Genomic DNA, 70,765 nt, shown 5'->3' with positions numbered 1-70,765 from the left:
CAATAAATAGTAGTCGGTTATAATCACAGTAATAGCGTATACCTTCTATTTGCTCGGCAGTGATTTCTAAACTCTAGGGGATGCAGAAGAGCTGTAGAAGACGTGATACCAGCTAGCTTCTGTGATGATTGTCAACAGCAGGCTGCCACACAGAAGCAAGAGCAGATCATTGGAGGCAGCATATAATTAAGTGTAAAATGGTGGGTCGTGGCCTGTGAGTGCTGCAGGATCACAGTGCCAGGAAAAATAATAACCATCCTCATGTCTACATAACATTTCAGTGTTTACACTGTCCTTTAACATCTATAATTTTACTTATAACAACCCAGAGGTGAATATTAATGTTATCATCTCCATTTTACAGAGGGAACAGAGGCTCTCAGAGGCAAAATAACATGCCCAAGGTTGCACTAGGCAGTGGAAAAGGTGGGACTTGAGCTAGAGGCATTCTGACTCAGAGGCGGCCTTTTTTTCACTCCCAAGGTTTTTGGATGAGTCTGGACTTGAGCTGGGTCTTGAAGGGTGAGAGGTATTGGAGAAGCAAGGGAGGCTCTTCAAGCAGTAATACCCGTCAGGGATGCAAAGGAAAAGGGTGGGAAATGAGACCAGATGACCACTGGGCTCCCTCTACTGGGAGACTGTCCTGATTCTATGCACTGGATTCCGAACCCAGCCTGGTGGAACAGATGAGGGTGGAGGGCTTCCCAAAGTCAAGTGGCATCTAGTCTAAGCCCAGAGTGATGAGCAGGAGTTGGCCAGAGCTCTCAGGCAAAAGAAATCTCACGAGCACATTTGAAGACATGAGAACTGTTCAACCAGGCAGGACCCTCTAGAGTGTGGTTCAAAGTGAGGCTGTGGCCAGGCGGGGAAGGGCCTTATAAGCCACATTAAGATCTTGGACTTTATATCAGGCCACTGAAAGCTCAATGGGGTGTTTACCCAGACAATTTGAGCTTTAGACCAATTGCTCTGATTGCAAGGTGGAGACTGAACGACAGGGGCCAGACTGGAGGCAGAGACTGGTGAGGAAGCTGATGCTGCAGCCCAAGCAAGAAAGGAGAGCTGCCTGGTGGAGGGGACAGAGCAGGGATTGGGAAACATGGCAGGTTTGGGAGACAATTTAAGAGGCAGAAATGGACTGGAGCTGATTAATTGGAAACGGGGGGTGGTGGGGCAGGCAGAAAGAAAGGAGTTGAGGATGATTTCGGATTTCTGGCTGGAGCAGCTGCTTAGGTAGCTGTGTCAATCCTGGGGCTGGGGAAGATGAAGGAGAAACAATCTCTGAAGGGGGAGTAAAGGAGTGAGGCTTCTAAGGGTGAGAGGAATTTAGCAGCTGATGGGGTTAGAGGTAAAGTACTCTCAGTGGAAGAAAGTAGAATTCCCCCTTTTTATTCTTTCAGCATGTTTGGGACCTACTATGTGTCAGACGCTAGGATTATAGCAGTGAACCAAATAGACCAGGTCCTTGTCCTCCTGGAGTTTAAGGTCTAGTAGGTGGAGACAAACAATATGCAGAAAAATCAATACAGTTTAAATCTGTGTACCAGTGGACCCACAGAGTTCAAACCCGTGTTGGTGAAGGGTCAACTGTATATAAATATATCAAGATGTAGGTGCTATGAAGACAAATGAGACAGAGTCAGGGGATGTGGGTGACAGAGGCTGCCGTTTGGATATGGGTGATCAGGGAAGGCTTCTCGGATTTTTAGGCAGAGGCCCAAATGAGGAGAGGGAGGAATATGGGGGGACACCCTCCTGGGCAAAACGAAGGGCAAGGATTGGAGGAGAGGGTCTCTGTAGGCTGTGGCCACTCTACTCATGGCAGAGGGTGAGGTCAGATATGGGAGCTGGATACCCAGTAAAAAAATTGAATTTTACCATAAAACCATTTCCTCTTCCCCTAAAAGGTAAAATTCCCTGAGATCCTCTTTTGAGCCCATGCTTCTAAAGACTTGAACAGGCTTTGCTCTCTTCCAGCCCTGCCACTTACCAGCTGCATAACCTTTGGCATGCCACTTATTTCTCTGAGCCTTAGTGTTCTCATCTATAAAATGGGTATACTAATACAGAGTTGCTGTTGAGGAGATTGCTCAATAGTGTTAATCTTTTCTTTTTCCCATGGGAAGATAAAAGATACAGAATGGAGGAAACTGGTTTAATTGAGGTGTGAGAATCTGATACATTCCAGCATTGAACTCTCATTGCCTCAACTGCTGGTAGGAAAATTGTACACCATACATTCCTTCACCTCCTTTTTCTCTCCACTCTATTCCTTCCCCCAGCTTCTCACCTGGACATATTTGTGTTTCAAGCAGGCCTGCTAAAGAGAGATCAATAATGGAGAATTTTCCTGGAGGCATATCCCAAGTTCAATCTTGAAGCCTCCTCTTGTTCTGCCTCCAAGTTCTCTTCCCCCACCAATGGACTGCTTTCATTCCATTATGGGAGGAAGGAATGAGTGGAAGAAATGACTCAACCTAGAAGAACATGTTGACTTTTACATAAGCTCCACCTTTAACTTCCTATCTCTGTCAGGTGAGTGGCTCCAGCCCTTACCAGGTGTGGCATGTTGAGATTCTAAATGTTGAGCCTCTGAAGACCACTGAACCAGGATGGGATGTGGGTGTCAGGGTGGGCAATAGAGGTGATCATCTCTGTGCTAGTGACTTAGATTCATGCCAGAGCTTGGCCTCTGCAGGCAAAGAAGGAAGGGGCTTTGGGGTAGAGAGCTTCTGGAAGCTGAACTATGTGACCTTGGCTGAATCACTGTGCAATCAGCCACACCCTTGCTCAATAGCCTTCAAAGGAAGGCTACTGCCACAGGATAAAGTCCCATAGGCTTAACCTGGACCCAACCTACAATTTCGGTTGGGCCTGCTACTCTACCCCATCCCTTGTCCAAGCTTCCTGCAACGCAGCCTCATCAGAGGCCTCGGCTTGGAATAGCAAGACTTCCTTTTCTTTTTTTGATACCTTTCTCCCCTAGGTTTCATATATGTTGTGGAAGAAAAAAGGGGTTCTATGGAAAGTAACCTCAGGGTGATCTGATCATAAGTTCCTAACTGGGCAGGTCATGGTGGCTAGTCATGCCTCAGGCATATAACTCCTTTAGTAGAAGATTTACCTTTGCCTTAAGTAAGCCTCTCCATCGGCCTTGTGCATCTAGGTTAACACACCTTTGAAATACCAGAAGTAATACCCCTAGAAAGAGGTATTAACCCTCAAGAGAGCACATGGTCTTGTTAATCCAATCCCCACCACTATTTCTCCAATCTTCCTTAATTTGAAATGCATAAAAGAAGCTGCACAACTGTGACTCTCTGGAGCATTTGAGATTCTGCTCCCTGGCATATGCTTCAGTACGGCTCAAATAAACTCCTATAAAAGTTCTCTACAAGTTTGGATGTTCTTACATTGACAATATACACATACGTATCACATATCATATATTATATGTGATAGATAAAAAAAAGCTTTTCCTTTGGAATTTTAGATTTATAGAAAAGTGGCAAAGGTAATCAAGAGAGTTCCTGTATACCTCTTACCCAGTTTCCTCCAGCATTACCCCAGAGACAGAAACCTCAGGGCATCAACCAAAGGTGAAGGACTCTAATAACTGGACAATAAAGCATTTTGCAAGTTAGCAGCTACTAGTACTTTGCTTTCAATAAAGTTGAAGAACATTCTAATTTTGTTGTCATTAAAAATAACTTTTAATAATAGGTTGCTATGTGATTTTATGGCTTGTAACGCAAAAGGAATTAAAATAATTTATATTATTGTAAAAAACTTCCTCCATTTTCATCTACTTATTTATGTGAACATGGTTTGTCAGTGATCCTATTTATAAAAATACAAAATGAACTTAAAATTGATGCTGAATCCAGCCTCATTCCAGCAATAAATAATATTTATCCATAAATATATAAACTAATTGCAAAATACCTATTTCAGTAAGGAATTTCCAATTATATTTTACTCTTTGTTTAATAATTATTTAACAAAAAATATATGTTATGTTGCTTTGGTCAATTGTATGCTAATATAAGAATAATACTGGTGATACTTTAATCCAGAAGAAAATTTAAAGACATCCAGCTTTAGAATCAATTGAAATCTAAAATTTTTTAAATTTCAAAACTTTAACATTTCAACTATATATAAAATTTTCTGTTGAAGTATGAATTAGCTAACCAATAACAGACTTTCAAGAATAAAATAGCCCTGGCCGGATAGCTCAGTTGGTTAGAGCATCATCCTGATTCACCAAGGTTTCGGGTTTGATCTCCTGTCAAGGTAAATACAAGAATCAACCCATGAATTGCCCGGCCGGGCGTGGCTCAGCAGTTGAGCATCGACCTAGGATCCAGGAGATCCCAATTCGATTCCCAGTCAGGGCACATGCCCGGGTTGTGGGCTTGATCCCCAGTTGGGGGAGTGCAGGAGGCAGCCAATCAATGACTCTCTCATCATTGATGTTTCTGTCTCTCTCTCTTTCCTCTTTCTGAAATCAATAAAGATGTATTAAAAAAAAAAAAACCAACCAATGAATGTACAACTAAGTGGAACAACACATAGATGTTTCTCTCACTCCCTTCTCCTCTGTAAAATCAATCAATGAAAAATTTTTTAAAAAGGAATAAAATATATCATCCTAGAATAACATTCTGTGAGAAGAAGCAAAATGTAACTCCACGTTTAGAAGAAAACAAATAACAACATAGCAAGTAGAGCTTGTCCCAGTATTTTCTTGAAATGAATGAGAGTATTGAATCACAATGATACTTACATTCAGTTGATGAAGGAACAGTTCTACTTAAAATATTAATATTTATAATATGCTAGGAAGCATATTCTTTGTAATGGTATACATTTTAGCTGCCAATTTAAAAATATGCCAAATACCCTGCATGTGAACATGCATATTCCGTCTCTGCCTTCCTTCATCCTGACTCTCCTCTGGTGGCTGACTTGGATGTGTTTTTTGGCCTTGGCGTGGGTTTGGCCAGTGGGGAGTCTTAGCAGGAGCTGGAGGGAGGGAAGAAAGTGAGGTCAGGGTCTTTATTTCCCTGGTTCCCAACTCTGGAGTTCTAGTCAGTCTGGCTCTGTCCCTGGACAGAAAGTTAATGCTCTTAAGGCAAAGGAATTGTGTGGTAACAGCCTGGCTGCTGCTTATCCCAGCTTCCTGCATAATCCCTTGTAATTTTCCTACACTTTGACCGCACCTTCTAAATTAGCTCCTTTGTATATATAACCTTGTTCAATTGTCTCGAGTGTGCCATTTGCCTCCTGCTGAAATCTTCACAATACAGAAAGGGTGCAGAGTTTTAAAAAAATCTTAAAGGGGGCACAAGAGTAAAAAACTTAAAGACTACTGATGCAGATTACAGCCTCAGTCGTTTATCCAGTCAACACTGACAGCATTACGCCCAGTGCTCGGTTACTGAGATGAATTGCATGGCGTTACTCTCCTCAAGCAATAACAATCTAGTGGGACAGAAGGCACACAAACAATTAAGCAAAGGAAAAAATAATAGCATATGATATGTGCTGTAATAAAGATAGGGCCAATAGGTGGGAGCACTGTGGAGAGAGCAACCACTTCATTCTACCCGGGGAACTGGGTGGGGGGGGGCTTTGCAGAGGAGGTTTCATTAGGTTTAGGGCATTAAAGATAAGTAGGAGCTTACCTGGAAGGGAAAGGAGGGAAGGCATTCAGGCAAAAGGGTAATGTGAATAGTCACTAGAACCAATAGTTATTAGGGTGATTGCTGAGTCACGGCTGGGTGCTACAAGGTGGTTCCAAAAGCACAAAGAATAAAGGAAATAATATGCAAGTATGATTAAATTAAAATAAAAAACTTCTACATGGCAAAAGGCATTATAAACAAAATTAAAATACTAAATGATTCCCTGGGAGAAGATAATTGTAATTTATATATAAATAACACCTAGATATCGGTAAGTACTAAAGACAAGCAAACAAGTTGAAACATAGGCAAGGATATGAACAGGCAATTCTCGTAAGAGGAATTCTCAACAGCAGGGAAATGCAAATTAAAATGATTAGATACCACCTCCAAAGAACAGAGTAGGGAAAAAGGAGAAATAGTAACTTTACAGTGGCGAAACCTGGAAACACCACATTAACTGAGTGTTTGAGGGTGATAATATCACCAATAATAAGTTCTGTGGGTAGCACGTGCCGCCTGATAAGATGTGATGGGAAGGGTGCTTCACCTCTGTGCTGTTCTTCCCCTAAGCCCATAGCTCCAGTCTAGTCGTGAGGAAAACATCAAATAAGTCCAAATTGAGGGTCATTCTGCACAAATCCTGACTAGTGCTCTTCAACACTATCAAGGTCATAGGACTAAGGAAAGCCTGAGGAGCTGTCCCAGACCAGAGGTGACTAAGGAGTCATGAGGACTAACTGCAATGTAGTATCCTGGATGGGATCCTGGAAAACTGAAATTAGTGAAATCTGAATAAAGGCTGAAGATTAATTAATAGTAATAAGCTAATATTGGCTTTTTCGTTTTGGCAAATCTATCATGGTAATATAAAATGTTAACATTGGGGGAAGTTGAGTGAGATATGGGAACTCTCTTAATTTCTGTAACTTTTCTGTAGATCCAAAGAGATTCCAAAAAACCAATGGGAAAAATATCCTCAGGTGAGGATTAACAAAAAACAACAACAACAAAAAGATGAGATACTATTTTCTACCCATCAAATTAACAAAGAATAAAAAGTCTGGCTCAAACAAGTATTAAGGGCGATAATGGAAAAATGGTTCTCTCATACCTGCAGGTAGGAGGGCAAAAGGTACTTTAGGGAAACAATTTAGTCTAGGAAAGTAGAAAATGTACAAACCCTACTTGAAATTCCATTTTCAAATATAGTGGGAGAAAAATTCTTACACACGTGCACTAAGAGATATGTATAAGGGCGTTTGATATAGTACTGTTTACAACAACATAAAATTGAAACAACTCAAATGTCTATCCATAGGGAAAGAGATTTTAAAATTGAGATATATTAATATGATGGAATATTTACTATAGAGCAGTTAGAAGGAAAAAATGAGATCTGTATATATCACCATGACTAGATGTAAAAATATAATATTTAGTGAAAAAGTAAATATGAAGGATGTATATGATATGGCATTAATATAAATTTAAACGACACTCAAAAATACTATATATTGTTTATGTATACCTGTATCCTAATTCGTTCATATAACAGGTCATTCTTGAATGACTTATTATGTGCCAAGCGCTATCTTCAGTTCTGAGGATACAGCAGATATACTTTCGGGATACAGAACAATAAAAACTAACAATTGTATAGGACTTACTATGAGTCAAGCATTCAGTAATAATAATAATAGCAAGCACATGTAGCATTTACTCTATAACAGGTATAATTCTAAGCACTTCACTACCTGCATTATCTTATTTAAGCCTCATAGTAATCTTGACATAGACTCTCTTATTACCCCCATCTTATAGATGAAGACACTGAGGTGCAGTGAAGTTAAGTACGTCGCCTAGGGTCACACGGCTAGGCAGTGGTAGACAGCATTCAAATCCAGGCAGCCTGCCTCTAAGTCTGTCCTGCCAACCATTGTGCTCTCTGCCTTGAATCCCTGCTGTTGTGGAGCTTACATTCGAGTGTGGGCAAGGCAGGTCAGAAAAATATGTAGTATGTCAGGCAGTGAGAGAGCTATGGAGAAAAATTAAGAAGGAAAAGAAAAGGAAGTGTGGGGTGGGGGTATTACATCTCGTAGAGGGGCTTGGGGGTCAGGGAAGGCCTCACTGAGAGATAACATCTGAACAAAATCCCTAAGGAAGTAAAGCAAGACACCATGCAGATATCTTAGGGGTAACCAGATATCTTAGGGGTAATCCTGTCAGAGGGAACAGCAAGGTCAAAGGCTCTGAGGAAACAGTAAACCCCGAGTGTCTGAAAAATCAATAGCAAGGGCCCCAGATGGAGAACCTAAGATGGGTGGAGGAAGAGACTTTTCCTCCCCTATGGAGGTTGTTAGTGACATTGACAAGAGCAAATTAGGTGCAGTATATGGGTATAAAAGCCTAATTGGACTGGATTAGAGAGACTGGGAGGAGAGAAATGATGCAGGCATTGAAGATAATTCTCTCACGTTTTTGGCAGCAACTGAAAGGGAGTGTGAGGTGAAGACATTGGTACTAAAGTGTCAAAATAATACATTACACACATGATAGAGGTTGCCTGACATTGATAGAAGTGACATACGTTACATTCATGATAGATAATCAGGTAAACATATGTGGTATTTGCTGGGTGCTGCTCTAAGTGCATTGGCTAATCCTCATAACAGCACCATGAGATTGGCATGCCCCCCACATTATGGAGGCAGAAACTGTGGAACAGGGGGGTAGACTGTTTTACCTAAGGTTTTGCAACTAGTAAGTGAGGGTGCTGGGATTTGAACCTAGATAATATGGCTATCTACATTAGGCCACGCCTGTACTTAACTCTTATGCTATACTGCCTGGTCTGGGCTGGACCTTGGCCATGGGCTGTCCCAGATAGTTTCTCCCAAGGGCTCTTTTCTGGTTCTGTCATGATGTTACAACCTTCTTCAGGCTATGGAGGATCTCAGGGCTGACCTTCATTGGATCTGCTACCTCCCAAGGAATCACTGAGAATGGAGTGAGGGAGAGTCAGGATGTAGGGAGGACAGGAGCACAACAGTGAACATTGCCCTCAAGACTGGAAAAGTCAAGACTGGAAAGGACTAGAGGTCTCAGGGTTCTGGCCCCATGTCATCTGTGGAAAGTTCCTCTCCTAGCCCCACCCTGTTCCTCTCTTCTTTTTCAACATTAAACCTGTGGTGTTTTGAAAGAGTTCTGGATTCAGACGTTAGAAAGCTGACTTGAGTTCTGGATCTGCTACCTAATAGTTGTGTGACCTTGGCCAGATGGCTACTATCTATTGAGCCCTCTCTATGCACCAGGACTTGGGTCATTGATAAACCTGGGGCATTTGGTTGTGAACTATAAACGACTGAACCATTGTGAGGAATTATCACCATTATTCTGATCCTTGCCCTAAGTGCTGTTCCTCTTTTTCGTTATTTCCAGTATAGCTGATGTTCTCCTTTCACCTGTTCCCAGGTGACACAAGGCCCTTGGCTTTCTCTGAAGGTTCCTCTAGACTCTTCTGTCATCTCTCAAGTGGCTGGGCCTGTGTCAGGAGAATATGAGGTACAGAGAATTCAGTTTAATGTTGGCACCTTCAGTCACTACCACATCACTCTATTAATTTAATATACCTTTTCGTGAAAGGATAGCATATCTTAAGAATACAAATCATATAGTGCATATAGTGTTCGATGAGTTATCATAAAACAACTACATCTGTATAACCTTTGTTACCACTGTCCAGTAAAGAAATAGTACAGCCCGGCCGGGCGTGGCTCAGCGGTTGAGCGTCGACCTAGGATCCGGGCGATCGGGTTTCGATTCCCGGTCAGGGCACATGCCTGGGTTGCGGGCTGCAGCAGATCAATGACTCTCTCATCATTGATGTTTCTATCTCTCCCTCTCTCCCTCCTTTCCTCTCTCTGAAATCAATAAAGATATATTAAAAAAAAGAAAAGAAAAAAAGAAATAGGACATTATCAGCATCCTAGAAGCCCTCATTGTGCCCACTTTGTGCCCCCTCCCAATCACTTCCACTTCCCTCCTCCCCATGTCTTATCTCTGTGTTGCCAGAGCCCAACACAAAGCTGTGTCAAGAAGCCCAGTAAATATTTGCTAAACTGGACTGAACCCCTTTGGAGCTAGTCACCTTGACTTTCTTGGCCTTGATTAACTCTTCTGTAAAATAGGGAAGGCAATTCAGTAATTTCAATAGTTCTCAACACTAATTGTACATTAGAATCACCTGGAGGAGCTTTTGAAAAAATACCCATCATATTTGGGCACGTCCCTGGAGCAACTGAGTTCAAATCTCTGCAGGTGGGTCCCAGGCAATGGCAGTTTTTGTTTTGTTTTGTTTTTAAGTATATCTTTATTGATTCAGAGAGAGGAAGGGAGACGGAGAGAGAGAGAGATAGAAACATCAATGATGAGAGAGTCATCATTGATAGGCTGCCTCCTGCAAGCGCCTGACTGGGGATGGAGGCCGCAACCTGGGCATATGCCCTGACCTGGAATCAAACCGTGATCTCCTGGATCCCACGTTGATGCTCATCTGCCGAGACACGCCTGGCAGGGTGGCAATGGTAGTTTTTAAAAACTTTCCAGTGATTCCAGTGTACAGCCATGAATCTTACCAATTCCAACCAACACTATACATTCAAATCTCAGTTCCACTACTGCTGTGGGTTGAATTGTGTCTTCCCAAAAGATGTTGAAGTTCAAACCCCCATTACCCATGAATGTGGCCTTATTTGGAAATATTGTTATTGCAGATGATCAAGTTAAAATGAGTTCATTAGGGTGGGCCCCTAATCCAGTCTGGCTGGTGAACTTATAAAAAGGGGAAATTTGGACTCAGAGACGGTGGCACAGGGAGGCTGCCATGTGAAGACAGGAGTTACGCTGCCACAGTCAAGGAACACCAAAGACTGTCAGCAAGCCACCAGAAGCTAGGAGAAAAGCATTCTCCCTCATAGCCAGGAACCAAATCTGCCAACACCTGGTTTCAGACCTCTAGACTCCAGAATATGAGACAATACATTTCTGGTTGTTATTTTTAAGACACCTAGTTGGTGGTACTTTGTTACAGCAGCCCTAGCAAACTAATATAACTATTTACGTACTAGTTAAGGAACTCTCTTCACCCATTTCCTCATGTGCAAAACTGAAACTATAATAATAGTTCTATGTGCCGGGCTCTATTCTAAACACTTTACACAGATTCTCTCATTTAATCATCCCACTATCCTTCTGATAGGTATTACTACCATTTCCACTTTGCAGGTGGAAAAGTGTGGAACTGGGAGGTTAAGTAACTTGCTCAAGGTCACATGGTAACTAAATATATAATAATATATCTTTCACAAGACTAATGGGAAGCCTTATGAGACTGCGGGTGGGGATGTGAAAGCGCTTTGTAAATAGTAAAGCATTTTACTCCTGTTAGATAGAATCTCTGCAGATTCGCGACTTTTTCGTGTGTGCCACCTCTGACTCTCTCTTCCTACGGAGTACTTCCTTCCGTCGGCGACAAGGGGTCGCTGCGCTGCGCCGACGCTGACAGGTCCCTCTAGCCCGCTTACGCCGGCTGCTCGTTGGTGCCTATAAATGGCAGCGACCGGCTCAGCCAGGCATCAGCCCATCGCCGCTCGGGCTGGACCCGGCGAGGGAGCTAGAGCTGGAGCTAGAGGCGGAGAAGCCGAAGCTGGGCCGGGGCGGAGCGCCGCGCAGCGCCGCGCCGGGGCCGCGAGGACGGGCGCGTTGCCGGTGGCCCACCGTGAGCCGCCCCCAGCCCGCGCCGACGCGCTCTCCCGCCAGGCCGCCTGCCTCCGCCTTCCTGCCCCCCCGCATTGCCCCGGAATCTCAGCCCGGCGCGCCTGCACCCCGGCGCTCCTCTGGGTGGGGAAGCTCCCGGCCGTTTTCTGGCTTCACTTCCTCGCAGCCTGGGCTCCCAGCCCTCTCGCTTCTTTTCCTGGACTGCGTCCCACCCGCTTCTGTCCCCTTCCTTTAGCTCAGGCTCCCTGCTCCTTCCCGTAACCGAGTCCCCGCTGCTCAGTCACTTTCCTCAGCCGAGGGTCCTAGCCTTTCCTCTTCCTTTTCCTTGCCTGGGGCGCAGCCTATCCTGTTCCTTCCTCTGTCCTAAGGTGCTGTCTGTCCCTCACTCTCCTTTTCCCTGGCCTGGAGTTCCAGACCTTTTGGTCTCCTCCTGTGGTCCTTCCTGGGTCGTTGTCCCCCTTCCCCAGTTTGGAGTTCTAGATCGAGAACCCAGCCTCCCTCCACCCCCAGAGGACTGCTTCCATGAAAAAGACCTCTCTAAAACATGAACTTTTCCTAGAGACTACCCCAGTCTCTCTTCTGACCCGCTGACCCCTTGCCACCTATGTCCCAGGTCTTACTCTCACTTTGCTAAGGGTCAAGGCCTACTGGGCCGAGGGGGCAGTAGGATGCTTCTGTGGTCTGGCACGTGCGGTCCCTCTCCTCCTCGAGTCTCCCCTTCGTTGCTCGTGGTAGTAGCCTTGGTGGGGCTACTGCCTGTTCTCAGGAGCCATGGCCTGCAGCTCAGCCCTACTGCCAGCACCATCAGAGGCTCAGAGCCGCCACGGGAACGCTCAATTGGGGATGTCACCACCGCCCCACCAGAGCTTGCCCCTGAGAGCCGCCCTGTTAACCATTCAGTCACTGAACATGGCACGAAGACTCGAAAGCCCTTTCCAGTCCTGGGCATCGACTACAAACACGTGCGCACACCCTTCGAGATCTCTCTCTGGATCCTGCTGGCCTGCCTCATGAAGATAGGTAAGTCTAGTTTGCTCTGATGTGTCCGCTGCCACCATACTGGTGAGCTTCTTGCCCCATCCTTACCCCTTGAGGCAGGAATAAAGGTCTGGACTTCTCCTGTAATGTAGGCAGCCTCCATCCTGACTTGCTTGAGCTTGAGCATGGTCCTCTTCAAGCTTGAGCTCTGTGGCCTCTGTGGGCTGAGGCGTCCCAAGATTAGAACCAGCATCGTGCATGGGAAAGGACAGAATTAGAGCATAGGATGCTTCTGATACTAGGTACTTTCAGCAAGGCTATCAGGCCTGGCAAGTCTCTGGCTGGGCCAGACCCTGAGGGGAGCCAGGCACCCAGCTGTAAGGCAGAGAGGTGTCCTCCGGGAAGTGGCAGTCTGCTCTGTCAACAGCAACCAGTGCAGTTACACACTTCATGGGAGGGTTTTCCAGGATGGAGTCTATTTCGACTTTGCTTGTCTAAGGAGTTTGATTATAGTAGGACAGGGGGTGGGGTCTGTGTGTTGGAGATCTAGAAGTGTGGTAGAACATGAGGGATCCCAATATTTTCACTTTCCTTTATCCCCGGAATATTATCGGTCAGCTTTGCCTGCCCTGGCTGGTCAGGAGCCCCTGAGTCAATTTCCGGCCCAGGAATGCTATTCGTTAAACAGTTTATGGGACAGGGGGCCCTGGAATTTCTGTAGTTTGTTTTGGTGGTGGAGGGGGAGTGGAAGCGGTTGAAGCTTGTTCTGGCCCCAGCTCACTTCCAGGTTGGCACCTGGCTGTGTCTCAAGGTGGTGTCTGCTGGCCAGTCACATTGGCCTACCGCTCAACCAAGTGGGAGAGGGACAGGTAGAGGGGCTCAGGATGTTTTGGTCTGAGGAGACTGAAATGTTTTCCGGAGAAGGAAATGGGAAAATTGTTCCCTTCCAGGGGTTGGTCTCCCTGCTAGGCCTGAGCACTTTGTTCTGCTGGGTGATGGATGGAGCTCACCGGAGCCTGCATAGCCCAGAAGTCCCGGCAGGGGGTGGGGGGAGGGTGTTGCTCTTTAAAAGCTGCCTTTGCCTTTTTAGCCCCAGCTAGCTGTAGAAGGCATGAGGGCCTGGTACTCTGATGGTTTGGGTTTGGGGAGTTTGTGACTCTTGGCAGGAAGGCTTGCAGCTTTCCCAAGGACATACAGGAGCTGAGTGGCAATGCCAGGCTGGTGAGAGGCAGGCTACGGGACATGCAGGAAGGCACTCTGTTTTGACACATCCAGGAGCTTGCTTCCTGGTACGGGGCTTGGGTGCTGTGACAGTAGCAGGGCCTGGCCTGTACATGGACCTGGGCCATTGGCACCTATACTCTGATGGCAGCCAGTTCCCTGGAAAAAATCAAGGACTGGACAAGGAGAGCCATGTGTACTGATTCTGACAAATAACATGACCTTGAACAAGCGGGGTCCTTTTTTTTGCACGTCTTGCCCCCCTGTGAAACTGGCAAGAATCTAAATTTGACCCTATCAATTGAGTCATTTGTTGTAAGAAACTGAAGTGACTATGATGTGTCATTTGCTTGTGTGAGACCAGGAAAAGACCTCACAAGCACTGTCTTTAAATTGCCCTCCTCTCTCCAACCCCCTCACCTCCCAACCACACCTGGCATTGTGTTAGGGCATTGCAGGCTGGTACACACATTGCAGGTCTCAGTGACTTCTGGTGGGATGACAGCATGACCACAAAGATCTTACACTGGCCTGCAGGAGATATCCCTGCAGACCTGATATCTCTAGTTCTAATGGGGTCAGATTTGGCCTGCTTTTTCCCCACCAGCACCTGTGCCAGGGACCCTGGGCAGCAGGAGAACAGAGATGGTGCCACAGCAAGGGTATTAGTCTAGAAGTTAGGAAACTTGGCTTCTCAGCCCACCTTTCTCTGTGACCTTGGGCCAGTCACACATCTCTTGTCAGTTGGTCTTTGTGGCCCCTTCTAGGTCTGCCATTTCAATGAGTGGCAAGTCACTCAGCCTTGGGGCCTCAGTTTTCCCAGTGTAAAATGAGGAGGTTGGATATGATCTTTGAAGGCCTTCGCTGTTCCAAAATTCTGTTTCTGGCTTAGTAGGACATTTTTCTGAAATGAAGACAGAGGAGTCCTAGCATCTGGCCTTCCTGGGGAAGAAAATAGAAAGGTGACAGAAAGATCTCAAGGGTCCCTGTTCAGTTGGCAAAAGTGAAAGCCCTTTTTTCCCTTTACTTTTGCAGTGTAGAATTGAGGTTAGATGAGGGCTCTACCACTTTTTCCCCCTTCTCCTTTCTGTGCCTCAGTTTCCTCAAAAATGGGGAAATAGTAGTATTAGCCATAGTGCTGCTGATGTGCTGATGACAAATTAATGCATAGAAAGTTGTCTTTGTACTCACAGGAAGCACTCAGTGAGGGGCAACTGCCCCTGTTGGTATTTTAACCACCTAAAGCAAATGCATCCCCACCTCAGACTCCGACAGTCTTCCTCTGAGGTGGGAGGATTACAAATCTCTCAACCATAAACTGCCACAGGGTGTCGTTCCTTAAGGTTTCAGGGTTTGGGGTATGTTCTACTGACTTTGTTTCCCTTTCACTTCAGTTGCCTAAGGAGCTGGTTTTGGTGGGAGGGGAGATGGCACTAACTGACTTAGGGGATAGGGTTGGGGGCTGAGGCCATGCTCTCTCTGCACTATCAGATACCCAAGAACCTAGGAGTTCATTCTGGGGTCTTGCCTGTTCTCTCAGTGCCCCAGTGTGAGTAGGAGCGATGTTGGAGCCCCCATTCTGTCGCCTATGTGGCAGCTGCTTCCCTTGCAAGGTTCCCCTCCTTTAAGCCTGGAAAGTGCTGTGTGCAGTTCTCATTCCTATCCTAATATCACTGAGCAGAGCTTCAGGTAGACAGTCAGAGCTGAAGTTTTAGAGTAGATGCTTTGGGTTTCTCCTCTAACTGATTCAGTGGGTGAGTAGCCAAGTCACTTCCTTTCTCTGGGACTTTCTTCTGTCTCTGACAGTTAGGCATTCTTGCCTTTTCCTTGGTGAGGAGGGGCTAGTGGCATGAGGGGGTTTAGAAAACTGGGAGAACTGGGAGAGTCACCCCAAGCCTTAGGTTAGGTCCATTCCCCACCCCCACCACACATTGTGATTTGGACCCTGCATGAATTCTGCTTTGTCCCCAGTTCACCTGGCTCCCAGTCCAGTACTTGTGCCAAGGGTGAGCCTCCCTGTAACCCAGCTCACTACTGGCATCCACTGCATTTGTTTGCCCATATCCCTGACCCGGAACTCCTGGCAGAGGCCTAGGAGCCCATAAAGCAGGTTTTCATCTTGTCTCCTGACCAGAGGCAAAAAGGCATTCCTTTGTCCCTTTACATTGTATAGCTTGTTTTGGTCTTTGCAAGGTATATCCTGACATTTGCTTCTAGGTCAAGTCTGTGAGTAGGGGCGAATGGGTATCATTATTGTCCACTGTACATGCCTGGATATCAGAGCCAGCAACTTGTTTCCTGTAAAAATAAGACTAGATTTCTACTCTCCCACTTGTCAAAAGAAGAGAGGAACAACTTAAAGGTCACCTTGAAACTGTCACAAGAAGCCCAGATGGGACCTTTAAAAAGAAGAAGTGACCTTTTGGGCTTTGGGAAAACAGCTGAGTGACTGCAGGACAGTAGGAGGGGAGGTCAGCTGAGGACTAGGAGGAAGCCTTTAGGTAGGACATGTGTCTCCAGAAGTGCCAGGGCACTTAGGGGGCCTGGGTTGGTCATATTGCTTGGACTTCATTTCGCTGAGCACCTGTGAGGCACGCCCTGCCCCACCCCTCCAGCTCTGGTGGAAAGGAAAGACATGCTTAGGAAGCCTGGGCCAGGCACCTTGTTCCTCTGAACCTGACTTGCCTCATCAGTAAGGTGACATGCCATCTCTGCTTTCTAGTAGTCATGTAGAGACTGAGTGTGGGAACGCCCAGCACAGTGGCCAGCTCGCTATGGCAGCTTTCAGGGCCTGTTCAGATCCCATCCCCTTTGGGCGGTCTTCCCAGCCTACTCTAGCCCACAGCAGTTGCTTTCACTTCTCCCCCAAACCCGTCTTCCATTATTGTTTATCCACAACTTTGGCATTAGGCCTAGCCTGCCCTGTGATATCTCTTCTGTTGTGTGTGTTTTTAGTAATAATTACCATTTATTGAGCATCTACAGAGTAGACTCCGGCACTTTATAAGAGTGATCTCATTTAATCCCTACTAAAATTATATGAGATGAAGGTTCTCTGTTTGACAGATGAGAGAACAGCTTAAAGAGGTTATCTGCTGTGGTGCTGAATTGCTGTTTATTTTGGCATAGCCTCTTCAAGGGGTGCAGCTACATCTCCTGCCCCTCATATTCCCCTTTGCAGATGCACACGGCCCTGCACTGAGTAGGTGCCCAGTTCAGTGCACCTGCACTGGGGAGTTACAGGACTCCCTCTAGGGACTGGGCAGATGTCAATGGTGGGAGCCTTCTCCCTGCCCTGGAAAACTGTAAGGGCTTTATGCTGGCTTTGGGCTCATTCTCTGTCCCCGTGAGTCTGCATGGGTGCACCTGAATCTCGCAGTCAAGCTGAGCCTATCCCTTGTCCTCTGGTAGTGACCCTGCCTGCCATCTCTTTGCTGGTGCCCCCTCGGTAGTCTGATCAGGCCTTGCTTCTTCCCTGCTTGGGCAGGAGGGGTGCCAGTTAAAGGGTGGTTTCCTTTAACCAGTAGGGGGTGGCTAACCATCTAACTGTGATCTCCTCCTCTGGGCAGAAAGGGTGCTGGGTTGCTTTTGGTTATCCTCAGAGCCCAGCAGGATCCCCTGGGAGAGAGCCTCTGTGTTGGGATCAGGTGACACAACTTTCTTTATCCCTAAAAGGCATGTGGATCCCTGGCCAGTTTGGCTCAGTGATTAGAGTGTTGGTCCTTGGACTGAAGGGTCTTCGGTTAGATTCTGACCAAGGGCAAGTTCCTCAGTTGCAGGCTCTGTCCCTGGCCCCAGTCAGGTCACGTGCAGGAGGCAACCAATTGTGTCTCTCTCACATCTATGTTTCTCCCTCTCCCCTCATCCCCTCTTTCCCTTTCCCCCTCCCCCCTTCTCTCCCCCTTCTACTCTCTCTGAAAAGCAATGGAAAAAAATATCCTTGGGTGAGGATCAATAAATAAATAAGTAAAGTTGGCTGCATCACTTAAAAAAATAAAAATAAATAAAAGGCAGGTGGAGTTTAGTAGTAATTCTCATGATAACTGTAATTTGCATATACAATATTTAATTCTGATGATCTCAGTGGTCCTGTGGGTTAGAGTAGCAGGTGATATTGATGTACCCATTATATGTCTAAGGAAACTGAGTCTCAGGTTGTGACCTGCCTGAGGTCACTTAGCAGCACATGGCAACGGACATCCGTGGACTTCTAACCCAAGGCCCCATCTTTCCTGCCTGCCTGACAGTCGGGTCATTGAGGTGATCAAGGGGAACCAGAGATCCAAAAGGGCTCTGAGAAGAGCGAGTGGACACATTCATATTGGTAACCTGAATGGCTGTCAGGAGGAACCTAGCCCTGCAGGAGGGAAGGGCTGAAGGAGCGGGGTGATCTAGGGTTCAGGTCAGCACAGGCCCAAGTTCTTATCAACCCCTTGAACAGACCTGTATTTTCCTGAAGGAGGAGCATGAGGACTGGACTCAGCCTTGGGACCTGTCATTCTCAGAGCTCACTCTGGAGCAGCAAACCTTTGAAATGGAGGGCTTTTCCTTTCCCTTCAAGTGTTGTAGGTCCTCTGGGAGGAGACAGGAGAGGCAGAGATGTGAATTAAAACAAAAAACATGCTGGATGGGAGGGAGAGGGGAGGTCAAGAGACCTGAGATCTGGCATTAGCTCTTTGCTCCCTAGCTCCGTGACCTTAGGGAAGGCACAACCTCTCTGAGCACCTGTTTCCTAATGTGTAATATTTGTGTTAAATATTTGTTCATTATATTAGCTGCCGCTTATTAAACTTCTGCTTCAGAGGCTGTATCTGGAACTTGCACAGCTAGAAAACATTGGGTTTAAGCTGAGATCTGTCTGACTTGGGAGCCCATGTTCTTTTTATCATAATGCCCTGACTCCCTTTCAGTTCAGAAGTTTTATTTTCCCCCAAATCATTTTGAACAGGAAAGGCTGAAAGGTTTTAGTATTTCAAGTCTTGGCTGCTCTGTGTGGATCATTTCTTGGGTTTGGGGGAAAACTGTGACCCTTTCCAAGTCCCACTGTGAAGCAAATAGCCCCTCTCAGAGGTGGCTGGCATTCAGAAACACAGGAGCGGCTGGGAATTGAAGCTGAAGGGCCCAGGCTCCCTTTGGGAATGCCAGCCTATACATAGCTGGCATGCCTTCCTCCTTCCCTCCCTCTTCCCATCACCCTCCCACCCCCACCTCCACCCCACCCCCTTCGTTCGGTGGTGGGGAGAAGGCTCACTCAGCAAACCCAGGACCTGGGTTATTCCTGAGTCATCCATCGCCTGTGTGGGCCTCATTTTGCAGCACTCACTCCCCCTGCAAACCTCTGAGTCAGACATGTCTCCCCAAGGTTGTCTGCACACACCGCACTGGGCCAAACCATCTCTTTAGATGCCGATAAACATCAACTGATCCTTTAAGGCAGCCCGTGATTATATGTGGGTATTTTTAATCTTATGGGCTAATCTAATTTTAACTGAACTAAGTTTTGGATTGGGCCCGTATCAGTGGGCTGCTTCCCTTCCCTAGGATCATGCTGACTTCATTTTCTTTCCCCTAAAGCTCATCTAACATGCAGGGCCAGTTTTGGGGGTCTGTTAGACCAGACCTGACCCCTGAATTCTGATACTGACTTGCTGGAAATCTGGAGTGCCCCAAATTACCCCAGCAAACTTTCCTAAAAGATGTGTCCTTAAGCCACTCTGAGTGAGGCTCAGGATGAGAAGTCCTGTTCCTTCCCAGGCCCCCTTCCTGGTGTCTTGGGGCACACTTACCCCAACCCCAGACTGGACCTTCCACAGTGCTCAGCCTGTTTGAGACCAGGCCACTGAAGGTGGAGAGGTGACATCACAGCTGTGTGTCTCAGAGCCCACAAACTCACCAAAATAATAAATAGCTAACACGCTTACAGAGCACTTGCCTTTTGCCAGGCAAAGTTCACAGTGGCTGTGTCTTTGTGTTTTCCAGCCAGCACTGAGAGCAGCTGATTAATTCATCTGTTCAAGCTGAGGTGGAAGAGGAAGGTCAGCTGAAGTTATCCATCAGGCATTTAACTTGTGGCCCATCTGGAAGCCAACAGTAGTGAAACCCTGGCCCTGCTCATTAAGAGCTTCCAGTCTGTTTAAGAGAAAGTGGTTGATCTGTGTGGAGGGCTGGGCGGATTCTTGGCTGAAGCAATATTCTGAGGAACAGTCAGTCCCTGAGGGCTGGGGTGGTTAGGGAAGGCTTCTCAGAGGAGGTGGAACTTGAGCCAGTCTTGAAGGGTGGAGAATTAGATAAGCAGAGGGGACCGAGAGAGCTATTCTTAGTACAGATTCCTACAAGAACGCAAGCCCCTTGAGGACAGGCCCTTTCTGGGTCTGGCACAGAAAAAGGGCACTGAAATGTTTGAGGAATGAATGAGTGCTTGCTTGACTTTCAGTGAGACCTAGGGTCCACGTGAAGCCTTTGGTCGTACAGAAACCAGTCTGACCGCTCGGAGAGGAGGGAGAACAAAGGTTGGAGAGGCTAGGTGCCAGACTGAATGCCAAGCCAGGGAGTTGAACTGAGCTCGGAAAGCGGCATCATGCTTGACTGTTGCTGTCGCTGCCTGTGTCCCTCCCTCCGAGCCTTCTGCAGCTGGCTCTAATGGAGGGTCTTGCAAGGGCATCCTTTCCCGGCTGGGTGGAGTCTCTCTGGGAAAGTCTGGGTTTGTTTGTTCTGCTCTTGATTTGTGTAAGTAAAAGCAAGATACCAGAGCTTCCTCAGGGAGCTGCCAAGAGCCGTAATTGAATTAAGCTTTTCCCGGGAAGATTCCTTAAACCGTCAACCACACTGTGACTGTGAATTAATGAGACCAGTGGCCATAAACCACACAAGAAAGCAATCTTGTTAATTTATAGTTGTACCTGGATAGATTGACTTATGGCTTCTCTTTGTTTTTATGTGTGTGTGGGGAGTGGGCTGGGGCCAAAATCTCCTTTCTGTGGCAGATTTATTTTTGTAATATGAATAAATAAAACAAGTTCATGGTAAAAAAACAACCCACCACCACCACATGCGTACACACACAAACACCAAAACCAAAAATCCAAACAAACAAAAATGAAACCCAGAAATACAGAAGGATATTAAGGTACAAAGTAAAAGTTCCCCTCCTCACTTCTCTGACCACCCCCAGTGTCATACTGCCCAGAGGTTAGCACTGTTAACTTTCTTGTGTATCTTTTCAGAAATTCTATATACATATATAAGTGTGGTAGTGTGAGGGCAAATTTAGTTTTCATAAAGCCATTTGTGTAAAGGAAAAGAGCTCTAGACTGGGAATCAGGGATCTTGGTCCTAGTCCTGACTCGGCCTCTTTCTTGCATATTGACCTATGGTAAGTCCTGTTGCCTCCGTGGGCCTTTTCCCTATCTGTCAATTTCCACTGTTGAAAGGCTCTCTGGGACTTTTCAACAGGAAAGGCAGTCATCCCAGGGGGGCCTCTGCTCTGGTGAAGCCTGGGCAGACTGTGAAGCCATTGGAGGGGCATCTCCACAACCCCATCCTTTGGGGGATGGGTCACTGCTGTGATGGTCCCTGACTTCAAAGCAGGGTCATTTCCAACTCCAGCCCTGGGTTATGGGATCAAATAAATGGGTCCTCAGAGAGCCCATTCTCTTGCAAAGGAAGTAAGACAACACATAAGGGAGAAAGAAAGCACAGATGGGAAATTGTGTGGCTCAGGCTGGGATGCTGAAGGTATCAGAGAGGAAGAGAGATGAGGGAAGGCTTCCTGAAGGAGGTGATCTTAAGCAGTGGGCCAGGTGGAGAAGAGGAACATTGTTCAGGAGGGCTTACTGTTAGAAAGGATTCTGGCTTAGGTGGGAGAATGGACTGGATGATCTGCTGTTCTTCTAGGATACAGGTTTCTACGATTCTTCCTGAGTGCGTGATGGAGTTGAGGAGATGCATGGACCCCCTAAAATAGTCTGCAGACATTTATATATGTGTGCTCTTATCAGAGGGAGAAGGCCCATAGTAGCCACAGATTTTCAGGCGGATCTGGGGTCCCCCGAAGGTTAAGAGCTTCTGCCCTTTATGCTGTGGAATGTGGAGAAGGGTAAAGGACTTTCGCTGGACGAAGTGGTACTAACCCTGGGATGAGTGGAGTTTGCCTGGGGAACTGCCAAATTCCTAGGCAAGGGAAACGAACCTAGTCAGAATGTGTAAGCTGTGTCCTGGGAGAAGAGGAGGGAAAGTGACTCTGTAAAGTAGAGAAACACTTTTCTGGATTGGGGATCAAAGCAGCTGCAGCAGGCTCCTCCCTCCCCTATTCAGGTAGAGAAGGTGCTGGGTTCTTTCTGCCCCCTGGTCTGCTGGGTTTCTCTGGTGAGTCCAGCAGTAACTCAGGCCCCTGCCCTTTTTTTCTAAAATGGTGAGGGCCAAACACACCTCCAAGGTTTTGTTAGGGGGAGCAGCTACCATTGAGGCAGCGGAAGCAAGGGATTGCCACTGAAGGGGACAGGCTTTGAGAGTGTAGTGTTAGGCAGCCCCAGTTGGCCTCTGCTCTTTCCTTAGAAAACAAAGGATCCCCATCCCCTGCTCTCATCCTGCTTTTGGAAGCGAAAGCAGAGAATATTATTCTACCTCTAGAATATTAGAGGTAGAAAGAGCCTTATCATAGCCTGTGGCCCCAGGGCCCAAAGGGGAAGTGGAGATGTTTTGATCCAGTCTTCTCATTTTCCAGTTGAGGCCCAGATAGGATATGTCCAGGACCACACATGAATCAGTGGCAGAGGGAGGGCTTTCTCTGTTCTGCTAACTGACCCAGGGGTCTCTGGGCAGTAAGAGCTGGACCAAGAGGAGAGACTATGGTGTTTGGCCTAGATGTTGGTATCTAAGTATTTGTTACACTCTAGTGGGCCCTTTAAGGCTAAGGAAAGGCAGCTTCCTGCTGGAATATCTTTCAGAGAACTGTTAGTGGCAGGAAAACCATTTGGCCATGGCCACAAAGGTCCTTGCAGGAGAACCAAGTGTAAAGCTTGGGACCTCTAAGCCAGCCTAGAGGCTTCTGCTCTCATCCATCAAATTCATCAGGCCTTTGTACTCCATCATGAAACAGTGTTGAGCCTGGGTGCTGTGCTTTTTATAGCATCTTTGCCATCAAACCAGGGAATGAGATCTCCTGGGTTCTGGGCCAGGGCCCACAGGAATCTGGATGCTGTACCAGGTAGGCAGGATGCCAGCGTGAGGCAGAGCCACTCACCTTGCTGAGCACAGCCCCAGCCTCAAGTTACAGCTCAGTGGGGGAGGGGAGCAAGCACCTTACCCCCACCCTTCCCGGCCTGCCTGGCTGGTGGAACTAGCAGAGATGCAGAACTGCTCTCTCTTAAGGAGCTCAGGGACTGATTTGAGAAATGCAATGTAGACACAGAGCAGTCAGGCAATAGAAAGTGGCTGCAATTTTAGGTGCAGGTGGGATTCTGTGGGGGTTTAGAGGAGGCAGAAAACCCTCATCTGGGAGGATGGGGTGGGGAGTGGCTTTTTGAGGTGATTGGTGAACTAGGACTTAGATGAGATGCTTGAGTGAAACAGGTCTCACTGGGCACAACCAGAAACTTCTACCTGGGGCAGCACCTTTGGATTGCATAGAAGTATCCCAGAGTAGTTCCCTTTGGAAACATGGAAGTTAGAAACATAGGCTTTGCAGCTCAACAGACTTCACTCCAAATCTCAGATCTGTTACTTTGTAGCACTATGACTTTGGGCAAGTCACTTCCCCTCTTTGAGTCTCAATTTGACCATCTGCAACATGGGGTAACAGCAGGGATATCAGAAGGATTCAGGGAGAGTGATCTTGTAAGATGGGTGGCACAGAATTTGGCACATTCTGAACACACAATAAATGGTGCCACTTAGGAGCCCCTCTCAGGTCCAGGAGGAAGAGAAGTATTGGTTTGTTTTCTCTGACTCCTGAATCTCCCAGCATCTGAATAATCACTCAACAAGACTTACCGATGCCCTGCTGTGTGTCCAGTGCTGTGCCATGTGCAAGGGTGAGGTGGCTATGGATAACTAATATTTCTCCTTTTATTGAGTACACCCCTAAGGTGGGCAGAGCAGTTCCCAGCATGCATCAGGAAACCTTTTGGGGAGCTGCCATTATTTTCTTTTTTATCAATGAAGAAACAGGCCCAGAGAGGTTAGGTGACTTGCCTAGGGTCATATGGCCTGATTGTGGCACAGCTACAGCCAGACCCAGGGCTTCCCATTCCAAGTCCTGTACTATTTCTCCCACTTAACAGTCATTTCACAACCTAGCTGGAGTAACAAGCCTTATCACTTGGAACATTTAATGAACAAAGCACAGTTTTGTATGACAACTTGACATGTAGCTATAAAAGCTACACTTTTGCAGAACAGATGATGGTTTTAAAAATAGAACCAGCTATGATGTTCCAGTGTTAAGGGCAGAAGATTCTGCCACTTTGTAACTGTATCACCCTGACTGAGTCTCAGTTTCCCCAATCAAATGGGGTAATGTCTTTAAAGCCTAAGTACATCATAAGCACTCAGAAATGTGAGGTGCCACTATCCTGTTAGCATTAAAGGCAGAGGAGATGAGAGTAGAGTCTAGCAGTGGAGGATGATTTTAGGTACGTGGGCCAGAGGGCACTGTGGTAGGGCTGAATGGTGAGACTGTGAGCTAAAGTGTCTGAGTTCGGTCATTAGTTGGGAGAGGGGGAGACCCACACTCAGCAAACAATGATTCATGTCTGATAAATGCTGTGCTAAAGGTGGAAAGATGAATAAATATAATTCCAGCCTCATGGTGCAGGGCGGGGGGAGGCCAACATATAAACAGGTACTTGTGATATGCTGTGAAGGGTAGGGGGTGGATCAGGGAAGACTTCCCAGAGCTTTAAGCTGAGGCTTGCAGGTTAAACAGAACTTGGCTTGGTTCACATGGAAGGAGAAGCTGGAGAAAGGCACAGAGAGGTGTGAATAATGCAGAGCCGCTGACCTTTGCTTTTGAAACCCCCTCTGCCTCATCCCCAAGCATATTTCACCCACCTGCCTGGCTGGGCTGAGTAGCTGAGCCTTTCTGCGGTGCTGTGAGCCCCAAGGGAAGGTGTTGCCATAGGTAGGCCATAAGGAGGGACCTACCGTTGATTGAAACCTAGTTGATTAAGACTTACTAAGCGCCTGGCCTTGTGCTGAGGGCTCCACATAGCACATCACTGTCTGAGTGTCACGACAACTCTGAGGGATATGAGTGTGGTATCTGCCTTTATCCAGCTTAGAGCTACCTCTGGAAGGTAAAATGGGATAATTAAGTGCATGATGATTGCTGTGCCATTGCCTCAAAGCCCAGGACTTCAGGGAGGGGAGAAATGTGGCTGGAATGAGCAGGGAGCTGAGGCCTTTGTGCAGGTGTGGTCACAAGACTCTCATAAGAGGGGAGGTGGCGGATCAAGTGAGGGTCACAATACTAGCTAAGGCTCTGAGCAGCGGGTGTGAGTGGCACCTGAGAGGAGGCCCAGCCAGCTGAGGCTTGGGTCTGAGTCTGGGGGCCAGTGAGAAATAAGATTGGGTAGGTGGGCTGGGTATATATACCTGAGCATCTGGAACTCCAGCCAGAGGGGCGTAGACTTGGCCAGGGCTTCTCAGGCTGGTGGAAAGCATGGATCCACAGGTTGAATGCTTACCCGTTCCTTTCATTTCCACTTCTGCTTTCCCTGTCCAAGCCATGAGCATCTCTAACCCAGGTGACTCCAGTGGCCTTCTGAATGGGCTTCTGGCTCCACTCTCCTCTGTCTGTTATCAGCTCTCCACAGAGCAGCCAGAGGGATCGTTTAGAAATGTAAACCAGAATGTGGTGCTCCCCTGCTAAAAACCTTTCCATTGCTTCTTGATGAACTTGGGGAGGTGTGGCCTACATCTCTCTCAACTTCACTCCCCTACTCCGCTCACACCAGCCTTCTTGGGTTCCTCAAACACACCGAGCCTTGCTAGACCTGTTCCTCCAGGAGGCTACCGCACTTGCTTCCCCAGCCTAGAAAACTGCCTGTGCGCCACCAGCTCTCATTCAGGTCCTGGATCAAATGTCATCTCTCCAGAGAGGCCTGGGCACCCAGTCTAATATGTAACATACCCTCCACCAACACCAACACCCATGTCAGACACTATTCTGGGTGCTAAGGACACAGCCAGGAGCAAGTCAGGAGACTCCTGATGTCAAGGCTCATTTGCCACTGTGGGGTGTTTAGAGAGTGGGAAGCGAGAGATGTCCTGAAAATAAACATGAGAGAGATGTGCTGCTTTGGTTGATCAGCAAAGGCCTCTCTAAGGAGATGACTTTTGAGCTGAGCAATGACAAGAAGGAGCTGCCTTCAAAGACCAGGGGACTTAAGGAGAGTATGTTTAAGAAACCTGCAGTAGAGTAGAGAGGGAGGTGTGTGAGATAGAGAGAAAGGCAAGGGCCAGATCATGTTGGGCCTGTGGGTCTTGGGTTAGGCATTGTATTGGATTCTAGGTGCTATGTGGTGCCATTGGAGGCTTTGAGCAGGATGACGTCTGACCTGGGAGGGATGTGCAGAGCAGCCTGGGAGTCAGAGATGGAGAGTTGGCTCTGGCTTTGGGCTGGCCACAGTGGGCCGAGCAAAGCAGGTCCCTGGCCCACAGATACTCACCCCGATCTGTGAAAGCATCAAGAGTGAAGCTTCCAGGCACCTCTTTTACCAGTCTAGGGTGGGACAGAAGCTCCTGCCTGGGAGTGCCATTCCCCAGGAGGGTTGAACAGGGAGCAGGAGCAGAGCAGGAAGGTGTGAGGGCACGTGAGGAAATGAAGGATTGAGTGGGTGCCAGGATCTGCTGGACTCCTGCCCCTTCCTTTAACCAGCCCCAGCGCCTGCAGGCAGGCGGTCACCAGACCTGTCATGTGGGAGGCGTGGCACAGGACACCAGGACCTGCTGAGCACCAGGACCCTGATTTGCCTGTTCCAGCTTAATTCTGTGGTCCCACGTGGCCTGGAGAGTGTTCAGCCCTGGAAAGGACAGGCCTGAATAGAATCAGAGTCAGATTTTATTACTGGGAGGGATCCGAGAGACAGTGAGGAGTCCAGGAGATGTAATGGAAAAGATAAGGGGGTTGAGGATCAGAAGGCCTGGACTTTAATCCTGGCTCTTGCTCTTGCAGCTGTGCATGCCTGATGTGAAGGTTTGTGGAAGTTTGCAGTGACAGAGCTGTGGAGTAAGGGCTCAGAAATGTTTGGTGAACAGTGACGGAGTCTGGCCCAACCCCTCATCTCACAGAGAAGGAAGCAGAAGGCCAGAGGGGAAATGACTTGCCCACAGGCCACACTGGGCGGTGGCAGAGCTGGGGTTAGTTCAGGTCTCCCAGTCCCTAGTCCAGAGCTCTTCTGTGATGGTGTAAATGGTCATTCTTTCATGCACATTTCCCTCTGGAACAGTCCCCTGTTCCTTCTGCAGAGGTGAGGTGGCTGCTCCTGGGTGTCCCACCTTTTCTTCAGCTGGCCTCTGAGCACCTACCATATGTCAGCACTGCTGTGTGGGAGGAGCTTCCTACCCTTGCAGGGCGGCCAGTTTTGTGTGGGAGATAAGATGTGTAAACAGCTAGAATACAAGGCAGGCTGAAGTGACACTGGGAGGCAGCACAGTGCAGCGTGGGCCCTGGTGGTAGACTGCTCTCGGCTCTGGCGCTGCCACTTAGATGTAGTAGCAAAGAGGCCCAAACCTACTTTGGGACAGACCAGGAAGGCCTCTGGTTCAATGCAGATGAGTGTGAACTGCAGAGGCTTTTTTGGGGTGGGGGAGGTGCGTAACCATGATTGGCCTGTGTTTAGGACAGAGCCTCTCCTGGCAGGTGGAGAATGGACTAGATGAAGTTTTTCGCGATGTTCTTGGCCCTGGGAATTTTCCGCCTCCTCTCTCTGTGGATAATTATCCTTCCTAAGAAACTGATCAGATGGGAAACTGCAGGAAATGGTTTAGGACAAGGATTGTGTAGGAGTTGGGGGGAGAGTGGAGAGGATGTAGCAGGAGAGGGGGGACACATGCCAAGCAGCAGGAGTGGCTCCCTTTGGAGGGGGAGGGAGGGGAGCCTGCGCAGACTGGGAATTTAAAGCAGAGTGTAGGTGGCTCTGGGGGAGCCAAGTTCCTCAAAGCTCCTCTACTCCTGGTTCCTGGTGGATAAGAGGGGTAAGGTTGGCTGGCAGGGGCTAGCTTTTCTGAATCAACAGGGGCTGGGGTCCTCATGGAAGAAGCGTGAAGCAGTGCGGCCCCGCAGCCAGAGCATGTTCCAGGTCTGCTGCTCAGCTGTCCTTCCACAGCTGAAATTCCATCATTGTGGGCTAGAGCCTATTATGACAAGTGGATGTGCACCGGGCACCCTCCCCTAGTGTAGAGAGCTCCTTCCAACCCAGTTCCCAGTGGGCCCAAACCTTTAGTTGTAGGCCTGGCCTTTGCTCTTGTTTGGCCTTGACAGTTAAACAGCAGTTGTCAGTGTGCTGAAGCTTATGGGGAGCCAGGCTCCACTTAGTGTGAGCAGGTGACTGAACCACAGCAACCACTGATTAGCAGTGAGGAGCAAGTGGGTCCTTACATTTGAACCCAGGGGCAAGGCTGTCTGTGCAGTGCCTGGATGGTGGAGATTCAGGCACAGTCAGGAGTCAGTATAGCCCAGTGGCTTAAGGTAATCAAAACTGTCTTTGAATCCCAGCCTTACTACCGGCCAACTGTATGACCTTAGGCCGACTACCTGACCTATGAGCATCATTTTTTCTGGATATAATTCTCCCCTGCACTTTGTATGCGTGTGTGTTTTAACCTTTCCCCCTCTCTGTTTAATTGAGAAATAACATGCATTTCAGTGGTGATCTTAAAGTGTGCAGCTCATTGATTATTTAGAAATGTTTGTGTCCATGTTAACAACCACCCAGGTCCAGATAAAGGACATTTGTGTACCCCCCTAAAGTCCCGTCCTTCCCTTCCTTATCTGTACCCTCACACTCCCCTGAGGTAACCACTATTCTCATTTCTGTCATCAATTGGTCGTACCTGTTCTTGAACTTCACATAACTGGAGTCAGACAACAGGTGCTCTTTTGTATCTGGCTTTTGATCAGCATCTCCATGAGGTTCCTCTGTTATCCCATGTACTAGAGGTGTGTTCTTTCTATTGCTGTGTGGCATTGCCTTGTGTAAATATGCCACAGTTGGGTCTTTCTCGTGTTGACAAGCATTTGCGTTGGTTCGCTTTTTTGACAGTTATTAACAAAACTGCTCTGAACATTCTTATACTTCACATGGTTTTTGTGAAAATTAAATGAGATAACCTATTATAGTAAAATGTTTAATGCTGAGTTTTGACTTAGAGTAGGTGCTCAAAAAATTTCCCCCCAGATTTTTTTTTGTTTGTAAAAAAGAAGGAAATTCAAACACTACGAAAGTATATAAGAAAAAAACACAGGTCATATCCCTTTCATCCCCCTGCTCCTCAGGCTGATCACTCTTCACAGTTCACTGTGTCTGCCTGGACTTTTCCCTGTAGTTGTGTGAAATTCTTTTTCATAAAAATTATTTTTAATAATAGTGCTGTTCATATTCTTTTACAACTGTTTTCATTAATCTGATCTTTTATTTTTATTTATTTATTGTTAATTCTCACCCAAGGATATTTTTTCCATTGATTTTTTAGAGAGAGTGGAAGGGAAGGAGGGAGAGATGGGGCAGGGGAGAAAAACATCGATGTGAAAGAGACACATCAGTTGGCTGCCTCCCATATACACCCTGACCTGGTCCAGGGATCGAACCTGCAGCCCAGGTTCCTTGACTGAAAATCGAACCCGAGACCCTTTGGTCTGCAGGCTGATGCTCTAACCACTGAGCCACATCGGTCAGGGCTAAATCTGATCTTTTAAAAGAGTTCCCTTATCTGCATCGAAGGAGCAGCTTCTAGAGGGACAGGCTGGAATGAGCTCCTGAACCAGTCGCTCAGGGCCTTTCACCCTGGCTTGGCAGGGCCAATCTCAGGCTTTCCTTTCTGTGGAGCCTGGAGCCCTGAATACAAGTTCTGGCTTCTGGAGCTCTGGGTGCAAGTCCTGGCTCTGTTGTGCCCTGTCTGGGTGTGTTCTTGGGCTTAAATGCCCTGAGCTTTGGTTTTCTCACCTTTAACAAAGGAGAACCCATACCCACCTCAGAGGGATGCCCATGAGATTTACCTGAGATGGAGTACCTCAAAGCAGAATAGAAAGTGATGCATGTATGCTGGTTATTACGTAGAATCATGGGCTGACAGAGCTGGAGGAGGCCTCTAACTCAGCTCATTGTCTTACACATCAGGAGGTGGTGGCCTAGGGAAGGCTGCAGGGCCAGCAAGCGATGGAGCTGGAACCAAACCAAAGGGAGCATAGGCACTGCAGCTTCCCAGTCTCCCTGGGCCAGAGCTCGGCTCTCACTGGCCCACTTCTTATCTGCAGGAACTCCCCACTAGAGCACCCTAGAAAATTTCCCAGCCCCAGTCTCCCCTCAGTCCCTGGTCAAGGCCACGGGAGTGACTAGAACTTCCAGGCAGTGATCTGTGCCCACCATCCTCTTGTCTAAGAGGATGGGGAAGCAGGAAGTGGGGCCGAGGAGTGGGGGCTTAGGTGGGGAGGAACATGTTGCCCCAGTCTAGGCCACAGCACCTTCCCTGTCCTAACTATACCTCCAGACCTGGGCCTCTGTCAATCTCCCAGCCCCACAGAGCTTATTCCCTCTCCCTAGGATGCCAGACTAGCACCCCTGCTCCCTGTCCTCTTGGGCAGCTGATGGCCCAGATGTGAATAGTCTCTTAGACCTCTTAGCTCAGTGTTCAGATCTCCTTAGCCTTTGTCCTCATAGCTTCTGTAAGAGGATAGAGAGGAGTCCCCCCAGCTCAGTGAGAGTATCGCCTACGCTGAGGTCAAGAATCCGGAAACCAAACCCTGATCGGCATGGGCCGAGGCCTGTGCCTCACTCACCCTGCTCCTCCCCAGGAAGAATGTGGCGTGATAAGGTTTGCACTGTACCAGCCCCGGTTGGCTCCACTCTCCTTTGTGTTTAGCTACCACACACAGTACCAGGCACATAGTGGCGGAAATGGCTCCCCTGTTCTGGCTCCCACCTGTCTTGGAATCGAAGCTCATTATGAAAACGCCTGTAGCAATGATATCAGGGAGCAGGGCAGGGCAGGGCCCGCCTGGGAGTGCCCTGTTGGTCCAGGGTAGGGTTTGGGGAACGGCTCCAAGCCCTGCTATCCGATTTCAGGGCGAGGTTGTGGAGTGACATGTGTTCTAGTGGCTGTGAATGGTGGTGTCACAGAATTTATCGTACAAGAAAGTGGTGGGACCTTGAATCATGAAACCAGAGTGAAAGAGCCATCGAGGTTACCTCTTTCCTCATATGGCTGAGCAAACCCAAGACTCAGAGTTAGGGCAGTGCGGGGACTGGCGGTCAGGGACAGTGTTCCTTTCATCCTGTTGATAACTACAGTAGCCTGCTCCTTTGAACATTCTGAAACAGTTCTAGGTAGGTCCCTCCTTTGGAGAATTGAGAAAATAGCTATCCAGAGCATTTGAGATCTTGCTCCCTGGCACAGGTCGTCAGTTTGGCTCAAATAAACTCATAAATATTCAGAAAAAGAGAGAAAATAGCTATCCAGCTCATTTGCTCTGTGGCTCAGATGGTTGAGAAATGCCCTGGAGGGTGAACACCTCTCAGCTTCAAGTCAGCTTTCTGGGCTTGAGTCCTGCTTGGCTTTGCCACTACCGGTTAGGTGTAAGTGACCTAGTCTTTCTGAGCCTCAGGTCCCTCATCTGTGATGTGGATATGGTAGTTAGTGCCTTTCACTGGGTAGTTGTGAGGACTAAGGAGCCCTCAATAAGTGCTATTGTCATCAACATCCCTGTCTCATGAGGAGGCTGAGTGACTGAGCTGATGAGAACCAGGGCTCCAGCCTGAGGTCCCTTCTTGTTCTGCCCTGCAGTGGCTCTTTTCCCAGTTTCTCCTGCTGCTTCAAGCTCCCCTGCCCAGGTGGAAGCAGGTACTGATGGAGGCTTTCTTTACTCCTTCCTGGGCACAGGTCAGGGACTTCTATAGGGTGGGCTGGTGGCCGGCAAGCTATACTCAGTTACTGACAGGTTCCCAGCCTCTGGCCAGGCTCTCACGCACAGCACATCTGAGCCAGACCCTGGAACCTGTGCCCTGAGGATGAGAACAGCACCAGGAAGCAGTTACAGGCCCTTTTCATCAAGCAGCCTGATGTGAGGGCAAGCTTGGCCTCTGGGATCAGGCAGTCCTGGGATCAAGTACCAGTTTTGTTGCTTACTGGTTGTGTGCCATTTGGAAAAATTCTTTAAGCTCTGAGCCTCAGTTTCTCCTCTGGAAAATGGAAATAGTGCCTATCTCATGGCATTGCTGAGGCTGAGAAAGCACAGGGCTTGGTGATAATTCTCTTTCCCATGCTAGTGTGTGTGGCTGGAGAGCTGTACTGTGTCCCACAAGACAATGCACACAGGAGGTAATCGGGAGCATTGCAGGTGTTTCTGAAAGAGTTTCATTCCTTCTTATTAGATTAGGGTACCAGATAGTTCCTGGTTCTCCTGCTGGCAGAGCACACACATTACTAGGGCATATTGGTTCTGCTAGGGGTCTTCAAGGGAACCCACAGGTATAGAGTGGGTAGCTGACCCCCAAGGTCACATAGCGAGTGAGTGACAGCCTTAAGTGAACTGGGCCTCCTGTTCCCAGCACAGCAGACAGAAAGCCAGGGCTCAAAGCTGGAGGAAGCATGGTTGGGCTGTGGCTCTGGAGTCACCTTGGTTAAGTCCCTTCACCTCTCTCTGCCTCAGTTTCCTCAGCTGCAGAATGAGGATAGTGATACCTACATCAGAGAACTTCTAGGAGAATCATGCAGTTAAAATGTGTGAAGCATCACAATGAAGTACTCAATAAAAGGCAGTTTAAACAAAGGTGGGAGTAGATGAGGGGTGGCACTGTGTTCCAGGTGAGGACCAGCTTTGGAATATGAGTCCTGGCTGTGAATCCCAGGTATTGCCTTGCTGTGTGACCTTGACCAAGTTCCTGCCCCTCTCTGGGCTTCATTCTTTGCCTCTGTGAAATGAAGGGATTGGAATGGAATGGCCTTTTTTTATTTTTTTGTAATTTCTATGAGAGTTTATTTGAGGCAAACTGATGACATATGCTAGGGAGCGAGATCTCAGATATTCCTCAGAATCGTCTTGGAAGGCCCTGCCTGCTTTAACCTCCAGTGGCTTCTTGGTATCCCTCTTCTGCTCCAGAAGAGGCCTGTCCACACCAGGACCAAGGCCTGCAGCTGACCATGTCCTCATCTCTTCTCTGCAGTGTCCTCTAAAGGGCAGCATTCTCTGAGCATGCTTAGCTCTCCCATCTACTCAGTACATCTTCTGGCTCCTAGAGGCCCGAGGTGACAAACTGTCCCCAGTGGGCAGGAAGAGGAGGCAGGGAGAGGCCCTTCGGTGTGCTCTGTGTTCCCCTCCTCCATGATGCTCAGCCAGCTGGGCTGTTTTTAGGAAACGTGTGGGGGAGACTTTCAGGGCATACCCTGGAGATGGATGCCTCGGGCACCTGCCTAGGGGGAAATTGGCCACCCCACCCTGCCTGCCTTCCTCGGGGACCTGCTGCTCAGGTTTCAGGGAAACTGTCTGCATGGCCCGGCTATTTCTACAGCTCTGTGACCTGTACTCAGGTACCCTGGAAGAAAGTTTTACAGATTTTATAGGGGATAAGAAGTCAGTTCAGTGGGGCTTCAGAGGGCTTCTGCCTCCTCTCAGCCTCCCCCGAGCCTACCCATAGCCTCCCTCGGCTCCTCTGGACACTCCTGCTGGCCAAGGCTGAGCCTAGAACCAATGATGATAGGGACAGAGCACCGAGCTCTGCTTCAGAGGAGTTGCCTCAGAGTATGGCCTCAGTCTCCTGACTCTGGCTGCTTCCCCGGCAACTTTGCAGGTTCTCTCTGGGCCTGGGGATCAGGGGTACAGAGATGGAACTGTGCCCTTTGCTGCACACTTTCTTTGGCAGCCCTTTGTTCCAAATACATAATCTCATCAAATCTTTATAACTTCTCTTTGAGATAGAGATGATTATGAGCTCACTTTTCAGATAAAGAAATGAGACTCACAGGGTGAGTACTTGCCAATGAGACATGGCTAGTAGATGGCAGAGCCAGGCTTTCTCTTAACTACAGGGATTCCAGCCTCCCCTGACTGGTGGCTGAATTTAAGTTGAAACTTTGTACAGATCCCTGAGCCAACATTCCTGCTTATTTTTCCAGATTTTTCCATCCCAGCCATCACGCTTAGGATCTCCCACTGTGCATCTGGGACCACCTCCCCTGGACCAGCCCTCATTGTGGCCTAGGCCCAGTCCCTCTGACTCAGCCCCCAGAGTGCTGGCTTCCCGCCCAGCCTCCAGGAGAAGTTACCTTTGGTACAGGATGCCTCCTGACTGGTGGGTCCTCTTCTCACTGGGGCCTGGCTGTAGGGCTGGGCTGAGGCTCCTGAGTGAGCCAGACAATGAGGGACTCCTGCTCCAGTGAAGGGCCCAGCCCCTCCAGTCATGATTTTCCTGCTGTGCCCTTGTGGAACCCAACTCAGCTTGTCTTCTTTCAAAGCAGAGCTGTCACAATGATTGCTGCAGCTCTCTGGGTGTTTGTTTTTGTTTTTTGGAGAGTTTTGTTTTTATTTTACCTCCATTCCCTTTTCTTTCTCACAGCTACCCTGGGCCATGAGCATTTCTTATCATGCTAGAGAGGAGAAGGAAGTGAGGCTCAGGACAGTATCGTGATTTGCCAGAGATCATGGAGAAGTTCAGGTGAAGAACTGGGATAGCAGCCAGCTCCCATTGTAGCAGACCAGGGTTCTCTACACTGTTCTGTGTTGCCTCGTGCGATCTTGCTCTCCACAAAGACTGTTCTGGCCTGGCCAGTGTGGCTCAGTGGTTGAGCATCCACCTATGATCCAGGAGATCACAGGTTCGATTCCCTGTCAGGACACATGCCTGGGTTGCGGGCTTGATCCCCAGCAGGAGGCATGCAGGAGGCATTCAATCAATGACTCTCATCATTGATGTTTCTCTCTCTCTCCCTCTCCTTTCCTCTCTCTGAAATAAATAAAAACATTTATAAAACAAACAAACAAACAACAACAAAAAAAGACTGTTCTGGGCCCAGACACTGCTTGTTGGCATGGACAGAGATGGTAAATGTTACAGAGCCTGGCTTTGTCCAATAGCAGAGGTCATCAGTCAGATTTCACAGCTGCAGAGGCTTTCAACATACCCCTAAGGATGGGGAAACCAAGGCCAGAGAAAGGCAAAGGCTTGTTCAAAGCACCTAGTGAGTTAGTGTCAGGGTCTAGACTGGAATTCAAGTCTCCTAATCCCCAGCCTGTGCTGGACTCACGTCCTTCCTCTGAATGTAGCTTTCTGGTCTCTTGAGGCATATTTGGAGGTGGGGTGGTAGAGGGCTCACCCATCCTGCTAGAATATTCAAGAGGCAGTGCCAGCAGCCCCTGGAGCTTAGACTTAATGACAGTGCTATGGACAGCTCTGCCCCACCCTAGGGTGCTGAGCCAGGATGGGGGTGGGGGCCTGCACCATCTCCTTTGACTTCCTCCCTGATGTGCTTGCAGGCCGGACTTTCAACATGATCCCCAGATCAGAGCCCTCTGGTGGTTCTGCCTGGCTTACTAGGTTGACTCAGAAAGTCCCTCTTAAGGATATTTAAGGCCTTTTACAATCTGGCCCTGGGTGAACACTGGGTTGGGAGTTAGTAGTCACAGATTTGAGACCTGATCTGGGCTACCAATGTGACCTTGAGTGAGTGTCTGGACCTCTCTGAATTTCTTTTTCCTCACCTGTTGCTTGCTACCCAGGCTTTAGTGAGAACCAGAGGAATGCCTACTTTATGACCACCTAAGTAATTATTTCCTCTCCAGCCTTCACTGTCATTTGCTCCCAATAGAAATCCTCTACTACACTGCCCTGGCCAGGCAGCCAGTTGGTTAGAGCATCATCCCAATATGCCAAGGTTGTGGGTTCGATCCTGGTCAGGGCACATACAAAAAACAGCCAGTGACTACATAAATAAGTGGAAAACAAATCAATGTTTCCTTTCCTCTCTCCCTTCCTCGCTCTCTCTCTAAAATCAATCAATAAAAATTTTTTAAAAAGAGTTCATAAGAAGAAATGATGAATTCATTGGAAGGGAGGGAGAGAGGGAGGGAGGGAAGGAAGGAAGGAAGGGAGGGAGGGAGGGAGGGAGGGAGGGAGGGAGGCCTCAACTTCACCACACTCATTCCCCCTGTCCTGCCTTTCCACATGCTTCTGCTTTGCCTGGAAGCCCTCCCAGTGCCACCCTAATCCCAACCCTTCCTTCGGGTTCAGGCCAGTTCAACTAGCATTTAGTGCATACGAGCTGAGTGCCAAACTCTGGAGATTAGGAAATCAGACAAGAATTCTGCCTTTGAGTCAAGCAGGCTCAAAGACCAAGTCTAGGTCCTTGCCACTTGCCAGAGAGTCAGAGATGAGTAAAACAGGGTCCCTGTCCTTGAGGAGTGGTGTGGCAGGGGAAATAACAAACCAGGCACACGGTGAGCAGACTCAGTGGAGGGCCATGTGTCCTAGGCTCTGCAGGACTGAGTGTGACTAGTTTCTGCCCCAGGAGGTGCTTAGGGGGGGTACTGCTGGAGGAGCTGGCATGGCTCTCCCGTGACCCACCCTGACGAGGTTGGAGTCTGCTCCATGCTCTCAGATCTGTGGTCTTGTGTGATCCTCGCAACAACCATGTGAGGTCACTGAGGAAGGATATGGCCATCCATTGAGCAGATGATTGTGAGCCTGCGGTGTGCCAGGCACAGCTCTCGGTGCTAGGGTCCACAGTGATCGTGACAGCAGCCCGCACGGAGCTTGTGTTCTGAGCGGGGAACCGTCAGGAAGCACATACTGGCCGCCAGGAAGTGGAAGTGCTGTAAGAGCGATAAAGCAGGGGGACCAGGAGAGAGGCTTGGAGACCTCCTTGAGGAGGTGGCATTTGAGCAGGGACCTGCCCGGGGTGGGGGGAGTCTGCCGCTCACCCTCATGCTGCAGTTTCAGGCAGAGGGAACAGCAAAGGTCTTAGGTAGAATTGCATTTGTGCTCCAGGAAAAGCAAGGTGGCCAGTAGAGGTAGAGGGGAGTGAGTGGAGCCAACAGCGTTTGCCACTGGATTGGATGTGGGGTGTGAGAGAAAGGAGTCAGGACGATTCCATGGCTTGGGGCCTGAGCAACTGAGTGACGCTGGGGAGGTAGAGACCATTGTAGGAGGAAAGGTTTGGAGGTGGGAAATCAGAGTTCTGCTCCTGTGCCCTTGCCACTCGGCAGGGCCACCCGTTGCCTCACCACACACACCAGCCTAAGGGTCACCCCACGCCCACCTCTCCAGGTAGCCTTTCCACCTTCCTAGGCCTGCTTCAAGGTCTGTTGTCTGAGAGTCATTTTCTCTTATCAATGAGGAGTGCCTGATACCCCTTCATCACTACCCTGGACTCTGTGAAGCACCTACCAGACTCTAGCTGACTGAGCAGTAGCAGGGCCCCAGCTCTCCCTGGGCAGCTGTTCTCTCTCCCCACCCAGCAGCACCGCCCGAGGTTTGCTCTCCATGCAGCTCCCCCTCCCTCCTCTGTAGCAGCTGAAAATGGGACATCTGACTCGCTTTCTGCAGGGCTGTTGTCCTGGAAATGGTAGAATTTCTCTTTGTGTTGCTTTCCTATTGCCACCTCTCTATATAATGGATTTAATTCATTGTTAGGCTTCTAAGCTAAGTGACTTTTACCTGGAAAGGGCACTAAAAACAACAGGTATTTGATATACTCAATTTTGCAAAATTTGCATTTTGCAAATTCTACCCTACCCCACCAAAAGGAAAGAAAAGAAAAATCCAGCTTTCCCATGGCTCTAAAGTTTCTTGAAATGGAACCTTTCTTATCGAACCTCTTATTTCTCCCCCTACCCCAGGTGTGTGGCAGACTGGTGCTTGGAGCTCCTGCTACTGTGTGCAGGGAGTCAGGACCAGGGTCAGGGAGGGGCTGGGCGGGGGGAGGGAGAGCCTGAGCTGGGGAGCCCCACAGCTGAGGCCCCAGAAAAGGAAGGGGATGGGGCTTGAAACCGGACCAATCCCAGGTTCTTTCCCAGCTCAGGCATTCTGTGCTTTCACCCTTTCCACACTGCACGGTGAAATTTGCAGAGCCAAGAAGGGCCTCCTTTGCAAGGGATATGACTTAGGTTTTTCTGGTACCACAGGGTCAGGTGAAGGTACAGAGAGAGTGAAAGCTGAGGCCCTCTGGTTTCATTGCCAGCCACAGAGGCAAGGCCTGCCTGGGGCTCTTAGTGGAAGATCTCAGTGTAAGAAACCTGTCTTCACCTGAAGGCCATTGGAGGGGCTGTTCAATAAGGCACAAGCAAGGCCTTAAAGACAGTGGGGTTGCTCCACGAGGGTTGGGGAAATGCGGGGTGGGTCATCCTGGGTCTGAAACACTGCTCGGTAGCCCTGGCTCCATGGAGCATGTAAGTGTTCATCCCTCTGACATTCTCTTTACTTATCATAAATTGGGGATAGTAGGGTTGGTGAGAAAATTATATGAGATGCTGCAGTAAAGTGCTTAGTGCAGTCTCTGCCTTATAGAAGCAGTTATAGCAAAGTATGTAGAATATACCATTTATAAGAAGTTTTAAACTGTAGAGCAGAAAAGTTGGAATTTTATATCCTAATCTATTAACAGTGTAGATTTGGGGGTTGAGGGGAGGTGCTTGTACAGTGGGTGTAGGGAAGGAGAATCACTGAGAGGTTTTCTCCTTCTGCTTACACACTGTTGGAAAAAAGTTTTAAGTGACCATCGGTTCAATTTAAAATCATCAAAGCAGCCCTGGCCAGGTAGCTCAGTTGGTTAGAGCATTGTCCCGATATGCCAAGGTTGTGGGTTCGATCCCCTGTCAGGGCACATACAAGAATCAAACAATGAATGCATAAATAAGTGGAACAAAAATTGATGTTTCTCTCTCCCCCCCTTCCTCTCTCTAAATAAAATAAATAAAATAAAATCACCAAAGCAATATATTTTCATTTTTTAAAAATCAAAAGAAACTATTGTGTATCCCTTGTTAACTGCCAGGGACCCAGACCAGACAAGAGAATCTTTGGAGCCTGAGGCCCTGCCCCACCCCTCTTAGCTGCCACTCCTACTGGCTGCCTGGATACCTCTCCCTCGCCAGACCTGTTGTTGCCTGCTGGGCTCTGTATCTTGTCAGCACATAGGGACTGTTTACTGTTCGTTCCTGTTCCCTGTCCCTGCCCCCCCTCTCCTGTGTGAGTCATTCTCCACCTCACTGCTTGGGGACTTTAAATCCGGGTGCCTTTCCTGTGGGGGGTGGGGAGAATCTGCTGGAGTGAAATTCATTCAACAAATGTTTATGGATAGCTTAGGTGATTGAGGAGGCCAAGGCTGGGTACCAAGAGGTGCTGTCCCAGCTCAGGGTGGGGTGGGGTGAAGCCGGGTGAGGTGGGGGTAGGGGCCACTGTAATGGGTATTTGAGGGGGAGGGGGAGCGGGGGAAGGCTAGTGGGGCTGAAAGGTAGGAGTAGAACCTGGCTCAACACTAGGTCATGGGCATTCGGAGCCAGGCCTGAAGGTCAGGGGACCCTCTGAGGCCTACAGCATCAGCTTGGGCCCCTTGACTCAGTTCCTCACATGGCTGACCTGCTCCAGCTGTGTGCCAGCGTCTCCCTCACTATACAGTCTCATCTCCAGACTGGCTGGAGGCTTTGGGACCCTTGGAAGACTTTGAGATTTCTTTTCATTTGTTCACACTGTTCCTTGAGACCCTACCCTCGAGACCCAACTTCAATCCCACGCCTTTAGGAAGCTTCAGTCATTCCCTGAGCCCTTTGTGGGGCCCAGGGCCAGGTGCTGGGATGCCAAGCTGACTAGAACACTAGCTACAGAGCTCCTGGCTCGTCATCTAGGAGGAGCACCTGACTCAGCCTGGGGTGTTCTGGGAAGGCTTCCCAGAGGAAGTGACAAGTGTTCAATGGGTAGACGTTCAAGATGAAGAAGAGTTTCCCTCTGTGTATGCACAGATGGGGTTTGGGGACTTCTGTCAACTGGAGGACAGAGTTAATGTGGATGGGACGTTAAGTGCCAAGGGTTAATCCTGAGCTTGACCAGCTCCCCGACTCTCGAATCCTGATCACAATGTACCTGCTCTGGAGCAGCCTCTCCTGCTAGGAATCCAAGAGGGTCCTGCCAGTCGCTGCATCATTGTGCTTATTGCTCTCAAGTCTTTTTGGCTGCTGGGCTATCTCCAGCCCATGTGGTTTTTCTCTCCTAACCTCTCATTCAGTCATCTCTGAAGTTTGTCTGCCACTTCACAGTGTACAAGGCGCTTCTGTGCCCAGTCCCTTGATTCTCACTTGCCTGCACATGAAGAAACTGAGGCCCATCCAGGGTGTAATGAATGTAGGGGATGGTAATTGTGACCTCCCAGAGCTGTGGTGAGGTAGAAATGAGTTTAAAAGTATAGAACACACTCCTGCAAACTGTAGAGTGCCAGGCTTTCGTTACTGTAGTTGAGACTGGTTGCTGGGGCAGTTGAAGAGGGATTTAAAGAAATGGAATTGTTGTGCAACCAGGATTCATTTGGGACCTGGCCGAGTTGCAGCCCCAGAGTCCTCAGGCCTGGAACTAGGGCGGCAGAGCCCCTCAAGCGCCCTTGGTCCCAGTTGACCCTGTACTGGCGTGTCACAGAGGCCCCTTCCCAGCACTGCCCCCTGACTGCCCAGGCTAGGGGAGAGATATAGGAAGGGGGATCAGGAGTGTCTGATCACTCAGGCAGCCAAGGGTGACATCGAGCAGCCTTGCCTGCCTGCTTCTGCGCCAGCCTCAGCAGATGGGGACAGTCTGGGGAGAAGTAAATAAAACGTTCTCATGGTGAAAAGCAGAGAAGCTGCAGAGGAGCCAGGACCCCCTCACCAGTTCCAAGTTTGGTCAAGTGTCTGTTCAGAGTGTGTGAGTGTGTGTGTGTGTGTGTGTGTGTGTGTGTAAGAAGGTGTGGGTGGGTGTGTAAAAGAGCTTGTGAGACTGTGTAAGAGAGGGAGAGCATGTGTAAGAGAGCAAGCATACGGGTGAGTGTGTGTCAGAGAGAGCAAGTGTGGTGTGTGTGAGAGTGAGCACGTGTGTGAGTGTGTGTCCCCCCAGTACCCTCAATTGCCCAACTGCCACCTGCACTGGACAAAATAAGAAACCTCTTCCTTCCCCCAGCCTCTTCACCTAAAAGGGGAGCCAGCACCAAACTGTATCAGGTTTGCCCTGTGGCTTGGAGATGCTGAATTCTGCACCTCCTATCCTTGCTCTGGGAGCGCTGGACACCCTCTGCAGAAAGCCTTGTGGTTTGAGAGATCACTGGACTTGGAGCTTCATGGGCTCTCATGGTAGAATCGGTCACGTGACCAATAACAGGTCACTGGTTCTCTTTGAGTCTCAGTTTTCCTAACCACGTAATGGAGGATTTGTATGTTTTTCACGGTCTGTTTCAGCTCTCACAGCTCCAGATCTGATTCTAACTGAAGCTCTCCCATCCCTGATTCCATGCTGGTGACATCACTACTGCTACAAGTTTGTACCTTGGAAGTTTTGCCTCATTTTTTGGCATCCTGGGATCTCGCCTCAATGCTGGGCCTTTGTCAGGGGACCAGGGGCCCAACCATGCCCCTTTCATCACACCTGGTGTCAGCACATTTCCTGTGCTTTGAGGAGACATTTCAGGGACACAGGATGTTTTGAAGTCAGGAGAATGTACATGATGGCTTTGGGGTCCTCTCCTGTCCTAGGATGAAGATGTGTTCTTTTTCCCCCAACATGTTTTGAGTGGTCCTTTGCACTGTGCCAAGGTTCTGGGCCTAGATAGTATTTTGAATTGTAGCTATTCTGACACTACCCAGATCAGTACCTGAGAGTAAGAGGGGCTTTGGACATGGTGAGGGATGTTTCTCCTCCTTCACAAGGATCTCAGGGGTAATGAGAGCAGAGACTTGGTTAGATAGGCAGTTGGGAATTACGTGGGTAATTGCCCAGCCGTGTGCATTTTCAAATCAGTAGATACTTCAGCACCTGCTATGTCCCCAGCCCTGGGAATATAATTATAAACAGATATGAAATCTGCCTGCTCAGAGCTTTTACCTTGAGCAAAGTGCCATACCCTCTTAACCAAGCTGACCCTGGGGTTGTGGTACCCAACATATCGCTAGATGCCCAGGCCTTCATCCACCCCCCCCCCATCCAAAAACAACCCAAAAACTCAGAGGGAACTTGGGGCCAAACCTGGCATTGAGAGAAGCTGTCTCTGAAGGAGATTTTTGCTACCTCCCAGCTCTGGGTTTAAAGCCCCAAGGTGCAGAGCGGCCTGCTGCTGCTGGCTGACCAGGACCCAGCTTGGGGAGATGGTTGGTGGGTCTCAGGCTGAGGGGCATGTCCAGGCCTTGGTAGGGAGAGAAAACTGGAGGGGTTGACTTACAGAATTGCAGAGTTTGATGGGAGCTGGGGGAGGGGGTCTGCCCCTGGAGTTTGTCCTGGTTCTGCTACTGATTTGCTCTTGTGACCATGGACAAGTCCTTTCACCTTTTTGAGCCTCAGTTGCCCCATCTTTAAAGTAGGTGGGGTTGGGCTAGAAACAGGGTGGCAAGTAGGTTTTGTCTCACATGCAAAACTGATTGATTGCTGTTGACTTCTTAAGCAGCTCTCTGGGCTCAGCAGGAAGCGCGCACGTCTGGGATTGGAGGTTGCTGCATGCATTCTGCAGGTTTCAGACCTCCGGTGGCATGGTCCTCGCACTGCATCCTGCACTGATACTCTTTAACTCTTCAGTGCTTCTATCTCCTGTGTCACTTCTCCACCAGCCTGTGGTCTGCCTTCTGCTTAAACACCTTCATGATGGGGAGCTCACTGTCTTCCCTCAGACAGAATTGTTAGATTGTTATGCCTGGTCTTGAGCTCACATCTGCCTCCTGAACTTGTGCCCAGAATGATGAAAACATTGTCACTTAGCTTATACTGCAACCCTGTGAACCCTGTGTTATCACCTCCATTTTTCAGTGAGAGAGCTGAGGTTAGAGAGTTAAGAGAGTGGCCCCCTGAGACCAAGTCCCCTGTCACCAGCTTTTCCCCATCCTCGACCCTGTCCCCAACCTTCTGTTCTGGCTCCCTACAAGCCCACAGCCTCCCGTTCTCTCGCCCTCCTCAGGTTTCCATGTGATTCCCACTATTTCAAGTATCGTCCCGGAGAGCTGCCTGCTGATCGTGGTGGGGCTGCTGGTAGGGGGCCTGATCAAGGGTGTGGGTGAGACACCCCCCTTCCTGCAGTCGGACGTCTTCTTCCTTTTTCTGCTGCCACCCATCATCCTGGACGCCGGCTACTTCCTGCCGCTGCGGCAGTTCACAGAGAACCTGGGCACCATCCTGATCTTCGCTGTGGTGGGCACGCTGTGGAACGCCTTCTTCCTGGGCGGCCTCATGTATGCCGTGTGCCTGGTGGGTGGCGAGCAGATCAACAACATCGGCCTCCTGGAAAACCTGCTCTTCGGCAGCATCATCTCGGCTGTGGACCCCGTGGCCGTGCTGGCTGTCTTTGAGGAAATTCACATCAACGAGCTGCTACATATCCTCGTCTTTGGAGAGTCCCTGCTCAATGACGCCGTCACTGTGGTGAGGGGGTGGGGACCACATCCATATGCACACAGGGCACAGACCCAAGTCCAAGTCCACTCTGGACCCAATCCAAGTCCTGAGTGACCCACATTCACCTGCTAGGAATAGTAATAAAACGGCAAATGTCCATTCGTGCTTACTGTGTGTCAGGCATCATGCTGAGCATGAGACATGGGTGATTTTATTTAATCCTCATGGCAGCCTTAGGAGGTGCTTAGTATTCTCATTTTACAGAAGAGGAATCAGGCCCAAAGTTGTTCAATAACTTGCTAGAATGTGACAGAACCAAGGTTAGAAGCCAGGTCTGTCTGACTCTAGGACCTGAGCTCTTGGCCTTACCAGGTCATATGCTTCATCCCTGACTTGGATTGTGATAAGATCTTGGTTAAATTACTTATCCTCTTTGTACCTCAGTTTACCCTTTATAGACCATTTAGTCTAGAAGGGGCATTTCAGCGTTTATGTTGGCTCTTAAGTTAGAGTTTCATTTGTGCAGAGTTCTAGGGCAGCAGTTGTAGGAAGGGACCTTCCCCCCAACCCCCCAGGAAGTGATTAAGTAAAATGGTTTGGCCCAGTTTGGCCACTTGCTTACTTTGTGACCTTAAGCAAGTGACTGTTCCTCTCTGGGCATCACCTTGACAGCTGCAAAGTGGCAGAGGATTTAGTGCTTTCCTCCCAGGGTCTAGTGAGAACAGACAGCCCCAGCGCAGGGTCGCACACAGCAGCTCCATATATGCTTGCACATGCCCTTCCTTCCAGCCAGTTTCCTCAGGAACGTGTATGTGCAACTCACATTGTGTTGTGGAAACATCCCCCTGCCCCTCCCAGCTGGACCCCTCAGCAGCTGCACACAAAGGAAAACACAAGGACCCGTGTGCACACCCAGTGCATGCTTGCACATGTACTCCCTCTTCTCCACTCTCAGCCCCTCAGGAAGCTGCACCTCAAAGAAGAAACAGGCAGTGGTATTCGGCTGCCAACAGCCACGGTTTCCTCTTCTTCCCCTGCCACCCTCCTCAGCTCCTCGTGAGGCTGGTAGAGCAGCAGCCTGCCTGGAGCAGGCAGGCCTTGGTCCTGGCCTCTTTTAGCACCCCCTCTTGCCTAGGGTCATGCACGAGCCTCAGTTTCTCCATATGTAACTGGGATTGCAGTACTTAGCCTGTCATCCTCCCAGGGTTCTTACAGGAGTCACACTCACTGTCTGAAACCACTGGGTGCCAAACATAAAGTCCTCCCACTGGATCTGGATCTTGGGCTCGAACTACCAGGGGGCAGTGGGGTGTGGTTGTGTTAAGTGGATACCTCAGTCCGGCCATCTTGAGGCCATGGCCACTCCTCACCAGAGTGGTGGCAGTAATCACTGGTGTTCATTGAGCACTTCCTGTCTGAATACTCTCCCAGGCTGGGGGCCCTCAGGCAAGTTGCTTCACCACTCTGAGCCTCAGCTAGTGAGGGAGCAGGCATCCTTGGCCCACCTACCTCATAGGGCTGTTGTGCGTCCAGCAGGATGACTATCATCAAAGGTCTGTACAGTGTCTGAAGGGACAGTTAAACATCTGATGATAGTGTTACAATGACTTTATTTCCCAGTACAACGATGTGGGGGAGAGCCTCTCGTTCCATAGCATCTGAAATTGGCTGTTCATCACAACTACTTAGGGAGCTTGTTGAATAGGGATTTCTGGGTCCTACCTCTAGACTAGAGTCCAAGCAGGATTCTCTTGCCATATGTATTTTCAGAAAGTGTTGGAGGTTAAGAAGTCCTGTTGTAGTTCATTGTCTGAATGTTCCCTGCTTTATGCTGAAGGAGGGACGTGATCTGCCCAAGATCAAACAGTGAGAGAGGCAAACTGAGCAGTGCCAGTCGCAGCTAACACTGTCATAGGCATTCTGCGTTTATGAACTAATTTAATCCTCACAGCAGCTCTGTAAGGTTAGTGCTGTTACCCCTATTTTGTGGATAGGAAAACCAGCACAGGGAGATTGAATAATTTGCCCCATGTGTATGGGAGGGAACAGCAGAGCCAGAGTCCAGCCTAGGCAGATTGGCTTCAGAGTCTATGCTCGTAGCCAGCATAGCACTGCAGGTCCTAAGCAAGATCCTCTGGCCCTTTGGACAATGGTTCTGAGCACTTGTTTGGGATTCGGGTTTCTCTGTTACCATGTGGCCTCTTGTTTTGGCCATGGTCATTAAAGGGAACAGGATCACCCTGGTCTGACCCCAGGAAGCCTTGGGGCAGGACCTCGCCCTCCTGCCGACCACCCTGTATACCTTTTCCAGGTCCTGTATCATCTCTTTGAGGAGTTTGCCAGCTATGACCGTGTGGGCATCGTGGACATTGTCCTCGGCTTCTTGAGTTTCTTCGTGGTGTCCCTGGGTGGGGTCTTTGTGGGCGTGGTCTACGGAGTCATCACAGCCTTCACCTCCAGATTCACTTCCCACATTCGTGTCATCGAGCCGCTCTTCGTCTTCCTCTACAGCTACATGGCCTACCTGTCAGCTGAACTCTTCCACCTGTCCGGCATCATGGCGTGAGTCTGGGCTTGGCGTGGGGAAGCCACCCACTTGGATTCCCTGGGATCGTAGGGTCACAAGGGAGCTCCCCAGAGCTCAGCCTCCAACTCCAGGGAGGAGACTCAAGCTCCATCCTCCAGGCCCTGGAACCACCCCTGGAAGCACTGAGTTTAAAGTTCTGGGAAGTCTAGCCTCACTACTTCTTTCCCTCATTTGTCTCAAAGGCAACCCCTTGGTTGTAGCTGGACGCAGGCACTCGGGTTCCGTTTCCCTCAGCAGCCCCAGCAAGGAGGCTCGAAGCTTCTATTGAAGTGAGGAGTCCTGGAGGTCCTGAGGCCTCAGCTGGGTCTTGAAGTCAGAGACAGTGAGGTGCAGAGTTATTCCCAGCAGGGGAGGACTTTGGAAGTGCAGAGGTAGGGCTGGATTGGAGGACTCAGGGTGAGAATGAGAAAGCTGGGCCAGTGGAGCCCAGATGTGGGAATAAACCCTGGGCCATGGCAGGTGTAATTGAGTCCTGTTAGCCAAAGAGGCAATATGGCATCAGGGACAAGGCACAGGCTTTGGAGTTGGCCAGGCCTTAGTTTGTGTCTTAGCTCTGTCACTAGCCCGCAGTGCAACAGTGCACAGGAGATTTTCTTTTCCCTCATCTGAAAGATACAAGAATATGCCTGTGCGGGGTTGAGAGGATTGAGTGAGAGCAGATGTAGAAAGCCCCTGAGAGAAGCTCAGTAAACAGGCAGCTGACAGCTTCCCTGGCAGCGGAGGTGCTCTGGGAAGGTGCAGCTCAGCTGTGAAGGCTAAACCCCATTCTTCCCCGACCCCAGACTCATTGCCTCAGGGGTGGTGATGCGCCCCTACGTGGAGGCCAATATCTCCCACAAGTCGCACACAACCATCAAGTATTTCCTGAAGATGTGGAGCAGTGTCAGTGAGACCCTCATCTTCATCTTCCTCGGCGTCTCCACCGTGGCCGGCTCCCACCACTGGAACTGGACCTTTGTCATCAGCACCCTGCTCTTCTGCCTCATCGCTCGAGTGCTGGGTGAGGTCCCCAGGCCAGAGCCAGGGGAGGGAGGGAGGGGGGTGTGTGTGTGTGTGTGTGTGTGTGTGTGTGTGTGTGTGTGTGTGTGTGTGTGTGTGTGTGTGTGTGTGTGTGTGTGTGTGAGAGACTTGGGGGGGGTGTGTGTGGTGCGTTGTGTGGCGGGGCCAGGGTTGGTGGCTGGCTGCTCCCAGCATAGCTGGGCAGCGCGGGCTCCCCTAGTCCTCCAGCTGAGGCTGTGCTGGGCACTTGGGGAACAAGTCTGATCTCTGGGGAGATAGTCACGGTGTGTCAGAGTGGAACCTGTTGGGATCTGGGGAAGGGACTGAGCCCACACAGCCAGGTCTGTGAATGTTCGCTGTGTTGTCCCATGGCACAGATGACTTTGGCACTTGCAGAGCTGCGTGCAGCTCCTCCAAACCTATGCTGCCACCTGGGGCTACACACGGGACGAGGCCTCGGGTCTTTGGGTTTTGCTTACATTTTCCAGACACACCTCACCTCAGTGACTATTGCTTCTCCACTCTGGACCTCACTGAGCTCCTCTCAGATTGGGCCTGTGGTCCTGAGCCTGACTGGGCATCCTTGGTGTACTGTTTTCAAACCCCTTTAATCTGGGGCCTCATCCTCTACAGATTCTGTTTTTGAGGGATGAGGTTGGACCAAGACCTCTGCATTTTGTAACTTTTTATTATGGAAAATCTCAAACCGGAGAAATGTAGACCTCATATACCCATCATATTTATCTAATAGGTATCACCCTGTTTCATCTCTTTTCCATCGTCCTCCCAACCTTTGGCCACTGGAAGCCTCTGTGATGTCTCTAAAGTACATCCAGGTTGGGGGCCTTAAGGATCCACCAGCTCTTAGATTGAGGGAGTCGGAATACCCTGGGCTGAGGGACCCAGGAAATGAGTGAGCTGGGTGGGCTTACCCGTGGAGGCTTCCTCCAGATGGAGACATCTCTAGTGCAGAAGCCAGGAGGGGCTGGGGACTGCCTGACCCCTCTTCTTCCTCCACCCTGGCAGGTGTGCTGGGCCTGACCTGGTTCATCAACAAGTTCCGCATCGTGAAGCTGACGCCCAAGGACCAGTTCATTATTGCCTATGGGGGCCTGCGAGGGGCCATCGCCTTCTCTCTGGGCTACCTCCTGGACAAGAAGCACTTCCCCATGTGTGACCTGTTCCTCACTGCCATCATCACCGTCATCTTCTTCACCGTTTTTGTGCAGGTGCTGGACAGGGTGGAGCAGCCCTGCCCGGGGACCCTGACTCTGCCAGTGGAAAGAAATAGGAAGCACGTGACCCAAGAGGGGGCCACGGGTTCTAGGCCCAGATCCACCAATACCTTGCTTCACTACCTTGGGCAAGCCACTCCTCCTTTCTGGGCCTCATTTTCCCCAATTGTTAAGGAGCAATTGTGATAATGAGTCATTGCAAAGTGACCAATTGGAATATGAAGGAGCCAGAATGCTGCCTTCTTAGGAATCCTGAGGGAGAGAACTGGGTATAGTTAGCAAACCCACGATGCTTTAGGGAAATGATTTAATATCTTAGGATCTCAGTTTCTGCATCTGTAAAATGGGAATAATAGCACAACACAGGGAACTGGAAAGATTGCTGAGCCAGGCAGCAGGAGGTCTGGAGTCAGCCCACGCTCTGCTGCTGTCTGCGTGACCCTGGGAAAGACCCGCCTCCCGTTTCTGGCTCTCAGTTCCCCATCTTTGAAGTGAGGGGACTGGGCTAGATGATCCTAAAGAATCGTTCCAGCTTGCTGGTCAGTGATTTCTGTCATTTGAATGACCCAGGCTTAGCTGAGAGCCCACCCCCACCCTATTTCTAGTCCCCTAGGAAGCCCAGGCTGGGATTGTGTAAATCCCACCTTACCTGACCTGTGACCTTGGGCAAGTAGAAAACCCTCTCTCTGGGCCTCCGTTTCTCTACCATCCCCTCTGTCTTTCCTGGACACTAATCCTGGCAAACATAATTGTCTTCTCAGGAGAAAAAATTGGAGGGAACCTCTTGGGGCTGCACTTATTTTCTTTCTTTTTTTAAAAAAAAAAATATCTTTATTGATTTCAGAGAAAGGAAAGGAGATGGAGAGAGAGATAGAAACATCAATGATGAGAGAGTCATTGATCAAGCCCACAACCCGGGCATGTGCCCTGACTGGGAATCGAACCCCGATCGCCTGGATCCCAGGTTGATGCTCAGCCGCTGAGCCATGCCTGGCCGGGCTGCACTTATTTTCTGTCAAAAGAGGAGAGGGGCTGCCTCTTTTGTTCTCTCTCCCTGCTTACTCCCCAAAAATACTTTATCACCTTGACTATGCAGTTGTGTATGCTAATGGCTCACCAAGTCCAGTTTCTTCTTTTTAATCCTCCCCTGAGGAGATTTTTTTATTGGTTTTTCATATAGAGAGAAAGGGAGAGAGCGAGCGAAACATCGATGTGAGAGACATCAACTGGTTGCCTCCCGCACTTGCCCCGACCAGGGCGGGGGCCGGGGATGGAGCCTACAACCAAGGTACATGCCCTTGGCTGGAATCGAACCTGGGACCCTTCAGTCCCTGGGCCAACACTCTAACCACTGAGCCAAAACGATGATGGCCCAAGTCTATTTTCAATGAAGGCAGCATGGAGGTAGGGATCTCCCTGCCTGGGTTTGAATCCAGTTCTACTCTCTGAGACCTTAGAAAGTTACTTAACCTCTCTGAGCTTCAGTTTCCTCATCTGTAAAATGGTGACAATGAAAGGACCTACTTCTTATGGTTGTTGTGTTAAAGAGCTAATACTAGTAAAACACAACTGGCTGTGGCACATGGCAGTTGTGCAGTTAAATTAACTGCTGCTGCCATTACTAGGTGCCCCTTTGGTCACAGTCCTGTAAGGGAGGCAGAGCATTAGCCATTAGCCAGGCCTGACTTCCTTGGGGTTGCAGAACACGCCTGTGGTAGAGCCCACACTTATCCCCAGGCCCTTGACCCCTGGCCAGGGCTGGATGACAAGTATGTGAGTCATTTGACTGGATGGGCTTTCAGACCTCTGGCTGTGTTTTCAGGAAGAGCAGGCCTTGGGACCTGCTTTTGTAGAAATGCTGACATGGAGGTTGAGATATTGGAGGCCTAAGAGCAGAGGGCATCCCAGCCTCAGGGGCCTCAGGGTGAGGTGGGAGTTTCAGTGGCCTCCCTGCAAGGGTAGGGGAACTGGAGGGCCTGACACCCACCTGCCCCCTAGGGTATGACCATTCGGCCCCTGGTAGACCTGTTGGCTGTGAAGAAAAAGCAGGAAACGAAGCGCTCCATCAACGAGGAGATCCACACGCAGGTACTGGGAGCTGGGCCCTGGTTGCAGAAGGCTTGGGGAGCAGCTAGGCCTCGTATCCATGCCCTCCGTCAGCCCCTTCTCCCATACCCCAAGACCAGGTGGTCCTTAAGCCTCTTACGGTCACCAGGTCAAAGGGAGGTGTGGTATGAGCAGCTGGGTGCCAGAGGAGGGGGCATCAGGCACAGGTGGGTTTGGAGAAGGGAGTTCAGCCATGCCTTAGTGACAGAGGGTTTGAGGTGCCACTGGGGTTCAGGATGAGTGAGGTATGAGCACCACCTCCTGGCTGCTTCTGGAACTACAGGGCTAGCCTGAACAGAGAAAACACTACGTCTGAAGGTGGGGGGCCTACTCAGAAGTCTCGGTAGGGAACGAGCCCAGTAGTGAGGCTTGACCTGGCCCTGGGCCCGTTTCAGTTCCTGGACCACCTTCTGACAGGCATCGAGGACATCTGTGGTCACTACGGCCACCACCACTGGAAGGACAAGTAGGTGGCAGGCCTGGTGGGTAGGTGGGTGGGTGGGAAGGGGCAGGTAAGGGTTTCCCAGGGCCTGGGCATCTCCCCACCCCTAGGAGGTGGCTCCATCCACCTTTCCCTTCTCCCACCAGGCTCAACCGATTTAACAAGAAGTATGTGAAGAAGTGTCTGATAGCCGGGGAGCGCTCCAAGGAGCCCCAGCTCATCGCTTTCTACCACAAGATGGAGATGAAGCAGGCTATCGAGCTGGTGGAAAGTGGTGGCATGGGCAAGATCCCCTCCGCTGTCTCCACCGTCTCCATGCAGTGAGTGCTAATGGCCAACCCTGGCAGGTTCTGCACCCACACACTAACCCCTCAACCCCGACCTGGAGCAGCGGGGGCAGTGAGTAAGGCTCCTCCCATCCTATCATGGCTGGTGAGAGCTACAGGGCCACCCAGGCCACCCCCACACTGACTTCCTTCTTGCCCAGCCCAGAAGGCTCCAGGGTCACAGAAGTTTTCTTGGGGCCCTAACCTGTGTTGTGTTGTCCCAGGAATATCCACCCCAAGTCCCTGCCTGCTGACCGCATCCTGCCAGCACTTTCCAAGGACAAGGAAGAGGAGATTCGCAAAATCCTGAGGAACAACTTGCAGAAGACCAGGCAGCGGGTGAGGGCTGGTCCCCACCAGGCCCCCTGCAGGACAGGAGCCCCTCTGCCCTGTCTTCTCCAGCCCTGCCCCACATGTGTCCAGAGCTGCCCTGGCCCCTCCTGACCCACTTCCAGGGCCTGCCCTGCCTGACAGCTGTTCCTTCCATAGCTGCGGTCTTACAACAGACACACACTGGTGGCAGACCCCTACGAGGAGGCCTGGAACCAGATGCTGCTCCGGAGACAGAAGGTCCGGCGATTGGAACAGAAGGTGTGTCGGGGACTGAAGTGGTTCCTTCCTTTCTCTGAGTTCTCTCTCTTCCTGCACCCTCACCACCAAGCCCTTTTGAAGCTAGAACACTCCGGTCTGTTTATTTTGGCCTCCACCTGTTTTGAAAGCTGAGCCCCAGAGCAGGTTCCAGGGCCCTTCATCATATCCTCAGGCATCTGCGCTTTGACACCTTATTTTCTTGTGAGAAAACTAAGGCCCAGGGGGATAGACAGCTGCCCAAAGTCACAAAGCAAGGCACACATGCATGCATTCATTCATTTAAGAAACATTTGTTGAGTGGTCCCTAAGTGCTAAGCCTCTGAATCCGGGTGAATCAGCCTAGTCCCTCCCTTATGGAGCTTCTCTGGCAGTGGCCCATGCAGGACAAAAGTGCAAAGGGCCCTGAGCACCTTGAACAGGGAGGGGTCAGGATAAGCATAGGAATCAGAGCCATGGTGGAGGGAGTGTGGGCAGGGGAAGGTCCAGGCAGAAGGAAGAGCATGTGCGTAAGTTCCCAGTCACAGAATGTGGCCCATTCTAGAAACAGAGGGTTTGGCTTTCAAGGAAGATTGTTAATAGCGTAGGGTTTGGGCTTTTATTCTGCAGGCATGGAGAACCATGAAGGACTCTATGTAAGGGAGTGACACGGGAAGCCGGATTAGGGTGGTGACAGGTGGAGATGAAAAGGAGTGGGTAGATTCAGGGGACATTTAGGTGGTGGAACTAACAAGACTTGGTCACCAGTTTGAGGTGGGCTGAGGGGAGAGGAAGAGGAGTCGGGTCATGTCTAGCCTTCTGATTGGGGTAGTTGGGAGTGGTGGCTGACGGGATGCCAAGAAGAAACAAGGTTATGACAGAAGATAAGAAACTGAGTTCATTTTCAACATGTTGCACTGAGATACCTGGTATCCACTCCTGAGTTGACTTTAGGGTCTGTACCTCGGGTAGGTGTGGCTGGAACTAGAGACTGGGGCAGTGTCACCATGGGAGAGGCAGGGCAGCGCAGGTGATTGCATAGCTTGAGGAGAGCCTGGGCCCAGCTTTCAGGAACCCCCGAAGTGCCAGCATGACACAGCCTAATGAGGAACTGCCAAGGGGGAGCAAGTGCCCAAGCACACCTGAGGCCACCAGCCTCTGGTGCCATCCAGGGGGACTGCCTGAGCTCACAGCCGTCTGCTCTTTCTCTGTCAGATCAACAACTACCTGACAGTGCCGGCCCACAAACTGGACTCCCCCACCATGTCTCGGGCCCGCATCGGCTCAGGTAAGGCAGGGCACAGGGTGCCTGGTGAGGGGCCTGGTGGCTGGGTGCTCAGTGCCACCACCTCCTGAAGATGAGGCTCCAACAGGAAGGGGCCTCAGAGAGCCAGTGGGGAGGCCATGCTTCTTCACTGAACTCCTCCTCCCAAGTCATGAGGTCCTCCATCGGGTGGAGGTGGGGGAATGGCCTTGCTGCCCTTCCCGGGGACAGAGGTGCTCCACGTGGGACTGACTGTGAGGACTGTTGAAGGGAGAGGGTGCCTGGCAGGGAGGCGGGAGGGGTCTACACTTTGGGATCTCCAACATGAGGAGGAAGCAAGGGCAGGCCTTCTCAGGCCTGAGTCCCTGGGGGCTGACGGTGATTCAGGAAAGAAGGAGCCCTAATTCTTTTTCTAAGGGGGAACAGCCATGGGAGCCCCTAGTGTGAGGAGAGGAACATGGTCCTACCTTTGAGACCCCAGACTGAGGGGAAGAGAAACTGCTGAGGGTCCCCATGGAGTCATTCTGAGCCATCAGGATTGCTGCACTCACAGGGAGGTCCTGTGGGAGCTGCTGGCACGGGCTGAGGTGGGGCGCGTGCTGGGCAGGGCTTAGGGGCAGAAGCCAACTGTGCCTTGGTCTTGGTCCCCAGACCCGCTGGCCTACGAGCCGAAGGCCGACTTGCCTGTTATCACCATCGACCCAGCCTCCCCACAGTCACCCGAGTCTGTGGACCTGGTGAATGAGGAGCTGAAGGGCAAGGTCCTTGGGCTGAACCGGAGCCCCAGGGTGACTGAGGAGGAGGAGGATGACGACGGAGGCATTGTGATTCGGACCAAGGAGCCCTCCTCCCCTGGCACTGATGATGTCTTCACCCCTGGGCCGAGTGACAGCCCCAGCTCCCAGAGGATACAGCGCTGCCTCAGCGACCCAGGCCCCCACCCTGAGCCTGAGGAGGGAGAGCCTTTCATCCCCAAGGGGCAGTAGCGCTGGGGCCAGTGGGCCATGCCTGCCCCACTACAGACTCTCCCACCAGAGCAGGGGCTGCTGGGGGCTGGGGGCCTCCCCTCACCCTTCCTGACCTGGATTGCCCCTCCCCCCACTGCATGGCAGCTGGGCCCAGCACTGCTCCCCCCTGCCTCCTGGGAAGCGCCCTCGCCCCCGCCCCCCCCACCAGAACTGCCTGCCCCATATATTTGGCAGAACTGTTGGGCTGTGAGGCAGAACCTGCCCCTTCCTATCCAGGCTCTCCGGTCCCCAGAGGAGGGCTGCCGAGTTTCCCAGACCTCGGTGCCCACTTCCTCTATCACCCTCCTCATTCAAACCAATCTTAGTTTCTAACCAAAGAGCCTCTGTCTCAGCCTTGATCCCACTTGAGAAGGGAAGGAGCCCAGGATGCTCTTGGCTTAGGCCTGGCCCTTCATTAACAGAGGAAAGACGGGGGAGCAGACATCTCTGGGGGAAGGGTTGGTAATTCATGGCCTTCCCACCCTCCTGCCATCTCTGTTATCCTGGCCGGCCACCCTGACATGTGCTTACCCAGAGCTGCATCTCTAAGCTTCTCTGTGGAGCTGGGGCACTTTGGACTGTGATGTGACTTGGCTTTCTAAATTGCTCCAACAGGGACCACTGAGCCCTCCAGTGGCTGCTGTCAGGGGAAGGACTGTCGGGCTCCAGAAAGTGCTGCCTTTTTATCTATTTTGTTTGTTCACACTTCCACGTATGATCTCTTTGCACAGAGGCCATTCCTGTTTTTAAAACATTTTCAAAATCCCTGGCTGAGTGAAGCTCTGGCCTTCCTCCAAAGAATTACCCCTCCTCATTTGGGCCTGTCAGCCCAGCACTCCCCCAAATCAGTCCTCTGCCTCTTGGACTCATAACTGTGGGCCCCAAGGTCCTGATTTCAAATGTGACACGCCCCCCAATCCAATCATGGTTCTGATTTCAGATGTAACACGCCCCCCCCCCAATCCAATCACAGTTCTCTCCAACTCACAGATGCTGGGCCTTTTGGTCCTCTGCTCGTGGGCCCAACCCTCAGTTCCTGCTGGCCTGTTCTTTCTCTTATCTCCCCCTACCCCCACCTTGGATCCAGGAACCTCTCCCTCTGTTCACCACACCCAGCTTGCTGTGGAGCCCAGTCCTCAGGGGAGAAGACGTCCCCTGAGCATCTCCCACTTGGCCAGAGCTGGTGGTGGGTGCGCAGAGCTCTAGGCTCCCAGAAGCCTTTGCTCACAGGCACACACTCCCACCCCCACTACTGCCATGGCTAGGCCCAGGACTAATGGTGTCTGTCCTCTCTAGGGCACTCCCCCAGGATTGTGCAATAGTCAGAGTGTCCCTCTTCCCAGTGGACTGGGCAGTGGGTGTTAATCTGTGCCCCCTCTCCATGCAAGTGCTGTTTTGGGCAAGAGTCACCATGCAAGGGTGATGTTGACAACCATGTTCAAAGCCACCACAGCTGCTGCTGCTCTGCCGCCTGTACAGAAGAAACCAAATTTTTTTCATATTCTAATAAATCCATGTGAGTTTTTGATAGAGTCGAGGGCTGTTTCCTGGGAAAGAGGGGCTTTGGAGCATAGGGTGGTCTGGTGACCTGAATGGCTTAGCTCAATGGCTGGCACAGAGAAACGCTTAATCCATGTCAGCTGTTGGTGTGGTTAGTACTGCATTCCAGGCACCAGGGGTACAGCTGTGAACAAAGCAGAGGGCTCCCTGCCCTCAAGTGCCTTCAGCCTCTGGGGTACAGCAGCATTCATCAAACATTCCCATAAACCAGGAAAACCGAATGTGTTTGTGAATGACAGTGAATGAAAGGCAGGGGTGGGGAGGGGATGGTGAGGAGAACTTTCCTAAGTGACATCCTAGAGAATGAGCTGAGGTTAACCAGGTGAAGGACATTTTAGAGAGTTCCCAAATATTCTAATTGGGAGCTGCACAGTGAGCACCCTAGGATCTAAAAAAAAAGACCAGTGTGACTGGGTCAGAGTGACAGGAGGGGAGGCAAAGAAGGGCCCTGCCATCCACCGTTAAGATTTTGGCTTATACTTAGGGCAGTGAAAAGGTTCTCACCTGTAAATGGGGGACAGTAACCCCTGGGTGAAATGTGCTCAGGTGTGTAATGGGCTCAGCACAGTGCTGGTGCCGAGTGAGCTTAGTTCAGCTGAAGTTGGATCCCTGCATTTCCAGGAGCTGACCACCAGAGGGCAGTGGGGCCCTGACACAGCCCCAGCACCCTGGGAACCTGGGCTGTCCGGGAAAGCTCCTTTGCCCACCCCTCTGTATGGAGCTGGTTTGACTCACAAAATCTGAAGTATTCAGTGCTGAGGGACCATGCCATTTCTATATCAATTGGTGTCCCACCGAGAAACATGTTATGCTCAAAGGGATACTGAAGAGCCTTCAACTAAGGGATTCTTTACAGGGGTGTGGGCAAGGCTAAGGAAACCTACCAAGGATGGGACACAAGGAGCTCACACTACAAGAAGCCATTACAACCTCTAGATCTGACGGGCAAGAGGAGAGGTGTGACCATGGGAGGGGGCTGCCCTGCTGGAGCTGCAGCCACAGGGAGCAGAACACAGCCCCTGCGAGGCAGGGACCCTTGTGGGGGGGAGGGATAAGTATTCTGACTTTTATCCTGCTGGTGCCTCTCCTTGGCCAAACACAACTGAAAGCCAGAAGGAAAGGCAGCTGAGTGGCTTCACTGAGTTCAGTCTACACAGGTCAGCCTTCCAGAAAATGGAGCAAGGGGAGAGTGGAATTAGAGGGGAGGCAGAATATCCAAGCGGAGCAATTTCTTTTGTCCCCCACCACCCACTCTTTAGATGAAAAACTCATGTCCCTATTGCTTAGTGGTTTCAGGATTTCAATTTGGGGTGATGAAAAAGTTTTGGAAATAGATTGTGGTGATGGGTGCACAACTTTGTGGAGGTGCTAAATGCCACTGATTGTTCACTTTAAAATGGTTCTTTCTATGTTAGGTGAGTTTCACCTTAACGTTTTAAAATGGAAGGAAAAAGCTTATTTCCAACAGGGAACAGTTTCATCGGTACCACCTAGTCATATTCACCATACCCCTACCTTTCAGTCATACCCACCTTGAGCCTAGCTTAAAACATCAGTCAACACTAGGGCTCTTTCAGCAAGCCAGCAGGGGGAATCACAAAAGCCTGCCACGGCCCCCTTCTGTATCCGGTCACAGGGCTAAGTTAGCAGCCACACATCCTCCTCTGCCCCTTCTAGGTTCCTCTTACCAGCTGCCAGCACTTTAGCTGATTGGGTTCTTTATTTGGTGGGGAGACCTAAACCTTTATTTCTAGACAACTCAGGTTCTTACTGGTCTTAGGTTTGTCAGGTTGCCAAGTTTCCCGCTGACTGTCATTGGACTGGGCGATCTGAGAGGCACCCAGTAAATCCTGGATGCCAGACAGCCTTCCTGCCCACCCTCCATTTTCCTTCTGGTCATCCAGATTAGTCACCCTTTCTGGTACAGTTGACCCCCCTCTGCCTTTTGGTTCAGCAACATACAAGGCTCAAAATGACCAGCGGGAAGATCTTCCAGTTTAAAGAAATCACATGTGTTTCCTGGGGGAAGTATTCCTCCTTTGGGCACCAAAGGACTCCAGACCCACTGGACACAAAGTTGAGGGGATGGAAAGCAAGTTCTCCAGTAGGTTATTTGGAATAATAATGAAAGGAGCCACTCCCGTCTCTACACCTTAGTCACTGGGCCTCTGTGTTCTGGCTGTGAGAGAGGTGGAGGCATATACTGGCCATTGCTTTAAAGCACGTACTGCATCCTGACCACCAATAACCTAACTTTGCAGGTGGTGTCTCCTAGCTGGCACTGACTATCCAGTCAACTGCTCTGAGTAACAGGTCACATTATAAGTCCAGTGCATTCTATGGGTGAAACCATTGCTGTATGCCAGGGGTGGGGAACCTTTTTTCTGCCAAAGGCCATTTGGATATTTTTAACATCATTCTTGGGCCATACAAAATTATCAACTTAAAAATTAATTATGAAAAAAGCTCCTAGATTTACTGAATTTCAAGTCCCGCCTGTGATTGCCTTGGCAGGGCCAGACATTCCCCACCCTAAAATGAAGATAGGCAATGTGCAGAGTGGCATGGTGATGAATCAGGCATTCTGGAAAGTCCAGAAATGATGGTGCAGAAGCATTGCAGGTAGGGAAGTCCATATCTGAAATACACATTTATTACCATGAGGTAAATATTCCTTTTATGAAGTAAGGGGTCAGTGTAGTCAACCTGCCAATAGATAGCTAGCAGGTCACCCTGAAGCAGTGCCTCCCAAATTTTTGGCCTCAGGAGTCCTTTACACTCTTACAAATTATTGAAAAATTACACTCAAAAATTACAAAGGGTTTCTGTTCATGTGGGTTATATCTGTTTTACTGGATTAGAAGTTAAAGCTTTGCTCAGCCATCGTGGCTCAGCGTTTGAGCATCAAACTAGGATCCAGAAGATTGAGGTTCAATTCCCGGTCAGAGCACATGCCCTGGGGGGCGTGCAGGAGGCAGCCAATCAATGACTCCTCATTGATGTTTCTCTCTCTCTCTCTCTCCTTCTCCTTTCCTCTCTATGAAATCAATAAAGATATATTAAAAAAAAAAAAGTTGAAGCTTTAACTTGACTGGGTGGTGAACACACAGTACAATATACAGATGATGTATTTATTATAGAGTTGTACACCTGAAACCTACATAATTTTATTAACCAATGTCAAACCTACATAATTTTATTAACCAATGTAGCCCCAATAAATTCAATAAAAAAAGAAATTAAAGCTATAATTTATTTAAAACTAATAATCCCACTTGAGATTAATATAAATATACCATTTTAAATGAAAAATAGCTTCAAAACACAAATTGTGAGAATGGCATTCTTTGACATTTTTGCAAGTTTCTTTAGAATCTGGCTAAATAAAAGGCAGCTAGATTCTCAAATCTGCTTCAGCATTCAGGCTGTTGTACACATTTTGTGCAGCCTCTGGAAAATTCCACCTTATGCTCTTGAAAGAATGACAGGGAAAATGGCAAAGAATGTCTTGGTATTAGTATGAGAGTAGATTTTGCCTCACAAACCCATGAAAGAATCTTGGGGATCCCCAGGGGTTCATGGTCTCCACTTTGAGAACCATTGCCCCAGGGAATGGGACCATATAGAAGACAGTTTGGTCTTTGCTGCCAGCAGCTTGGACACTCAGCAGTTCCAGTTGCCAGATCAGGTTTGATAAGGGAAATGGGTTGAGCCTTGTGTATCAGTTTTCTCTGGCAACTGTCATAAATGACCACAAACTTAGTGGCTATAAACAACACAAATCTATCTTATAGTTCTGGAAGTCAGAAGCCTGAAATGCATCTCACTGGGCTAAAATCAAGGTGTTGGCCAGGCTGTGTTCCTTTCTGGAGTCTCTAGAGAAGAATCTGTTTTGTTGGCCTTTTCCAGATTGTCGAGGCTGCCTGTATTCCTTGGCTTTTGCCCTCCTTGCATCTTCAAAACCAGTCATGGCATTCAGTCTGTGCACGTTCAGTTGTGAGCCAAGAACTGTTTTTAAGTGGAGACAGGTTATTGACAGAGAGGGCACGAATTAATTCAAAACCCTAAGGGTCTGTAACTCTACTGAGCCTCTCCTACTGGAACTTGTCCATACAACATCTTTTTCTGCCATAGTCACTCCCAAATCATAAAGCTCATGTGACAGGGCAGCTTGCTCTGCAGTCTGGACCTGCTGCAGAGTCTTATGTTGCTGCAGGCCTCACTCAAAATTTGCAGTCCTATGCGTTTTCCAGTAAATGGGCAGAACAGCACTGACAAATGTGGTATATGTTGCCTCAAAAATCCAGAGTCCCATCCAGCATTCTGCTGCTTTCTTCGTAGTGGGCAATAAAGTTTCAGCAATTGCCTCCCACTTTAGAGGGGCTATCCTGACCTGCCCCAGATCACTGGGTACTTCAAAAAGTTTACTGACATCACATGCCTCTCAATTTTTGTAAGATTTGTCACCCTTTCCCTGGCATACATATGTTCTACTAAGAATCTAAAGTGTTTGCAATTTCCTGCTCACTGGGCCCAACTACCATAATGTCATCATATAATGGACCATCATAATGTTTTGAACTATATCAAGATGATCAATGTCCCTTTAGACTATGACAAAAATCAGGAGACTAGACAAAGCCTGGGGTGGTAGAGTGAAGACGTACTGCTGTCCCTGATACACAGAGGCAAACTATTTCTGATTATCTTTACTTAGTAGAATGGAAAAGAAAGCATTTGGAGTCAAAGATGTACACCAGGCCCAAAGTTGTGCTGATTTGTTCCAATAAAAATGTCATGCCTAGAACCACAGCTGCAACTGACATCACACCTAACTTCACAGTAATCTACGGTCGTTCTCCAAGGCCTACCTGGTATTTGCACCAGCCAAGTAGGTGAGTTAAACTGAGTCTTGATAGGAATGAGCACATGTACATATTTTAGATCTTTGATGATGGCACTAATTTCTGAAATTTCTTTAGGGATGTGGTATTGCCTCTGGTTCACTATTCTGCCAGTTAATTTATAGACATGGGATGGTCTATGGTCCCACTGGATCTGCGTGGGCTTAGAATAGATTGAAAGACTTGAACTTGTGACTCAGCACAAAGACTGAACTTCAGAAAACCTCTAGGGTGGCTCTGAAGGAATTTTTGCTCTCCGGTAGTCACAAGGCACGTATGGCAGAGCACCGAGCCTAGACCCTGACTGTCAGGATCCCAAGGTTGCAGAGCCAATGAGATGAGCAGCCCCACCATTTGGAAGGGTTCTGGTTAAGAAAGAATGGGACCCCAGACATGGGATGGAGATGTTTGGGTAGAATTTTGAAACCCCAACAACCCTTGAGTGCTTGCTTAACTTCATAAAAATCATGAACAATCCAAAAACTATACTGAAATACAACTATACACGCACCAGTTGGGTAAAATTCAAAAGTCTCACAGACCAAGTGAGACAAGGGGGTGGAACAACAGGAACTCTCATACCTGCTGGTGAATATTAGCCCCACTACTTTGGGGGAAAGTTTGGCATTTTCCAGTAAAGTGGTATAAGTACTCAAGCCCTGTGCCCCAACACCACACTGGAAAAATGCCCCAAGAAGTACATGCACTGTGCACCAGGAAACATGTACAGAAGTATTCAGAGGAGGACTGGCTGGGTTGCTCAGTTGGTTGGAGCATCATCCTGTTCACCAAAAGGTTGTGGGTTCAGTTCCCAGTCAGGGCACATACTCAAGTTGCAGGTTTGGTCCCCAGTCAGGGTGTGTGTGGGAGGCAACAGATTGATGTCTCTCTCTCTCTTCCTTTCTGTCTAAAAGCAATAAAAAATACTTTAAAAATATTCAGAGGAGAATTATTTATGTAGCTCAAAAGTGGAAACAATCAAAATGCCTATCAACAGTAAAGTAGATAAATAAATTTTGTTATATCATACCATGGAATATTAAACAGCAATGAAAATAAACAAACGGCATGGATTAATGTATAAATCCAGTGCTAAGCAAAAGGAGCGAAACACAAAAAGTACCTAGGGAATCATGCCATTTATATAAAATTCAAAACCAGAAAACTCTAAACTGCATTATATAAGGATGGATAAACTATAAAGAACTGTAAAACTATAACACAAGGTACAGATTTCCATAAATATAAGAATGATTACCCTTAAGAGGAAAGGAGGGGGTGTGATTGAGAAGGGGCACAGGGCGGTTCCTGTGGTGCTGGCAATAGTCTATTTCTTGACTTGGGTGGTGATTACACAGATGTTTGTTTTATAATTATATATTATACTGTGCATTTGTATTTAATGCACCTTTCTGTATGTGAGTCATATTTTACAATCAGATCTTTAAACAGAAAGAAGATATTATGAATACCTTTATGTTGATATACTTGAAATTTTATGCAAAATAGATAAATTTCTAAAAAACTGTAACTTTCCAAAACTGAATCAAAGAGAAATGAGGTACCTGAATAATCCTATAACTAGTAATATTTTGCTATGTAACAGATTACCACAAACTTAGAAATTTAGAAAAGCACATCTATTACCTCATGATTTCTGTGGGTTAAGGGTCTGGCTGCATCTTAGCTGGGTGCTCTGGTTCAAGCCCTTTCACAAGGCTGCAATTATTGGCCAGGGCTAGGGTCTCATCTGAAGGCTCAGGGAAGGATCTACATCCAAGTTTACATGGTTGTTGGCAGAATCCATTTCCTCAAGGGTTGTTAGACTGTCGGCCTCAGTTTCTAGCTGGCTGTTCACCTAAGGCTACTATCTGTTTCTTACCACTTGGACCTATTTAACGCAGCCACTTGCCTCATCAAAGGGTGCAAGCCAGGAAGGCAAAAGGGAGAGCCTGTTGCAAGACAGAAGCTACAATAGTATGTAACCTAATCATAGAAGTGGCATTCCATCAGCTTTGCTATGTTATATTGGCTGGAATCTTTTCCCAAAGTGGCTGAGTCACTTTATCTTCCCATCAGCACTGCATGAGCATTCCAGGGACTTCGTGTCTTCATCAGCTCTTGGGGTTGGTGGTCTGTTCATTCTTAGCCATTCTGATGAGTTAGTTGTGCAGTGGCATCTCATTGTAGCTTCAAGAAAATGTATTTACATTTTCTTGATGACTAGTAATGTTGAATATCTTGTCTTTTGCTTGTTGGCCATGTGCATATCTTTCTTTGCAAAGTATCTGTTCCTCTTTTGCCCATTTTAAAATTGGGTATTAGCGGGGTTTTTTTTAAATTGAACTTTAGAACTACTTTATATTTTCTGGAAACAAGTCACTGGCCAGGATGTATGCTTTGTGAATATTTTCTTCCACTCTATGGCTTGTTTGTTCATTCTCTTTGTTTGTTTGTTTTTATTGATTTCAGAGAGAGGAAGGGAGAGATAAAAACATGGGAGAGAGATAAGCATTAATCAGTTGCCTCCTGCACACCCCTTACTGGGGATCGAGCCTGCAACCCAGGCATGTGCCCTGACCAGGAATCGAACCAAGCGACCTCCTGGTGCCTGGAATGACGACGTTCAACCCAGCCACAGGCTGGGGGGCTGTTCATTTTCTTAATGACGACTTTTGAGAAGCTGAAGTTTTAAATTGTGATAAAGTCTAGTTTACTGGAGGGGGAATCTCCCACATATTTGGTGACCAGAAGTATCAGTGTGAAGTCTTCTATGTGAGTAGGAAAGGAGACACAGGAGAGAGAAACACAGGAGAGAGACACATAGTAAGGCAGAACTTGGTCTTTCCCAACACATGAGGAAGAAGAACTGTATAGGTTTTTCCAAAACACAAGCCATCACCCGATGCCTGACTGAGCCTCAGAGGCACAGCTTTGGCCGCTCAGAGATGATGGTGGCCAGGCTGGCTTAGGCGTGGCATGCTCACGCTGGGGAGGCGAGGCAGACCCCCATCCTGCCTCCTTGGCCGCTATGATTAGGTTCTTGACTGGCTGTGGCTTATGGGACACTCTCAGAACCCAGGACGTCGCCATGCAACAATCTGCCCTCCCCTTGGGAAGCAGATGGAATTAATGACCTGTGAGCATCAAGCAAGTTCCACCAGAAGATAAATTATACATATCACAACAAGGGGAAAGAGAACATGTGATGTTTGCAAAATTCTTACAGGAATTTGTCCTTGTCCTGGAAAAAAACCTGCTGGCTTGCTGTTCAGCGTTTCTATCAGAAAACTGAGGCTCCTTGTACCTCAAATAAGACAAGTCATGCTGCCCTAGCCGGTTTGGCTCAGTGATTGGAGTGTTGGCCCACGGACTGAAGGGTCCCAGGTTTGACTCCGGCCAAGGGCACAGACCTCGGTTGCAGGCTCCATCCCTGGTCCCGGTTGGCATGCAAGTGGGAGGCAACTAATTGATGTGTCTCTCTCACATCAATGTTTCTCTCTCTCTCTCTCTCTCCCTCTCTCTCTCTCTCCCCCCACCCCCCTACCACTCTCTCTGAAAAGCAATGGAAAAAATATCCTCGGGTGAAGATAAAAAAAAAAGACAAGTCAGACTGGGATGTTACCTCTGTAGCTACCTCAAACTAGTAAGAGTCACAACCAAGTTATGCTTAATTCTGTCCCCAGGAAATAATAGCCAAATGTTGCTTAATATTATCTTAGATCATGATAATGGGGCAGGGAAAAGCCTGAAAATGGTCTGCATCTCTTGTCCTCAAATTTAAGACTTATTACAATTAGAAGTATCACAGGTAAGGCCCAGCTGAGGCTGAGATAGCTTCTTGAATTTTGTCCAGGTCCTAAAAACAGAGAGGGGAAGATGGCAGTGACACCCAAGGGTGTCCCCTGCTTGTTAATCATTGCCTTTCGAAGGATGCTCTTTGATGGACATTCACTTGGCACAAGCATTCTCTCAAAATCTGGGCCCATTCTGAGAGTCTAACCACATAGCACCTCTTTGTCACCACCTCCAATCTCCCTCCTTCCATGGTCCTGCCCACATGGCAAGGCTACCAGCCCCTGCCCAGAGCTGACCTCAGGCTGCTTCTCCTTCCATGCAAAATGGACAACACACTGTAGTACTGGAAGCCCTGGGACTGTTTCTCGTCACTGTTGCTTCCGGAAACGGGCATCAGTGTCACAGCAATCCATCTCTGGATGGGGCTGGCTGCTTGCAGAACCATCTGTTAACAGGCTGTGCAGAGAGCTCAGAATTGTCTGAGAAATGACCTCAAAGGCTCACCCTGGGTTACCTGGCAACTAGCAAGCCAACCAATGGCTCCCTAAGGAGGGGCTGTGCCTGAACTCAGCCTCCCATGGGATGAGGGTGAGGTAGGGAGGTAGGGCACAGGGGCCAAGGCTTCTTGGCCAGCACTTTTCCAAACAGCTGACACTTCAGTTCAGACTGCTTAGCATTCATTCCCCACACTCCTTCACCCCCAAGGTCATTCTCATACTCGCTAAAGAAAAGGGCAAATACGGCAGGGGGACCAGAGTCCCTCTGCCCCATGGTGCCTCTAGCCTCAGACAGGGACCTGGTGCTGCTGGTGTTCTGCCTGTGAGTTCCAGTCTTCAATGTGTGTTGCTGTGAGTATCCTCTGAGCTCTTTGCATGGCACAGACTAGTTTTCAATCTTTGGGCAACTGGTCCTAAGGAACTGCACCTGAGGTGTGGGTGGAGGGAGGGGCAGCTGGAAGCCCCAGAGGGACTCTGGGGAATGAAGTGCATGCTCAGCAGCCACCTGAGCTTCTGGACATGCCTGGACGCAGTCCCTCTCCCACGTGTGCTTTCTCCCCTTGATGACAGATGCTGCTGGGCAGACCTGACTTTGTGGCAAGGTTAGACAGCACTCAGCTCTCATCACATGGTCCCCAGGTGCCTCATGTCAGGCTTTCAGTCTCCCCTGGGGCCCAGCAGCTTATGAAAGCAATGAACTGTTTCTCAAAAGGAGACAGTGGCTTGGAGAATGAGACACAGCTTTGCTCTAAAATCCTGGCTCCTGAGCCGAGCTTTGCCTCCTGGGGCTTGTCCCAGGCTCCATAAGGGCATCTCAATATGCCATAGACACTCAGGGCCTCATATGGTTCCAGCTTTGGAGCAACTGCCATGTGTGAGGGCAGGGGCAAGGAGGCAGCTGGTCCTCCAACACCATCCAGGAACCCGGGTGACAGAGCTGCCTCCTGGGAGAAGACTGCACAATGTAGCTGAAACAGGGGGAGAGGGTGATGGAAGTGAAAGATAAAATCAGCTAACATCACTTGTATACTCATGTCAGTCACTATTTTAAGCACTTTATTTTTTTTAATTTATTTTAAATATGTCTTCATTGATTTCAGAGAGAGGAAGGGAGAGAGAGAAACATCAATGATGAGAGAGTCATTGATCGGCTGCCTCCTGCACGCCACCCCCCCCCCCCCCCCCCGGGGATCAAGCCCACAACCTGGGCATGTGCCCTGACCGGGAATCGAGCTGCAATCACCTGGATCCCAGGTCGATGCTCAACCGCTGAACCACACCGGCCGGGCATAACCTAAGCACTTTATACATAATCATGAATTTCATTCTACTAACAATCCTGTGAGGTAGAGCCTACCCTTATGTGCCATAATGGGGGCCACACACATACCCTGAAAAGACACAGACTGAAAGGTTAGCCTTGCCTGCTTACTCTCTCAGTGACTCTCAGCAAGTTCTTTCCTGAGAGAGTAGGAAAACCATACTTAGTTCAGACCAGACACAATTTACACCCCCCCAAGACCTGGGTACAATGCCCCCCAAAACCTTGACAGAGTTAGGCCTCTGCCAGCCTGGAAGAAAGGATATGTGCTACCCTGATGTCTAGAAACGAGGTGTCAGCAGGGGTGTCCCATGAAACTGAGGTAAGTTTTGCTCAAACCCCATCTTGTGCCCAAGCGTCTCTAGCTTGGGCTTCTCGCTTCTGCTGAATTCTTATGTCTGTGGGTGTTTGGAACTTGGAGGTGTAATTGCTGGACTCTGGCACCTTGGGGTGGGGAGTCTGCTGTTGGCACAGTCCTGGGACAAACTAGATGCTCCATAAGTGCTTGTTGAATAATAATGGTAAAAACCATTATTCAGAGGGTGTGTTTTTATTGACTTTAGAAAGAGAAGAAGGGAGAGAGAGACACATTGATATGAAAAGGAAACATCAGTTGCCTTACGTATGCGCCCTGACCGGGGATCGAACTGGCAACCTAGGTATGTGCACTGACCAGAAATCAAACCTGCAATCTTTTGGTGGACAGGACGACGCTCCAACCAACCGAGCCACCTGGTCAGGGCGTAACCATTATTTAATAAGTGCTTACCATATGCCAGACAATGTGCTCAGAGCCAGTTGACATGAACAACTGCCAAGGTCTTCATTTTACCAACGAAGAAAGTGAGACACAAAAGTAAGGTACTTTCAAGGTCTCACACCTGATAAACGGCAGAGCTGGGATTCGAAGCCACAGATTTTTAACTACAATGCTCAGATGTCTTCAGCCCTCAAATAGCCACCCTCCTCCACTCACACACACATGAAAGTCCAGGAACCTGGGGTCTAGGCTGATGGCCCTGTGGTCTGACACCTGCAGGGGCAATGAATTTTGTCTGGGTTCCCAAGGACTCAAACAGCTGCTGGATACTCCTGTTTTGTCTCCTGTATTTCCTCCCCAGCCCCTCATACCCACCCTGAGTGAGCCTGCACAGCACAGAATGGAGGCCATTTTCACTGTGGAGGAAGGGACGGAAGGATGGGCCCCTCATTCACAGGGGACTGGGAAACAATTTCCAGAAAAGCAGAATAGCATACAGCTGAGAGCCCAGACTCTAGCCTGCCACTCCTCAGCTTCGTGACCTTGACCAAGCCAGTGAGGATTAATTACGTTAATACACATCAGGTAAAGCATGGAGAAAGGGGCTATCAACAGTCTCGAAGCATCAGCCATCATTAGAACTATTTCAGCTAAAGCAGCGGAGGCCAACCACCCCGCAGAGGCCTGAGGACTGGTCCCTCTGCTTTCTTTTTATACATCATAAAATTTGTTTTTCATTAACAACTGGTAGAAAATGTAAAAATTCAGCTTAAAAATAATCACCAACAATCCCACTCTTCAAAGATCATCTTCCTATTCTTCTACTTAACTAATATCTTAGCGATTGGTGCTGCCCCACCCCCAGAGGGCGACTGGGATTTGTGGTTCTCCCGCCCCTGTCAGCACCTGAGTCATCCTGGCCCCAAACAGTCACCCAAGCCTCTGGGTTTGCTCATGGGGGGGATGGGATGGTTTGCTCAAAGGCAATGAAAGAGGCTGAAGAGCAGGCCGTTCAAGTGTGTCTGGCTTGTCCCCAGCCACCCAGAGAATTTTATAAGCAAAGCATTTTAGTGACTTTTAAAAGGTGAGTCAGAGCTGCTGCTTCCTGCTTAAACCCTTCCAACAGCTTCCGGGTGCACTCAGGAAAAGGCCAAGATCCCCACCGTGGCCTTGATGCTGCACACGATGGCCTGCGTCTGAATCCTGTCCTCCATACATTAATTGTGTGACTTCAGACAACTTATTTAAACCTTTCTGCACCTCACTTTTCTCATATAAAACGGGAACGACAGAACCTACCTCATAGAACTGTTATGAGGGCCAATACGCTAAGTGAAGTGCTCAGAGCAGCACCTGGAACACGGAACGACCTTGAGAACTGTTAGCAGCCACCAGCATCGTCATTTCGTCCCCTTATCCCCTTCGCCCTCTCTCCTGGGGCGCACACCCCAGCAGCCTGACTGAGCCCACGCGCACAACCCGTCCGCTTCGTGCCCCCTGACAGCATTCAAAGGCAAAACGACAGGGCAAGCCTCCTCCTCAGACGTCCTCCTTGCTTTATGAGGGGGCGGGGATGGAAGATCTTTCCAGAAGCCCCTTCTGTCTCCTTGACCAGAGCAGGATCCCACCTCTGCCTCTGACTGCACAGCGAGCAGAGAGGAAACAAAGGGGCCGCCCGGGTCGTAGGGCCCCTGAACCCATCGGCCTTCCGCCAGCGTCGCCAGCGCGGCTCCGGCTCCGGGCGCGGGAACCACCTGGAGACCCGCTAAGACCCGGACATCCGGGCCCCGCCGCGCGGGCTAGATTAGGGCGGCCTGTGGCGGGGCCGGAAGCTGCGTTCCCAGCGCCCTGGGCGGCCCGGGCCCGTCTCTCGCTTCAACGGTGTTTGGACACGACAGGCCCGGGCCGCCCCTCCTTCCAGCCTCGGCCTCCCTCCGGCCTCTTTCCCGGTGCCACCTTCGGAACCGCCTCAGCCCCCGGGACCAGCCGCGCCCTCTTCCCGCCTCCCTCCTCCCGGCCGCGCCGCCACGAGCTCCCACACCCGTCGGAGCGGCGCCCCTGAGGGGAGGCCGCCGGCCGCCGCCCGGCCCACCCGCGTCCGCGGGCCTCGCGCACCCACCTCTCGGCCCGACTTCCGCCGGTGGCGCGGCTCTGGGGTCGCGGCCGCTTCTTCCTCCGGTTGGCGGAGAAGCCGGGCGCCGAGATCCTACCGAGGCGACACCAGCGCGGCGGCCGAGCCTCTTGCCGCACGTGCGGAGCCTCCCCAGGAAGCGGGGCAAAGCCCAGGCCGCCGTGGAGGCCGCCGCGGCCTCGGAGAGGAGCCGGCCCAGGCCCTTTGGCCCTGCAGGCTGGTCCCACCCGCGCAGGCCCTCAGCTCCGACCCCGGGAGAACCGCTTCCTGAGCAGGTGAAACTCCTCAAGAGGACGGGCGACACCTGGGCACCTCCGCCGGCCGCCAGGCTGGGCTGGGCGAGTGTCTCTTCGAAAAGCTCACCCTCAAGCACTAGGGGCCTTTGAAGCCCAGAGGCCTTTGAGGGGCCCCTCTGCATCCCCTGGTGTCTGGTTTTTACCTGAGCCTCTCCCCAAAACACCTAGCCATTCTTTTAACCGCCCTGGAGCCCTCTCCCATGCATTAGACCAAATGGAAACAAAACTTTTTGCAGCAAAAAAAAAGATAAAGAACTTGCATTCTCACCCTGGCCAGTGTTGTTCAGTTGGTTGGGCGTCATCCTGTGCACAGAAAGGTTGTGGGTTTGACTCCTGGTCAGAGCACATGCCTGGGCTGCGGCTTCCATCCCTGGGCATGCAGGAGGCAGCCAATTGATGTTTTACTCTCACATTGCTGTTTCTTTAGCTGTTTCTTTCTCCCTCTCCCTTCCTTGCTCTAAAAAAAAAAAAAAAAAAAAAAAAAATCAATGAAAAATCTTTACACAAAAAAATTGTATTCTTGCAAGTTTCCAGATGCTGCCCATGCTGCTGATGTGGGTGGCTAGGGACCACAGTTTGAGAATCCTGGCAGGAAAGGGGGTAAATGTCTGCCCCAGAGCTGTAACCCAGTCTCCGACTGCCATCTCCACACCTAGAGATTGAGATGGGGGGTGTGCAAACCCAAGCATGACTGTGACTATATGAAGACCTCCTAGAGGTTTCTGCCAGTTCTCAGGGCTTATGTTTTCATGGCCACTGTCCTGCTTCTGCTGATTTCTTGCAGCTGTTGCCTTTATTTCTGACCTGGAACTGAACCAAATGAGGGACAAGGGAGGGAGAACATTTTCCCGTGCTCCCAGAGCAACCACGGGTTGGGCTGCTGTGTGAGCGGCACACAATGGAAAGCAGCGTAAGGGACATTCCTGTTCTCAGCCCTGAGGCCGCCTTGACACGGTTCTCACATTCTCACGGCCCTTCACTCCAAAGCCCCCAGCCAGCTGCCTGCCCTTCCTCCTTTTCTCTTCCTACACACCCCTCCTTCCAGGGCTCCTAAAAGGAAATCACTGAGGGTTTTGAGCCTCTGAGGCTGAGAACCTGCTGGCCAGGAGGGGTAACCCCTGAAGGTATCCAGAGGTACCAATTAGGGGGAAAGAGGTTTATAAAACTCCAGGAAGACAGTATCTTTTAATGCAGTTTGATTTCATCTCAGATTCTGGAAAAGTGACCATTTCCTTCACTATGAACTGAGGGTGCCTAGGAGGCCAGATACAGGGAGGGAGGCCCTCTTGGATGTCAGTTTATTCTGAAATTTCAGTTTCCAATGCACCTGGAGGAGTCTAGAGGGAGGTGTTGATATTTATAACCCTGCTTCCTTCTCAGGAGAGTAGACCCTTCGTTGTTAAATAAAAGGCCCCTTTTGTTCTGAGGCCCCTTGTTGGGTATGGCCCTGCAAAGGCAGCCTGGTAGGGTTTCAGAGAAGGAGGGGCTGGGAAGAGCTGAATTGCTCAAACTGTTGGTGTCAGGAGTGAGTGCGGGAAGCCC

At 49.6% G+C, this 70,765-nt stretch overlaps 1 protein-coding gene across 1 annotated transcript; it reads left to right on the top strand.

Annotated features, from left to right (window-relative positions):
* The first annotated feature begins 11,584 nt into the window (after positions 1-11,584).
* SLC9A1 (solute carrier family 9 member A1) lies at positions 11,585-54,910 on the top strand. The gene is made up of 12 exons (XM_016216681.2): positions 11,585-12,488; positions 42,990-43,450; positions 45,735-45,985; positions 46,793-47,010; positions 48,036-48,238; positions 50,243-50,332; positions 50,746-50,816; positions 50,939-51,112; positions 51,343-51,457; positions 51,608-51,709; positions 52,901-52,973; positions 53,601-54,910. The coding sequence occupies exons 1-12, from the start codon at positions 12,137-12,139 to the stop codon at positions 53,933-53,935; spliced, it is 2,445 nt and encodes an 814-aa protein (XP_016072167.2). The 5' UTR covers positions 11,585-12,136; the 3' UTR covers positions 53,936-54,910.
* Positions 54,911-70,765: the final 15,855 nt, after the last annotated feature.

This window comes from Miniopterus natalensis, chromosome 9 (assembly GCF_054644295.1).
Source record: "Miniopterus natalensis isolate mMinNat1 chromosome 9, mMinNat1.hap1, whole genome shotgun sequence".
Classification (NCBI taxonomy): Eukaryota; Metazoa; Chordata; class Mammalia; order Chiroptera; family Miniopteridae; genus Miniopterus; species Miniopterus natalensis.
Note: the sequence above shows the minus strand (reverse complement) of the source record. Positions and strands in the feature narration are given on the sequence as shown.

Coding starts and splice junctions, on each gene's coding strand:
- SLC9A1 (XM_016216681.2), top strand. CDS start 12,137: ATGCTTCTGTGGTCTGGCACGTGCGGTCCCTCTCCTCCTCGAGTCTCC. Junction 45,986..46,792: donor CACCTGTCCGGCATCATGGC/GTGAGTCTGGGC, acceptor CCCCGACCCCAG/ACTCATTGCCTCAGGGGTGG. Junction 52,974..53,600: donor TCGGGCCCGCATCGGCTCAG/GTAAGGCAGGGC, acceptor CTTGGTCCCCAG/ACCCGCTGGCCTACGAGCCG.